The following is a 72,089-nucleotide window of genomic DNA, read 5'->3' as shown; positions in this document are numbered from 1 at the left end:
CAATCTGGTTCAAATGAGTGTAGGGTTTGATTTTTAATTAAAGAAATAATTCAAGAAACGATCTGAAATTAATTACTGATCAAAGAACAAACAAGAATCAGTCACAGGGTTGTTCACACATCTCCATCCAGTAAAACAAATGTCAGATCTCACTTTGCAGTTTCATAAACTGCAAATCGCAGAAGCAATTTTCATATCTGTGAAATCTCCTCCTTTGCGCTGCCAACTTCGATCATTAATAAAATAAAATAGAAAACCCTAGTTTTTCTATTAATATTACATCAGATCGAATACCTATACATTTAATCTAAAAAAAATTAATTACAGACTAGAATGAATAGTAATTGTGAAATCGTAGATTTTCTGCGCCAATAAAGATTTTGATCTCCATTTGTACGAACATCCTGTAAATCAAGAAAATAATAAAGAACAGTTCTAAATAAATTTTAGATTTATAAAAATTAATTTCAGATCATTCGCCCTTTAACTAGGAACTGATTTCCCAGAAAAACCCTAATCTACGCAAATCGGGTAGAACGCTTTCTGCCCTTTTGCGTAGGTTCAAATCTAGTCAATTTCGGTTCAAGATTTGAACCATGGCTCTGATAACACTGAAGGATTGAGAGATCCATCATATGGATGGCCGAACCCTGTAGGAAGGTAGGGTGAAATTTCAAAAATTTTCTCCTATCTACGAATCACATTCCCTGTTTTAGAAAACTGCTTTTCAATGATCAATCTTGAACCAAGAACCGAACCAGATCTGAACAAACTCAGTAAGAGAGGGATATACTTGATACGAAGACGCAGTATCTCCCAATGAAGGTGTTCACGCCCAAAGAAAAACACCAAAGACTGCTCCCACTGAAGATGACATGACGTATGGTGGAGTAGAATCAATAGGGTCCGTCCACTGACCGAATTCTTCAGCAAGAATCCAATAATGGAGACAGTGAGCACGACTTCTAATCAGCCTTTCTCCAAGGACTAATATCAAGACTCTTCTTGATCGTTCCTACAATGGAGATCGAACTGGTAGTATGGCGGCAACTGGAGGAGAACACAGGGAGAAGATGGCAATCACACTGGTGTTGTCTTCTCTCTGTGTAAACTGAGATCTGATCTCTGGAATGCTGGGATGGGATGAATGGTTCTCCCCCTCTTCCTTTTATAGGCTTAAAGAGAGCTTCTAGTCTCATTAGGAGTTTCCCAATCCAAATCTATATTTGGATAAGGGGTTCTCTTTAAGAGATAAGGATAAGTCCTTATCTTATTTGTAGATTAGATCACCTCTCTCCTAATCTTATCAGAAGGTTTCCAGATTCAAATCCTTGTTTGAATCTACACTCTTTGAGTGGATAGGGTTCTATCTGTTGATCCAAATCCCAGATCCGTCCCTCTTTAATTAGTCTAACTAAACTAGTTCGAAATGGGCTTTAGGCCCAATAAGTCTTATGTGCTCAGTGGCCTTCCAAACTGTTGCCCAATTGGATTTCTTTGTATGGTGTGGGACCCAAACATTGATCTATACATCAGCCACATGGGTTCAACCCAGCCTCTATTACAAGGCTTGACCGAATTCACTGGAAAGATAGTGAACCCCCTGAAGCCCATCACATGGACTCCTAATGGGCCCAACACATACACTAAGTGGTCTCTGGGCCAAGCCACCTTATGAAAACCCAGTGACTATGGGCAGATGCAAGATTAGCCCATCAGGTATAACCCTCAATGGCCTTACACTTAACCTCTTAGCCTATAATGATCAAACACTGCCCGACAAGAGAGGACCTCCCCCTCGGTTGCAAGGAACAGTGTTGCACTCTCTACTCACATGGATCCTAGGAATTAAAACATTTTGCAAACATTTTGAAACCATAACATATATATATGTATGTATATCTTTATATAAATATATTTTGCAAAAACAAATTTCAACGATTGAAATCAACTACCGGCAGTTTTGGTTTCCATCAAAGAGAGTCCATCTCCGATCATTACCTTTGTCCAACAAAGGGGCTGATCCTGTCACTATGATCACCCACTCAGATGAATTCTCATATTGTCCCAACATACCCAGGTTTTGACCCCCTTTAAGGATTTCACTGATTGGTACATAAAAGACAGCTCAATCCGACACTTAGTGTAGTATCATAATCGAGTCTAGGGGTCAGGTGTAACATTCCAGTTTTGTCCACTTATCACCAAGGTCCAGGGCAACACTGGAATTCTGTTCCGGCTCAAGGTTTCAAGTTAAACCTACATTGCGTGCACCTCGGGTTTGACCCTGGTGGCTGAGACAGGCCACCCCAACCAACTTGGTGGTACATCAGTGTTAGCCTTATCAGGATAGATCTCCCTAGATCGACCAACTGGCTGTGAACATTCTAAATTAACACGAGTCTCATTATGTGTCTAGTTTAAGGGTATTACACAGAAACACACCACTATAACATGAATCAAATATGTACTTTATTCATTTATAATAAATGTCATAATGTACATCAATCTGATTGGAGTTAAGGGCATACCACTGTCTAACAATATCATGCCATGAAGCTAATACACCTAAAAGTGTGAACAAATAGTTTGAATTTATTTATTTTTTGTTAATTAAAAGGCTCCAAATTGTTTTTGGGAAAACCTATATATGCATTTTAAAATTAATTAATTTTACAATAAGATTTGGATATAATTAATATAATATTGTAATGTGGGTATAATATTAAAATAATATTAGGATGTAATAATAGTTAAATTTCATTTTAAATAACCAAATTAATTAATAAGATTTTCTTGTCTTTTCCTTCTTTTCTCTACCTTTTCTAAAAAATCCAAAGTTTTTTGGGGGAAAACCTTTGCATCTGTCTTCCCTTTGCCTCTTCTCCTCTCTAAGTGTCTATTTGGCATCGTTGCCATTGCTCTAGAAAATGGTGCCACATCAGTGTCACCTCAGAAAAATGGTGCTCTAGGAAACGGGCATTTATTTGGAACCATTTTTTCATAAAAAACAGTGCTCCAAGCCACACCTTGGAAATCAGGAAGGCATGGCTTGGAGCAACGCCGAATTTGGCATTTCTTGGAGCTGCAATTCGTTGCTGCCAACAGGGATGTAAGGTGGCAGTGATGTGGCACTGGATAATGGATACTAGTGCTGAAAACATTTCCTGGAGCATTGATACCAAATAGAAAAAGTTGTTGTGGCTCCTAGAAACGTCCTACCTGGAAGCAACGAACAGGTCATCGTTGCGTGCTGCACTGATTCTCCTCTACAATATATATCTTACTCATGAAGAAAAAAAGCTTGTCTTCTTCAAAATTTCTCTACAAGAAGAAAAAAGGCTTGAATCACAACATTGAGATTCTCGCACAACACTGGTTCTCTATTGGAAAGAGAACCTTTTGTCTTGTCGAATAGAAGAAACTTCGCGCAGGAGAAAGAATTTTTTGTCTCCCCGTGTTTCTCCACACTGCATTTAATTCTAGTTCGCTATAAAATCTGTCGAATGTAATATTATAGACCGCCGCACGAGCCTTTAAAACGTTTGTAGGTGTTAGTCTTTGAAAGCTCGCTACCTTAGTTATCCCTATAGCGGCGGTCATAAGGACTGTCGGCTCTAAACCGCTAGGTCAAGCTATTTTTCTTCTAGTGTAGGGGTAGATTCTTGAACCGGAACCTATCCCTGTCAGATGTCAAAGTTAGCTTTAGAGTAGATTCCGGTCTTGGCGGTTCCAAGCAAGGTTCAAAGTATCGATATGTGTCGGCCCGTATCAGTATCGTACCCGTGGCTTACTGATACGCCCCTACAGGGGATGTATTGGGGTTCTGACCAGTTCAGGGGATGGAGGAGCCTTAATCGCCCCCTGAACCAATTTTGAAAAAAAAATAAAAAAAAGTGGAAAACACTATTGATATCGCCAAATACGCCCCTACCAGGGACTGGGATTGGGGTAAAACGGAATTGGTTGCCTAGACGGTACCCAATTAAAAAAAATAGATGACCTGTTCTAACGAAAAAAAATTATAGGAAAAAAATTGAATGTCTGAGGTCCATTAAGCAGTACCATACATGTTATGTCAATCGAGCGTGTGACTCATGCGACCTGAAGATGGAACTGTTCTAGCTACCAATTCTCGAGTCGACGGTTTGATTGTTCGGTTCAAACGGATGGCTTGTTCTAACAGCAAAAATTAAAAAATTAAAAAAATGACTAAAAACCATTAAACAGGTCAATGGTTCGATCGCTTGGGTCAATGGGTCATTGACCGATTCAACGATTTTTGGCTAGGGACTGAGATTAGGATAAAACGGAACTGGTTGCTTGGATGATTCCTAATGAAAAAAATTAACGAAAAACCATTGAACGGGTCAACGGATTGACAATTCAATTGCTCGAATCAATGGGTCATTGATCAATTCAACGATTTTTGACTAAAAACCGGATCAACGAGTCAACGGATCGATGGTTCATTCCAACGTGCGAATCTGGGTCCCTCTGCTGGTATAAACATTAAAACACAAACCAATGTTACTAATAGCAAGGGAGTTTCAATCAAGCCATGCTCATCATATGAATGAAATAAGAAAAAATATTAATCATATTGGATTTGTGGCAGAAACCACTATTGGAGGCGTTTGATACAAAACAAACAACAATAAAAGAAAATTAAATAAATAAAGAAGGGGGAATGGAGTGGTGAGAATAATATTAGATCAATTTTTAGGAAAAAAACAAGAAAAAATGGATGGGACAAGGATTTTAAAGTGGATAGCGACATTTTGGGTATTAAGAAAAGTTTAAACGAGAAAAATTGGAATAAAAAGTAAGAAGAAACGCTTCTTGAAAACACGAGAAAGTGAGAAACAAGAAGCTGTGCCCATCTACTGCTTTTTCTAATGGGCTTTTCGATGGAAAAAAGCCCGTTTGCCACTTTTTCACCAAATGCATTAGGGGTGTTTTTGACTTTTAAAATGCAATAAGGGCTAGTAGCACTAATTTTAAGCCCCACCAAATATAGCCTAATAAAGCTAACAAATGCGGTCTGGTCCATTGGAACCGGTAAAAATGGCGAGTCCCCTGTTTCATTAAACTTTAGTTAATTATAAAAATGGTGAGTCGTTTGATTTTAAAACTTCCATTCAGTTAAGAACACCAACAATTAGTCTCTTGACAACTAATATTGATCAGTTTGATTACTTATAAATTTACTAGAACCCACGAAATCGCAGTTACACACGAACTTGCAGATTTTGTCTTGGGGTTGCTATCAATTGATCTGTAAGTTTGTTGCCGCCAAACAGATTACATTCCCAAAGAAAAAATTAAGTAGAAAAACTGCTAAATAATCAAAAGAATCAAGTATTGATCAATCTGTGTTGTGGTTGTGGCCTTGCATTCCGTCCAAGACTCGATGATCTTGACATTTTGTTATGTGCCTTCTTAGAACTCACCCCAATAACAGCATCCAATACTATTGATGTGGGATACCTCACATTAGCATCTCATACTACTATAAATGGATCATAACGGATCTCGCACCATCTTTACCCTTTCCATTGGCTTCTATAAGCTATAATCATTTCAAAATGCTCTCTATGCCGGCCCAATCAAGTTTTTAAAGTGATTTACTGATTGGATCAGCTTCTTATTGTTTAATTTTTAGTTTTCTGTTAATCATAAATTGCTTTTCATCTTAATTTTGTGTTTTGATGTATGATAGCATTTTGTGTGCTAAAAAAGAGGGTTTCTTGCAGATAAAGGCAACTTTTTGCCTTTAATACCAAAAAAGAGATAATGATTTTATATAATAACTAAAATAGGATAAATTTAAAAAACACATATATATATATATAAGCACACTGCTCGTCTTTCTCCTCTCGCTCTGTATTCGTGAGAGGTTAAAGTTATCGGCAATAACTATGCCTGCGGATGAAACAAGGTAAACGGAAACCTCGAAGCAAAGCTCTACAGCCATGGCGGATGAGAAAACAGAACGCCATCCGGCAAGGTAGCTCCAACGTCCCTCTCTCCGCCTCCGAGATATTAGCACGTGTCCTCCCAACCGGCGATCTCGACAACCTCCAACGTATCCTTCGAATGCTCACCAGCTACAACGTCTTCTTGGAGCACATCGTCGACGAATCCTCGGAGCTCATGTAGAAGGCCATGTTGGGGGTATCCATGTCGTTCGTGCCTTCCTAGAACTCACCCCATTCATTCAAAGGGGTGGAGCACCGGAATGTTAGAAACATTCGCATAAACAGAGAGCGAGGAAGAAGACGAACAACAGTGCTTTTTTTATATTATTTCAAAAAATTTACCCTATTTTAGTTATTATATAAAAGTAGTACTTTTTATTGATATTAAAGGCAAAAAGTTGCCTTTATCTACCAGAAACCCTAAAAAAAATAAACAAAAATGCGAATCAACTTTTCCTATTAAATAAAGAGAGGAAACTCAGATTATCAATCTATCATGACTCCCTCTTATTAATCAAAATCAAACAAGGGTAACCAGAATATCAACCACAACTCTGGAATATCAGAGAGAGGGAGGGGAAGTCTTTGACTAGTTGGTTTGATGATGGACCAAGGGGAAAAGAAATAGAGCAAGAGCAAGGGTGAGAAATGATGAATTACTCTTTTTTATGAGGGATAGTTAGGTAAAAAAATTATGTCTTTTTCCGATTCATTGAATTCAATATTATTTTGAAATTATAACCAAATTTGTAATCGCTCACGTTAAGTGATTCAATGATCAACTGAGATCATGGACTTTATAACTATGACTCCTTAGGTTCAAATTTTTACATCCTTAAAGAATTTTAGAATTCATTTCAAGGCAAGTTATGTTTCAAGGCCAGTTTTCTGGGTTGGTTCGAGTAGGATAAGCCCCTAGATCATGTAACCGATCTAAGTGGGGATTGGTTCCAAACTTCTAATTGATTAGTTAAAACCGAATAAAAAATTTTGGTTTTGGTTTTTTCAACTTCAGGCTAAATCCAATTGATTATTTCAATTTTTGGCTAATTAGGTTTTGTTTTCATTTTTAAAGATTCGGTTAACAAAAAAAACAAATTTATATATAATATATAATAAATTGTAAAAATAAAAATAATATAATATATATAGTATATATTAAATTATATTATATAAATAGCATTACATTATATATAATATATAATATATAACATATAATAATGTATATTATATAACATCACGTGGGCATTGATTTTCCTCTAAAATTTTGGTTTAAATAAAAAAAAAAAAAGTAAGTTGAGGGAGGACAGGCCACCTTCATTATTCGGTTATACTCTTCATCATTAAATACCCTTATTTCTACTCAGTGTACGGAATAAGTAAAATACCCTTATTTTTTAACTTGGTCTTCCTTTATTATGAGGGCAAAAATCATAATTTGAATTACTACTTTTATTAAATTCATTATATTCTTTATCATTAAATTCTATATTTAAGGTATTAATTCCAATTTCTTTTCATTAAATCTTATATTTAAGGCATATTAAATAAATGAGCTTTATCGACTTTTCTTGACTAAAAAAACCCTATTTATGAATTTAGTACATCTTTAACTATGTAGGTAAAAAAAATGTAATTTAATGTACTATTAATTTCTAACTCATCAAATTCCCTCAAATTAAGGTATTAACTTTCATTCTCTCTCCTTAGATACCTTATTCAAGGGATTTTTTTTCTCACCAATAAATTCTACAAATTAAATTTACATCCAATAGCACACCATACTTTGATTATATATCATTTTTAAATGGTTATAATAGGGATATTGAAATTATTAATGTTATCTGAAATTGTCATATGCAACACACTGCATATTTACTATATTCCCTTTAGGAGCTGAGAATTGTATCATGGTTTTTAAAACCAATCAGGGGTCCGGTTACTGGGTCGAACAGTCTGACTGTTCGAATTGAACACTTGATCCATTCCGACAAAAAATAATAAAATAATAAAAATGAAAAAGGTCAAAACCGTACGAATGGTTAACCGCTCAATTCAGCGGTTTGCTAACCAAAATCAATGGTTTTTATAGAAAATCCAGTTTTAAAGAAAGCCGGAACAAGTCAAATGATTGATTCCCCAATTTTCCGGTCCAACCGTCCGGTCTGATCCCGTTTTGAAAACTATATAGGAGATCCAGAAGATCGTACGTATATGCCATGTGATACCTAAAATTGAAATGCTCGAATAGTGGTAGGTGGAGATGTGATGGTAAAAAATTGATGGTTGTTCATTAGGTGGTCCATCATCCATGACCTAGACCTATAAATCTTTTTACTCCATTTACATGTTTCCATTTTAAAACTAATTAATTTTAAGATTACTTAACAACAAAAATACTTTCGAAGTTAATTACACATTAAACTTTAATTAACTATAAAATTTATAATGTTAAAATTTTAAATAAATTTATTAAAAATTTAAAAATTAATCAATGAAACTATAAAACAATTTAGTTTTAAGATTAAATAGCAATAAATTGATAATTGTAAAGTTAATTAAATATAAAATTTATAATTTATAAATCAATATATTTAAAATTTAGTAATTAATTTTAAAAATTAATATTAAATAATAAATTTTCAAAATAAATTATTTAATAAAAAATGAATTGCACTTAATTAGAAGTTTCATTTTTCTTATAAGAAGATTTGGGTATAATTAGCATAATATTATAGTGTTGTATAATATTAAAATAATATCAGGACTTAATAATATTTAAATTCTATTTCAAATAACCACATTAATAAAATTTTAAATTAATTAATATAAATATAAAATTAAACTAACTATTTCACATCAATTTACTTAACAAAGCCCTGCATCATACAAGTCTTGACTAGTTAAAATAATTAAAGCAAATCGAGCATATTGCTGAGTGACTAATTTATTGGTTTTAATATCCAAAAGTTGCCATAATTTCAGACACTTAAGGTCTTATCCCGTGATTAATTTCTTTAAAAAATCCAAATTTCGAATAGAATGACTCAACACCTAGTGATTTAAAGTGCCAACTGAGATAAACACTCAAGTTTAAGTTCAAAGAGCAAAATGATTAAACTGGAGAAAGTAGAAGGCAGGAAAAGTCTCAAGACATTGACATCTAAGAGAGAGAGAGAGAGAGAGAGAGAGAGGAGAGTCTTGGAAATAGAAGAAGGGACATGAAAATTTGTATTTGTTTAGGGGAGGTTAGAGAAAATAAAATTGCGTCCCTTTCCCAATTATTGTTTTCTTTGCAACAGTGAAAATATATATATATATATATATATATATATATATATATATAATATTTGTAAACCTTGTATTTACATTCTATCCAAACAGAACCTAATGAACATTCTCGAAATTCTAGCTAAATTTAGCATGAATGAATCAAGATGACTACAAATCAATCTTTAATTTGTTTCATGGGATTCAAGAATTTTCTTTTTATGTCAAATTATAATTTCTGACTTCAAGACGAAGTTTGGTTAAATTGTATGCACCCACGTGTTTATTATAAATTTGATTATAATAAACCAAATTTCTTCTTCTTCTTGTCAAGGTGTTTAGGCAGAGCTCACATATTCCTTTGCGATCCAAATTAATATTCCAATTGTAAGATTCCTTAATAAGCAAGGTAGTAAATAAAAATAAAATCAAGAGTTAGTATCCTGTTTATAAAAAAAATTATATATATATATATATATAAAATGATCCACCTGACTTGTAACTTAAATGGGTTGAAAGGTATTTATCAAACAAACAAATCAACAATATGGTTAACAAATCTGTTTACAAAAGCTCGAGGTGATGGCTTCAACGTCCAAAAAGGCCGAGAGAATGAATGGATTCCACGGATGTCCCAACCCTGTGGGACTTTGGGGGGAGGGACCAAGTAGGATATGTGGAATGTCAGAGTCAGAATTCCAAAAGGATCCATTGCTGGGATTGTTGGTGCGGGGCCAAGGTGGGAACGAAGATATGGGCCTCATTGATGGCTCTCGGCCCAACCCGGACAAAAGTGGGTCCATGGCCCATGGGGTGGGTATCTTCTAAGCTCCATTTAGGCCCTAGTGTGTCACCAAGTCACCAACACGACACGCCACACGCCTTTTATTTTTAACCCAACCATGATGTTTCTTCAACTTGGGCTATGATTGTTTTCAAAGAAAAGGTAGGGAAAGGGAAAATTTATATAAGTACAGATGGTAATTTTTATCCCACCTGGTGGGTATTCATCCTGACAGGCTGGGTTTTTTTCTTGAAGAATTGATTTTTTGGGGTGGGGATGGGTTTTGGTCTTTTGGAATTCTACAACTTTTATAGGTATGGTATTAGGCTAAAATTCACCATTTCTAATCTGTATATTGTTGGAAAGTATATAAACTTTATGCATTAAGTGTTGAATTTAATAATATTTTAAATTTTATGTCAAGGATAATTGATAGTTTATATGTTTTAATCAAATAATTAGAAACTCTGTTATTTGTTAATGTTAATTTACTTATTTATTGCTTATATATAACAAATAAATAATAAAAAATTAGATACAGGTTCTAAATCCAACACACTCTAACCTTGAATGCATAAAGGAATGGGTTGGGAAGGGTTTTGTATTTTCATGTGAGGAGAGGATTTGGATTCTCAATCCAATCCATTATGGGTATTGGGGCAGGTATGGATTGAGAGGCCTAGGAAGATGGATCATGGGTAGAGTCTAAAATTTACAAAATCCTCTCCAAATCTGCCCAGTTACCGTCCCTATATACTAGGTCTCTACTTTTTCCTACCTTTTTCTTCCAAACCAAAAACAGCCGTAATTCAAAAAACAAAAAAAAAAAAAGAAAACCTAAAAAAATCAATTTAATTTAAAATTTGCGTGTTTCTACTATCTACTTCTACATGAAATATATAATATGCATTTAATTAATTTGAGAGGCAATCTAGCTGCTGATGCAGTGGGAACTGGGAAGCAATTTCAGAAGGAAGCAACCTGCACTAGAAGAGCGTGTGTATTGTTGTGTAAAATAATTCCAATAACACAGCTTTTGTTTGTTTATGGTGTCATGGTCTCCTCATCATCGGCAGTGGCCCAAGGGATTGGCAACTTGGGAACTGGGAAACACACTCCAATGCCCTTTCCCCAATTTCCCACTCTTTCAGTAAACCATGCGCCATTCCCAATTTTAAACCATAAACAAGGATAATTCAATCTTTTCCTTTTTTTTTTATTTTTGTTTTATCAAATTAATTCAATCAAATCTTCTCTGCTTTTTCTGTTCCAGATTTCATAGCATTCTCGTCTGACGATATATCGTGATATTCATGTAAACCGTCCAGTTCATAGAAGGAGCTATCACGTGTGACTTGTTGTGGCTTGTGACTTGCGAGGCATCCCAAAGCTCAACTGACGTGGGCCTAGTGGAAAAAAAAAATGTATGAGGGCTTTCTGTGCATATCAAGGACCCCACTCCCACTTCAGGCCCACCGCAACTACCCAATTTAACAATTACTCCAAATGTATCTCTTTCGACAATCGTCTGGGCCTGGGACCCATTGCCATGCAAGCTGACGAGGTCTTAGATTCCCCGGGTCCTTAAAAAATAACAAATCACCACTTCATTTACTTTACTAAATAGAATCTACTTAACTATATCTTACTCCTATACACATCATCTACCCATTTATTACTTAACAAAACCCAATTAAATAAAAAGCAATCAGAATGCATTTATTACTTAACAAAACCCAATTAAATAAAAAGCAATCAGAATGCATTATTTGATTCTTTTCCACCATTAAAAAACAAAAAAAAAGTGAACCATTATTTGATTTGCTATACTATATCATTTTTTGTATATAAATATAACCCATACGACTTGTTCTTCTATGTTTTTTTAAGAGCCCACGTTACCATTCTCGGCCCATCCTTGGTGGCAGCAATGTTGAGTTGTTCCACACAAGAGACCTGGGTTTTATTATTTCTTCTAGCATTCACAATCAAAAAAATAAATTTGAAAAAAAGTCCATGTTATGTAATGATAATAACAAGACGTCACATATATTTATAATCTGATGAACCACAATCCTACAAGTTTATATTCTTTAATCCTGACCGTTCAATGAAAGGGGACCAGCCATCTCTACGATGGGACTTACCCCAGTTCCCAAGAATCAAAACCAACCATATATAACCGTTTCAGTCTAAGCTGTAAAGCATGGACCTAGAATCAAACCAACCTTACATAACCCCAGTTCCCTCCCTATTGATCTTATGTATTGAGATTGAGGAAGAACTGATGAGATGAGCTTTTTTTAACTTCCCTAACAAATTGTATAAAACCAATTGCATTCTGATTAGACCTGTTCATGGGCCGGGTAGTCCGATAGCCCGGCCCGGCCTGGCCCTGCTCATACCCCGGTCGGGCTTTGTCATGTAATTAGGCCTGCGGGTTTGACCTTAGGCCTAATATAGTAAGCTCGACTGTGCTACGAACCGGGTTTGGGATTTGTCAAAAAAGCCCGGCTTGAGTCGACTCAACATTTATATTTTATAAAATACATATTATGTATTTATATTTTATATATTATATAAAATATATAAATAATATAATATTTATTGAAATATATATATATATATATATATATATATATTTATAATTTAATATATACATTTTTTTATATTTTTTTCTTTATAATTTCTCTCACTCCCTCTTTCTCTCTATTTAGCTGCTTCAGCAATAGTAACAATATGGGCTAAATTTTGGGCTCGGGCCCAGGCCCGGGCTCAAGTTCAAGTTGTAGACCCAATTGTCAGACTGGACTCGGGCTCGGACCTTAAAAAATCTATTAATACAGAGTGAAAGCGCAGCTCAAGCCCGCCCGGCCAAGCCCATGAACAGGTCTAATCCTGATCTTATATTGGAAAGATAAATCTCCCATCTGATTTGGTAATATAAATTATTTATTAGTCTCAATGCTTTTATATTTGTATAACAATATATTGTTCTCATAAATTTGTATTTATTCTAGGAATTAATCCATCTTTCCCTTGAGATTATAACCTTATTCTTTTGCTATGCTTACGTTTTAATGCTTTAGAGTATAAATTTTGAAGGAAAAAAAAAATAGAGGAAGATTGTAAGAGTTCGCACTCCACGTGCCTTGCTTAACTAGTATCAGTTGAGAAAATAACAAGTATTTAATTCTACTTTGTTCCTTTTACTTTTTACTACTGTTTCCCATGTGATCCGTGGTCGTGGGAAAGCAAAATAGCAAATCGCAAATCATCCATTGCTCTCAGCCTCTCAACTCTCAAGTTGCAGGAGTCGCATTTCACCCGAGAACGATGAGAATCTCATAATCATTTCGCTAATAAGTTCCAAATTAATAAACCAATTTTCATATTTCATGATTTCACCAACAGATGCGAACGACAAACAAAATTAGGGGCTAATAACTAGTAAATCTGCAAATTTCTTTCATTGAAGCTAACAAAAAAGTAGAACAAAAATAAGTAAAATAAAAAAAGAAGGTGGGAACAAGTACAGAGATTGGGGTTGTGTATGTGGGATGAACGGATCGATGGATCCACATGAAATTAAAAATAAATCGCAGTTCCAAAGCTTGCCCAACTGATATGCGGACAGAAAAATTAACTGCACCCATCTTCATTCTTCACAATATGTTTTAGTTCTAATACGTATCATCAGATCATATATGGGCGGGGATGGAACAGAATCAAATCATCTTTAATTTGTTGGATTTTCTAGGCTATGCAGCTGCCACCGTCCCTCCTTTACTGGATACTTCTGATTCGGCCGCAGCCTTCGTAGCATCTTTCTTCGACGCCAAGGAGCACTTCTCTTTCCGTTCGTCTTGATTCATCTGTTGCTGCCGGCACTCCAGACTGCAGAAAGCGCTATCGCCTCTGAAAAAAAAAAATCATCAAAACAATCCCATCTTTGGCAGAACTCAAACTCCACGACTACCAGACCCAGACAGACAAAGGCTGTGAGTGTAGGGATGACGAAGATGATAAATCGAGGTGGTGGTTTGAATCCAGTCAGATTAGAAATACGTAAAAGTCGGAGGAAACTACCAAAAGATTCGGGTACGTTAAAACTTCTTAGCAGGAGTACGAAATTATAATGGAAAATTTTAGTTTACACGCAGAGTGATTGGTTACATAAGAGTAAACGAAATCTAATCTATTTAAAACTAATGAGTGTGGTGTGGACAGAAAAATGAAATCCTTCCAAGAAAAACAGGTAGTTGCATGCTGTTGAAGCTAGCTTTCTCTTGGCATGGGAGAGATCTATTTGAAAACAAATAAAAATCAAAACTTTCAAATCTCTCCGATAAAATTTTATTAGCCATGAGGAATTTCTAAGGAAGCCCAGATCGATTTAAGAGTTAGGAGAGAGAGAGAGAGAGAGAGAGAGAGAGAGAGAGAGAGAGAGAGAGAGAGCAAGAAGAGATTTAAACAAAAGAGAAAGGGTTGTCCTCCTCGAACCTACCTATACATGTAAATATCTCGACCGGGTGCCAAACGGCGCTTACAGAGGCCGCACGCCCTTAAGAAGTGAGCCGTCTGAACCAAATCGGCCGAATTCCTCCTGGGGTTCCTCGGTGAGACAGTGGCCAGTAACCGGTCGTTGAATCCACCGGGAGCCTTACCTCCCCCTGGTTGGGTTCTTCTTGCATGAGTCTCTTCGCCAACCGGTTTTTGTCGATCTTTCATGGGGTTCTGCGGATCGGACGGCACCGGAGCCTCCACGTTGTTTAGATCAACAGTGAATTCGGTCAAGCTTGTCGTTCTCCTCATCGGAGGACGAGGACGCTTTCCCAGCAACATCTTCTCTAATCACTCTTCACACCACCTAAAACCAGTGGAGAGAGAGAGAGAGAGAGAGAGAGAGAGAGAGAGAGAGAGAGAGAGTTTGGGCCTTGGTGGTGCCTTGGACTTGGAGTGAAGAGTGAAGAAGAGCGGGGGGAGGTTAGAGGGGTGGAGGGGGAGGGGGAGGGGGGAAGATAAACAAAGGGCCAGAAACAGAGGAGTGAATCTGGACCGTTCCTTTCGGAGCCTTGCATAAGAGAAGTACACGTCAGCTTCTTTGTATTTTTCTATATTTTATTGTTACAAATAATTAATACTTTTGCTTTTGTTACCGCTTTGTTTTGTCGTGTAGCGTCAAATGATTTTTTTGTTGAGTGTACAGGTGCCGTACAAGTGAAATGTGAAAATTAAAAAAAAATAAAAATAAAAGTTGGAATCTACTGTCCAGGTTTATTACCCCACGGGCCACGGGCCACGGCCAGACCGAAAAGGGGAAAAGGTAGAAAATATGGATTACCGGCTATCCCAGTTTTAAGAGTTAAAAGCCGGTTGCACACGGGACTTTGGAGTCGTGAACTTGATTTCTGTTTCCCGCGATTGTTTCACGAGAAATAAAACTCAAATCATGTAAGATTTTAGAATCCTTGACTGCTTTCCCCCTAGAATTTAGAATCTATTAGCAGCGTAATATTTTACTTGTTTGTCTGTTTTAATTAATTTGAAACCAAACTGGGACTGGGAGCTTCTCCGAAGATACCATTTCAGAATCATGGCTTTTCCATAAGAATAATGGAGTTCAATTCAAGAATGTAGATGTAGTTCATCATGGTCCATGGAGGTGGAATCTCGAAAAGATAGTGGGATTCCACTTTGGAGATGAAAATTTATCTAGTTTATGGTAATGGCCATATCTCCAATTCCAAGCCAAAATGAGATCAAATCGCAAAAAGAAAGGAAAGCTATTTGGTGATTGGTGATGGACAAACTACAATCGAGTGTAGTTTGATTATTTTAACAATGACAACGTCAGAACCCAAAAGTAGTACTAACAACGTCAGACTGTTTCCTCACTTTGCTTAACAAAGGAGATGGCCTACGTCCGCTCAACTCAGTTTGAGCGTCTTTTGTTTGGTAAATATATCAAAATGATTTTGTTTACATTTTGCCAGGGAGGCAAGGAGACGCCACTACTCATCGCCGATATACAGATAAGGAGGCAAACACTGAAGTGAAGAGCCACGCCACCACATTGCCTGCTTCTGCTTGGTCTATTTGTTATTCATTTATCCTTTGAATTAATAGTCTTGTGGCCATATGAGAAACTTCTTTTATTTCTCAGCAGTGAGGTCTGGAGGGGGAGAGAGATAGAATCGGCTAGAACGGTGAGTGGGTGGGGTGGATGGTCACAAAAGTCACAGTCACAGTCAGACATTGGGTGGGTGCGTCCAGTCTAGTTATTATTCTTGGTCCCGGCCACACTGGCCCCACTCGTGCTTTCAATTCATTGGTGCATATACCACAGAAAAAAAAAAAAAAAAAGCGTAATTGGACACAAATTTGATAGACAAATATAGTACATCTACATCACAAGGGTCCAAATAGGGGTGTCATGGGTGTGGGCCAGACTCATTCACGTCCCACTGGCCATCGTGTTACAGCTGTCCAACTCTTGTAGCCCCACTTGGCCACATTGCCGATTTGGCCCTTTTCAATATTAAGTTGCTTTGTCATTTACTGCACTGCTGGACTCTTGGAGTGCGACGCACCATTTATTTCTCTGTGTCCCTACCTTTACACCTTTGGATTGGAACTACTTCATTTTTAACTATATATTTTTGTGGGTCCAACCATGGTGATTTTGATAGTGTTCAGTATTATTGGCGTTTCATTCAATGCCATTTGAAGTAGATGCGGGAACGAGAGATAGAGAATGCTTTCATTGCTTTGTGTGTGGAGTAACTTTCATAACTTCAACTTGTATTTAAAAGGTTGATTTTGTAAAGAGTGTAAATATAAATATGTAAAGTGCAAATTGCAAAACTTTGTATATAATATTTTTATACTGTTCCCAATAAACATGAATACAAATACAAATATAAATTAAACATAAATACATACAAAATGTAATATTTTGCAGTCTACTTATTTTGTATTTATACTTCTTCCCAATTGAATATGATTGATATGCGTGCTACTTTAGCTCCAATGATGGGAGAGGATGAGGTATTCCCTTACTATATGATTCGGACACATAACCCTTTTGATTTTTGAATATTGAAATTTAACAGCGTATATTGTGTTAATGTGGCAGCAAGCAATTTTATATATGAAATACCCTCTTAGTTTTGAACAATTTTTGTTGGTTTTCCACTTTTGTGGACCAAAATACTTGCAGGTGTACCACCAGCATTCCAAGGTGCTCATTTCTAGATTTTCTGTTCAAATCTAGATCTGCACACTGCACACTCTTGGGCCTAGATCTAGATTTTCTGCTCAAATCTAATCCACACTAAGCCCACACCGAGCAGGGATGTAAACAAAATGTGGGAATCATGTCAATCAAATTTGAATTCGATTATAAAATTAATAATTCGAATTTGAATTAATATTTGATGGATTCTCGGAAAATCCTATTGATATTCAAATGCAATTCATTTAAAAAAAAAAAAAAAAGAAAACATTCAATTCAAATTTCATCAAGTAGTTCAAGAATGAAAATGCTGCCGGAGAGACATGATATCAGAAGGGCTTAGACCAATTAAATCCTTCCCATGAATTTTGAGAAATACCAATTAATTGTTACCACTTGTATGATTCCAGTTGATTGGTTATAAATTTTATTGGTAACATGTCTTTCCAACATCATACTCGGAATCCAAAATATTATTTTCACCTAAAATGGTGTTGAATTTGATGAACCGTATGAAAATAACTCATTACAATAGGTTTAACCGTAAGAAGAATGGTAGTCGTTACAAAGAACAAAACAACAGATCTTATAAATAACAACAATATTGAGGAGTAAACAAGATAGATTAACAAGAATGAAAGGAGTAAACCAAAAAAGCTCTAAAAAACTAGAATGAACAACCAAGACTCTACATAAAATGAAACCCTTAAAGGATATCATCCTAAAGCCAAAAACCTTAAGCCATTATCAATTAGATTGTGGGTCAATCCTTGCATATAATTTTTTCGTACATTTTATTTATTTATTAAATGGAACACATATTCATAAGTGCATCCCAAAAATGTCCTCCCCATGATGCATGAACCTCTGGTCATCTACATTAACCACTTTCCCTTGAATGAAAATCCATGTAATATCATCAATTTTGATACACATCAACCAAGAACCCTTTGCCCATGATCATAAGAAGCCCTCATTCAATTACTAGTTGCAACATGAGTCATAATTCAACCATGGGTGGGTCAAGTCATAGGAATCATCAACCGCTCACCAATCCAAGTACACTCAAGTGGCTCAACTGTAAAGTGGAGTTATGGGAGTCACTAACTATTCTTGCAAACAATCTGACTAGGAAATGAACAAATCCATCCATGGGAATCACCACATGCATTTGTCAATAATTGTGCTCAATCAAATTATTAGCTTGAAGGACTAAGGAGTCACTAAAACCAAAAAGATTATTTCATGCTTAGAATTTAGACATAAAAGTTGAACATCACTTTTAATTGAAAAACCTAATACTTTTGGTTATGCGACAATCCTTGTTACCTTTTCTCTCTTCACCTAATTGAAGTGAGAGAGAAAGAGAGAGATTTAAATCAATAATTGAAAAGAGAAAAAAGAGAGGCATTATCAATTGTAGGGATGAATGGCCTTATTTTACTATTTTGCCCTTTAACAAATAAGATATTACACTTTGATATATATATATATACGATATACAAGATAATGTAAGGGTTGATTGGTAATCAGATATATACGCTTCTATCCTAGTCAAATTTGGCTATTTATCTAATCAAATCAGCCTATAAGATGATTATTTAATTTTGATATGCTTGTATCAAATCAACTTTGTACGTGCAAATGCAAAGTTTAGAAATACAATTTATAAGGTTTGTCATTATACATATTTTTATTCCACTCTTTTCAAACCGAGCGTAAAGTTTAAGACAAATGCATATATGTTTAATGCAAAACCTCATATTCGTATTTCTAAACCTTGTATTTATATTGTACATATTTATATTTGCACTCTTTCTAAATTAAACCTAACGCTTAGTTTGGAAAGAGTACAACTGCAAATATATAAAGTGCAAACCCTTGCATTCTGTATGTATTTGTACTATATATATTTGTATTTGTATTCTTTCCAAATTGAGCCTAATCAAATAAAACCAGTACAAAGGTTTTCAGAACGTTACACTAGTGAAGGTCCTATTCTTAGATAAATTGAGTTATTCAATAACAAATCAAATCTGGTTTAATCTCCAAGGTTCAGTTTGGGAAGAATGCAAATATAAATATGTATACTCTTCCCAAACATGTATTTGCACTCTTCCTAAACTGTTCTAACTTCCAACCCAAACCTTACCCAAGTCTAACCAGACATCAAATTGGGTTGGGGTTATGTTAGGTTGACCTTAAGCCAATGTAACCCAACCTAAATTAAGCCAAATAAAATCCAACCTAACCATTTGCCCGTCGGGATGATCACCCTTGGCATTTCCAAGCATAGCAAAAAGCAAGAGAAAATGAGGATTAGAGGACATACAGCTTAGGTTTTCATGGGGTCATGGGCAATGTTTGGAACTGTTGGTGTTTTTACAATAAACGCTGTCACTTCAGCATTTAGCCCATCATGTTGATCCTTATGTGCATGCCTACTGTTGGGGGAAGTTTCATTTTAATGCTTCCCCCAATGGTTAGGCGTTTATTTACTGTTATGATGATGTGGTGTAGCCTAGTTGTCAATAAATGATTTCGTTATTACTTTTCTCTCGATTTTGCAAATAAATCAAATACAAACGTTTAATGAGTAAATGAAAGCTATACCAAATACATACATAATTGTCATCGTTCACTCATAAACAAATAAGATTGTAGAACACAAGATGTCTTTCTCTTAAGTTAGAATTTCCGGATTGTGACTATTTGATAGTATGGGGTTGATATAATGGGATTCATTAAAGGCTCCATTTGTTTGTGATGCAAATTTGAACCTATTGGGGTTATGTCTTATTTTACAATCATTGGTTTTACATATAAAAGGGTTCTTTGTATGTGTAGGATTGAGAGAGAGTGTGAGAGGTAGAGAGAAAGGTGCTCTTAGTTTAAGAGTGAGGTTTTCTCTTATTTTTGTTCTTTGGGTTGAGAGGATAGGGAGAACAAGTGTACTAAGGTTAAGAGTTGGTTTGGGTTGCAAACCACAATGTACTTGTACTATATCTCATTTTCTTTCATAGTGAAGAACAAGTTTTATCTCTGTTGTGGACGTAGATAGTAAGGCCGAACCATATAAATCCTTTATATTCATGGTGGTGCTTGTTTATTTGTTTTTTACTTGGCTGCCTTGTTGTTTATAGCTATTTCTTGCTTTGCCTTATTGTTAGTATGGGTTCTGTTGAATTAGTAGTCGACTACTCTAACGACTGCTAGGAGCAGCCTACTGGTCGACTACCAGGACATAATAGTCAACTATTAGGCATAGGATCCTCAATATAGAACCTAATACAATTTTTGCACCCAATTCATTTTTGCATCTTGTATTTGTAACCATGATTTGTATTTTTTTTTTTTATTGCAAACTATGATTTGTATTCTTACCTGATGGAAAATGCGTACTTTTTGTCTCATTTGTACTCATTAACAATGTACTTTTTGTCTTTCGTTCTCACTTGTACTGATATAATGTGGACGATCAATTTGCTTCTTATCTTTTCTCCAAAACAAATAGCTTCCCTCCCACCTCCATTCTAAGGTTTAAAGTATCCATATGTATTGGGAACTTTTCAATGCATCCCTACAGAGGGTATATCGGGGTTTTGACTGGTTTAAGGGGTGGACAGATCTTTAACCGATTCCTCTGAATCAAATTAAAAAAAAAAAAAATCTATTGATATTGCCCAATATGCCTCTACCGATATATCGGACATATCGATATTTTGAACCTTACTCCATTCTCTTTCATACAAAATGAGGGTCACATCATTTTACTTCTTGCAAATAAATTAAACAAAGCCAACTCCAAAGAAAAAGTAGCTCAACCCTTGTTCTCCTATTCACTTACACCACTGCAAATGAAATTCACACCTCAAGCAAACATAGCCAAAAGTTCGATACTAGTATTTTATTCCTTACACACAAGGAATTTCAAGTTTCCAAAACAATGTAATTTGTATAGAATTTACAATTAAGAAGTTGAAACTGCTGTATCTGTGATCATCCTTTAATGAGTAATTTGGAGCAAGGTTGAAAATTTCAACACACCCAGCTGATATGCTTTTTTAAGGCTAATCCCTAAACCCTTTGTTTTATATGTTAAACTATGTTTAAACCTATCCCTCCCCTATTTTTGAAAATAAAATAAATTAAAAAAAAAAAAGCATATGATACAAAGTACCGATACATCCTTTGGAGGATGCCATCATAGGATTCATGTAAGCAGACTCCCTATAGTTGGCACTAGGGGTGTCAATTGGACTGGATTTGGTCCAATCCAATCCAGTCCAATGTGAGCCTATTACAAATGGATCAGGTCCAATCCAATCCAATGAATATTTTGAACCATTTTGGATTGGTCCAATTCAATGTTTGGACCATTCATTCTGTTCAAATTTGTTTTAATTTAGATTAATTTTATTTCAAACCTGGTTCATTAACACCTATATTCCTATCTTCTATCAATGGACCATAAATTAGTTCAATCCAATATAAATTCATTACAAATGGACCAAATCCAATCCAATCTAATTAATACTTTGGGCCATTAAGTCTAGACTGGTCCAATTTAATGTTTTATTGGTCCATCCAAATCATCCAAATTGACTTTGGAGGGTCCAATCCAAAACCGGTCCATTGACACCCCTAATTGGGACGAGATTACTTGATAATGGTGTAATGTGGACCTGATTCACAAAGCCCAAAATTTCTTTCTATGTATAAAGATACGATTCTGATATAAAAGTTGATGATCAACAGTTAATCTACTAAGTTGGTGTTCCTCAGGACCAGGGAACCCCACCATCTCTTTTGTCTTAGCTTTTCTACTTGATATTTGCTTTTTAACTTTTAACATGTATTTTTGATAAAAAAAAATGAGACCCGCATAAACCCACTTTTATTGAGTTAATTTTGGAAAAGGATAAAAAAAAAGTTGAATTTGGATTCTAGCCATATACAAAAAGGTTGACAGAATTGGACGGAAGGCCATTTAAGAACCGGTCGTTTCAACTGCAATTTTTTTTTTTTTTTAGCAAGGGTAGAAGACAACACTTGCCTGTGGTCATAATAGTAAGCATGCAAGTTGACCGGGTCAGGTGGGTTTAAGCTCAATCCAGGCCCAATTTTCTTTTGGCCGGTTCAATCTATCTGAGGATTAGGACTGGGCCCATCCCAAAATATAAAAGAAGCTTGAAATTTTGACCCAGGCCCAACTCAAGTTTCAAAATCCAAACCCAACCTGTATAATTGTAGGGTAGATCAGTTTGGGTTCGAGTTGGACCCATCCAAATTACACTCCTATTATTTGTCTCCATCATGATTTGGACAAAGACGTACGACAACTAATTGATTTTCATGCCTGAACCTAAACCTTAAAACCTAGAGTCTAAAACTTGAAATCCCAACCTTAAACACTAAAATTAATTTATAAAATAGATTTGATCGGATGCATGCCCTTCCGCCTAAAATAGGAGCCAAATATTTTTCATCTCATAGGTGGTGCATGTCAAGGAAGCAGTCTTATGATTTGGGTTAAAACCAGATTGTGGAAACTGGATTCTAAACTCTGGAATAAGAGCTATACCATAAAATATTGATCCAATTCACTTGGTAGCATAGATGTCTACGTCAACATAATGTTGAGGCTAACTAGAAATCACCATTAAAGAGATGGACAAAGAATGAAGCATGTTCGCCCATCTATATCTATTTCATGGTTCAAAGTATCGATACAAATAATACACAAAATTGCGTACTATCTGATTCTAAATTTTGATATTTATTATTTTTTATTTAAGGTTACGTTTGAAAACGATGTAAATAAGTGTGAGTGCAAATATATAGAATGTAAAACGGTTCATATTACAAAGTTGGGTTAGTTTTGTCCTAACAAATTTATCTTCTTACCAAACATGCTTTTAGCTGTAATGGATGCAAACATAAATTTTAATAAAGCTTATGCCTTTTTTTTTATCAAAAGCCCACTCTTTTTTATTGATGTACTTTTACATCTTATTATCAAAGTAAATATGCATTGAAAATGTATTTTCTATCATTTTTCAATGCATAAATATAATGTTACCAAATACAGGCGAAAATGAATCAGAGTACAAACTTACCTTGAATCAGGATTTACACTCCATTTGCATCATTTTCAATCGCAGCCTAAAGAGATGGGATCACAGAAAGTCAAAAACATGGAAACATGCCGAAAGTATGACATCTAGCTACTCCCTATAAATTAATATACAAATATAACATACAAGTATAAGAAATGTTCTATGACCGAAAAAAAAAAGTATGAAAGATGTTCTTAACAAAATGTAGACGAAATGTGATGCTCTCATTGAGAACGTCTCTCTCAAGACCCAATCTATAATCCTCCAGCCCTAGTGTAGGTGGGATTCGTACACACGCCTCCGTTACAACCAGTTAGATACATTACCAACTTAATCAGAAGAAAATTGAGTTCTGGGTCATGCACCTTAATTATCACATCTAATCATATTTAGCTAGCTAGAGTCCAGAGAAGATGAAATATCTAATCCTTCCCTTTCTACCGAACAATGACCGATTTGAGGGAGGAAGTTCAACTGCTTCCTTTGGAGATGGAGTTTGTCGTCGCATGTATCAACGACAATGATAGATTAATTAAGACATTTTATATCAAAATTGATAAAGTATGTGCATGTTCTTGTCTATAACAGTACACGATTTGATGATTCAAGATTCAGTCAATAAACGCAATAATTAATATTGAAAAGCAAAAATCCAATTTCTCGTTAGATCCCACCCCTGAAAATACGCTCTCTACGTTATATATTGATTAAAAGCAAAGTGAAGATTTAATCCATTATTCTGTTTCGCTGATGGGTTAATGGTTTTGAGACAATGCTTCATTTATCAATAAACTAAGATAATGGTTGATACATTTCTGTTTCTACTTAAAACATTTTGGATTCATCCATACAAATTTATAGAAATTTGTATCTCTTACATTTGTCATACGATTGTCTTAGCTTCTAGCTATATGATTGATTGACTATGTTTGGCATTGATGCTGTAGATAAAAGCATGTACCGTTTTGCTGATTTGTGGGTTGGGAGAAAATAGTGTCCTTTTTCTATTTGGAAACGTTGCTGCCAGGTAGGATGTTTTCAAGAGCAACAGTAACATTTTATGTTTGCTATCAGTTCTCCAAATCTGTTTTTAGCATTGATACCCATTATAAGAAGTTCACGTCACTGCCACATTACGTTCTCATTGGCAAAAACGAGCTGCAATCTAAAAAAACACCAAATTCGGTGTTGCTCCAAACCACACCTTCTTGATTTTCAAGGTGTGGCTTGGAGCACCATTTTTTAGGGAAAAATGGTTTCAAACAAATAAGCATTTCCTGGAGCACAATTTTTTCCAATATGGTGCTAATGTGTCACCATTTTCTGGAGCAATGGTATCAATGCCAAATAAACGCTGAATGGTTGGACCATTGGGGTCCCCGCGGGAAACCCATTCCCATTGGGGATCGGGGATGGAGGACAAATTTTATCTCCAACGGGGATCGGGGATGGGGGCTAATTTCATAATTAGGGTAGGGGACGGGGAATATGATTCCCATCCGAACTGGCCCCTGCCATTCCTGGTCGACCCTAATATTCATTTAAATAAATTTAATCAAAAGAAAATAAAATTGCCATTTTGCCCCTAATAAGATACTGACAACCACTCTATTGGCTATATTTGATCAATTTTGTTTCTATACAAAAAAGTGCTAAGGGTATTTTTGGAATAAAAAATCGTGGGCCTAATGGAAAAATAAACACTCCTTAATGAAAGGTTGATTAAATAAATAAGTTGTAAAATATATAGCATATTTTAATAAAATGAAAACTATAAGGTTGGATTAAGTAAATGTGTAAAATTATAAGGTGTATTATAGTAAATGACCCTAATAGAACAAATAAGTGCATACAATTGTTTTATATTTTCAACTTTTAAATAATTAATAGTTATTCATATTTTATAGACTATTTTTAATAATTTTTTTTATAATACAAAAATAACAATAATTAATTTCAGTTAGATTTATTCATCAAACTGATGAAATCGACCAACCTGATCAACTTGATCAGAATTGGTCAGTTTTATTTTAGGTTGGCTTTGGTTAAAAAACTTCCCAACTTGACCAAATTGGATCAGTTTTGCTTTGGCCATTTGTAAACCAACCGAAATCGGATGATCTGACCATTGATATATATTAATATTTTATATTTTAAATATAACTTTTCATTAGAAAAGTGGGAAATTTCCCATATTTCTTAGTCTAAAATGTTTTTTATCTAAATTTAATTTTTAACAATTGCAGTGTAAATTTTAAAATTTAAATTTAATTTTTAAGTTTAAATCTTTTGAACTAATTAACCAAACAAAAAAATCGACCCAACCCTATACAACCTGAGTGGGTCAGTTTTCAGAAATGGTCAGTTAGTTTCAGCTGACCAACACCCCAACTTGACCAGGTCTATTTGGTTGGCCAAACAGCCTACAACGAAACCGAACCAACTCATAAACACTCATAGTTTCAACTAAATTAATAGTCTCATCTTTGATAAATAACAATAATTTAATCTCCAATAATTATTGAAAGTTTATAGCAAAAATACACAATTGTTGAAAATGTATTAATAATGAGAAAATACAATAATTACAAAAATAAATAAGTACTAAAAATATATTAAATTAATCAATAATTAGTATAATCTCTAATAAGTATTAATCAATAATAGTAGTTTAAACCTAATAATTATTGAAAGTTTTCTGTTAAATAACAAAACAAAAATAAATTTATACATAATTATTGAAAAAACATTTATCAAAAAAATAAATAATTACTAAAATACAATAAATATTAATATTAGTATATAATTATATAATAAATATATATTAAGAATTTAAAATTACTATTAATAAACATTAATTTTTATAGCAAAAATACACAATTATTGAAATTGTATTGATAATGAAGAAAAATACAATAAATACTATACTCTTAAATAGTAGTTTTATTTCTAATAAATATTAATCAATAAGTTATAACAAAAATACAATAAATACAATAAGTACAACAAACTATAAAAGTAGTTTAAACCCAATAATTATTGAAAAATTTCTTTTAAACAACAAAACAAAAATAAATTTATACATAATTATTGAAAATACATTTACCACCAAAACAACAAATAATTACTGAAATACAATAAATATTATTATTAGTATACATCATTATATAATAAATATATATTAAGAGTTTAAAATTGTTTTTAATAAATATTAAATTTTATGAAAGTTATTTTCTCAAATTATTATATTATATAAGTGAAATTAGTTATTTACAATATTATGTAAAAACATTAAATTAGTATTAAAGTTATTTCATTAGTAATTTTGTACAATATTAAATTATTATTAATTTCAATATTATGTTATAATTATTTTTCTACTTTTCAGTTTTTTTAACTTATTACAAAACTTCTGTATTTTAACTAATTTAAAATATATTTATGTTAAATATTTTGTTCTATAATTTGTTAAATATTTAAATCTTAAAATATTAATTATTTATTGAATTTAATAATCCATAAAATTATAATTTATACTATTATTACATAATTTCATTATTAATTTTGTAAAATATTAAATTACTATTAATTTCAATATTATGTTATAAGTATTTTTCTACTTTTAAGAAATATTTTAAATTTATTACATAATTTCGTTATTTTAACTATTTAAAATCTAGTTATGTTAAAATTTTAGATATTTGAGTATTTAAGTAATATGTAAAATATTTAGAATGTTTTGTTATTTATTGAATTTAATAATCCATAAAATTATAATGTATACTATTAATACATAATTTCATTATTAAGTTTTTAAGGTATTAACTTATTATTAATTTCAATATTATGTTATAACTATTTTTCTACTTTTAAGAATTTTTTTTTAAATTTATTACATATTTCGTTATTTTAACTATTTAAAATCCAGTTATGTTAAATATTTACATAATATGTAAAATATTTTTAATTTTTTGTTACTTGAATTTTATTTATTTAAATCTATTACATATTACTAAATATTTTGTTATATAATTATTTATATATTTATAATATTTTGTTTTTTAAGATATTTATTTATTGAAATATTTAAATTTAGTTTTTAATGTTAAATTTTTATTATTTGAATAACATTTAAATTGATAATCCAGAAAACAGAATTTAAATTATTACTACATAATTTCGTGATGTATTTTGTAAAAATATAAAATTAATTTTTGCATTTTTAATAAATATTTTAAAGTTATTATATAATTTTGTTAGAATATTTGAATAATTCTTAAATTTTTTAGTCCAAACTTTATTTAGAAAGAAATAAATGAAAAGTGGGGGAGAGGAAAAGTAGGAATTAGAAATAATTTAGGAGAGGAACTCTCTACTAAATTAGAAATAATTTTGGAGATAAATAAGAATTAGAGATGACTTAGAAGATAAATAGGAATTAGAAATAATTTAGGAGAAAGTGTGGGATGTAGTTTAGGAGAATTTTAGGAGAAAAGATTATTTATGTTTTTGGGAAAGTGGATTTCATTGGTTGTTTAAAAAATGACATGGAATAAAAAAATAAAATATTCAAAAAAGGAGAAAATTTCTTGACCGCTTTATTTTATATATATAATAGATCAAGATTCAAACACCCTGACCATGACCATGTGATGGAATAAATGATGTTGTGGTTAGTTAATTAATAACCATTTCTTCAAGACTAGAAGAGCATAGATAGAGATGTTAATGGATTGGTGCTAAACCCACATTGATCAAGTTTGGATTAGCCTAATTATGTTGCCTAATTATGTTGAGTTTCGGGTTATGTTTGGAACACATAAATCATGCCCGCATGAGGCTTGAGTATAGTTCAAAGCAAGGTTCAAAATTTCGTAATGTATTGGCTCGTATAAGCTAATACATATTGTATCTTTAAGGGATTGACATGAGAAACATTACAAAATCATTTGTATCATGTTTTCTTGTCGTGCCGACCTCATATTGTAACAATATCGAGGGCATATCAAACCTATATCAAGGTGTATTAGGATTGTATCGTAATTGTACTGGGGTGTATCGACTAATACAATATGATTTCTTGTAGTCAAAAAACGAATTAAATTTTTTTGAGAAAAAAAAAAGCTTTTAGCTCTCTCCAAAAGCCTTCTTTGTCTTCCAAACTCACCAAATCATCCTTGTACATTTTTTTTGGATTGTAAAATCTTTAAATAAAAACCAAAAGGCAACCTCCAAAACTAAAGATTTTTGAGGTTTTTTCCAACTTTTTACAAAAATTGCAAAAATAAATACTTTTTTTCAATTTATTCTATAGTATGCTACAATATTTTGTGTTTTTTAATGCTTGGAAATGCCTTTATCTATGCATGTATGTATATGTGTGTGTGTGTGTATTGTAAAATATTTATTTTGTATTTTTTGTAAAACTTTTGTTTTTTTTTTTCTAATTTTTTGGTGTGATCTAATTATAATACTTACCATGTTGTAAATCTATGGATGATCTACCACATCCATAAAATTATTTTTCTGTTATATTTTATTTTTTATTTTTGTAATAAAAATAAAATAATTGTTTGAATAAGAAATAAATTATTATTTAAAAATTATAGAAAATGTTTCATTAAATAATTATTAAGCTTATATTTTGTAGTTATAACCTTATTAGAGAATACCCTTATGTTTCCGTATGTCGGTTATGAGATATTATTTTCATAAAAATCCCTAAAGGATGTGATTCTTATGTATATATAGTTCATTTAAGCCTTATATTTAATGTTATTGATGTATATTTATGATTTATTGGAGTATTTATAGTGTTTTCATGTGTTTCCATGTGTCTTAATTTTTCGTCTTATCCATACGTATCCAAGACATATCTCGATACATCTCTTAATTTTTTTTCCCAATATACTTAGCATCTCCAATACGTTAAACCTTAGTTCAAAGCATGGATACAGATTGTTTATTACACTTACACATGGTGTTCGATGTTGAGCTGATTCCTATTTTATATTTAACATATCAACAATCTCAAAAACCCCAACAATATGGTATAATAGTCCTGCCATGTTCGCATAGCTCTCCTTTGAAAAAAGCTATTTATCTATTTTTTTCTTTTTTAGAATTTTTTATTTTTTAATTCCATGTCATTTTTGAAACAACCAATGAGATGCACTTTTCCAATAACCTAAATAATCTCTTCTCCTAAAATTTCTCCTAAACTACCTCCCCCACTATCCCTCACTTTCTCCAAAATTATCTCTAGTTTCTATTTATCTTCTAAATTATCTCTAATTCCTATTTATCTCCAAAACTATCTCTAATTTAGTAGGGAGTTTCTCTCTTAAATTATCTCTAATTCCTATTTATCATCTCCCCTACTTCTTATCTTTATCTATCTAAAGAAAGTTTGCATTAAAAAAATTAAGAATTATTTAAATATTCTAACAAAATTATATAATAACTTTAAAATATTTATTCAAAACACAAAAAAATACATTTTTACAAAATATATTATGAAATTATGTACTAACAATTTAAATTATGTTTTTTCTGGATTATCAATTTAAATGTTTTTCAAATATTTAAACTCTTAATCTATATTTATTATATAATTACATATACTAAAATTAATATTATTGTCTTTTGCGATAAATGTATTTTCAATGATTATGTATAAATTTATTTTGTTTTGTTATTTAATATAAAACTTTCAATAATTATTGGAGATGAAATTACTATTATTGAAAATTTTAAAATTAATTTATTGTATTTATTGTATTTTGTTATAAGTTATTAATTAATATTTAGTAGAGATTAAACTATTATTTGAGATTATACTATTTTTTTACTAAGTTAATATATTTTTAGTACTTCTTGTATTTTTGTAATTTTTGAAATTATTGTATTTTTTATTAACAATATATTTTCAATAATTGTGTATTTTTGCTATAAATTTACTATAATTATAGGAGATTAAACTATTATTATTTATCAAAGATAGAACTATTAATTTAGTTAAAATTTTGAGTATTCATGAGTTGGTTTCAGCTTACCAAATCCCTAATTTGATCAGGCCAATTTGGTTGGGGGAGTGGATATAGATTGGAGGGATCTATATCCAATCTCTAAGGTATCTCATTTTTTATTATGTATCTTTTATATTTTCATTATAAACTTATTTTCAATGATTGTGTACGCTTGCTATAAATTTTCAATAACTATTGGAGATTAAACTATTGTTATTTATTAGAGATTAAACTAAATTTGGTTGAAATTAGGAGTGTTCAATGGTTGATTTTGTTCAGTTGTAGGTTGTTTCACCAACCAAATCGATTTCGTAAAATCTGCAGTTTGTCACTCAAAACCGGTTGACCATTAGCAAAAACCCGCCAACTCGGGTTGTATCGATTTGGGTATATTTTTGGTTTAGTTTGTTTGTTCAAAAGATTTAAACTTAAAAATTAACTTTAAATTTCATAAATTATAATCATATTATTAAAAAATAAATTACAAAAATTAAATCTATGTTAATATATATTTATTAAACCAAAGTCGATCTAAAAGACTAGAAAAATGGCAATTCCTATATATTAGTAGAAAGATTCTCTCTTAAACTACCTCTAATTCCCATTTATCCTCCTCCCCCCCCCCCCCCACTTTTTATCTATATCTATCTAAAGAAAATTTCAATTAAAAAAAAATTAGAAATATTTAAATGTTATAACAAAATTATATACTAAATTTAAAATATTTATTCAAAACACAAAAAATTAAAAGATATAATAATATTCATATTATTAATAATTCAACATTTTTACAAAATTCATCACGAAATTATGTAGTAGCAATAAAAACTATAATTTTATGAATTATTCGATTTAAATGTTATTCAAATAATAAAAATATAACATTAAAAAATATAACATTATTTAAATATTTCAATAACTAAAAATCTTAAAAACATTAAACGTAGATAAATAATATAACAAAATATTTAATATTACATAATAACATTAAAATAAATAAAATTCAAATAATGAATATTTTTAAATATTTTTCATATTACTTATATATTTAAAAACAAAATATTTAACATGACAAATTTTTAAATTGTTAAAAATAACGAAATTATGTAATAACATTAAAAAAGTCTTAAAAGTAGAAAAATAATTATAATTGAATTCATAATTTTCATATTAATAATAATTTTAAATTTTACAAAATTAAGAATGAATTATGTAATAGTAGTACAATTACAATTTTATGGATTATTAAATTCAATAAATAATTAATATTTTAATAATTTAAATAACAATATTATTTCAATAACTAAATAATATTGGAAATAATTAATTTCACTTATATCAATTAATAATTATAGAAAATAACTATCAAAAATTATATTTATTAGTAGTAATTTTACAATAATAGTGTATATTCATTATATATTTGTATATACTATAATTAATATTTATTTTATTTTCAGTAATTATTTATTGTTTTTTATAACCTTGCTTTCAATAATTATTTATAAATGTATTTTTATTTTTTTTATTTATTATAAAATTATCAATAATTATTGGAGATTAAACAACAATTATTTAACTTCTGAAATTTAATTTATCATATTTATTGGATTTTTGTTATAAATTTATTTTTAATAATTATATATTTTTTATAATTTATAGATTAATACTTATTAGAGATTAAAATATTATTTAAGATTACACTATTTTTTTGACTAATTTGGTATATTTTCAATATTTATTATATTTTTGTAATTATTGTATTTTTGTTATATATCTTTTATATTTTCATTATAAACTTATTTTCAATGATTGTGTATGCTTGCTATAAATTTTCAATAATTAATGGAGATTAAACTATTGTTATTTATTAGAGATTAAACTAAATTTAGTTGAAATTAGGAGTGTTCAATGATTGGTTCTGTTCAATTGCAGGTTGTTTCACCAACCAAATCGATCTGGTCAAGTCTACAATTTGTCACTCAAAACCAGTTGACCATTAGCAAAAACCCACCAGCTCGGGTTGTATCGATTTGGGATTATTTTTGGTTTAGTTTGTTTGTTCAAAAGATTTAAAAAAAAAATTAACTTTAAATTTCACAAATTACAATGATATTATTAAAAAATAAATTACAAAAATTAAATCTTTGTTAAAATTAAATCTATGTTAATATATATTTATTAAACCAAAGTCGATTTAAAATACTAGAAAAATGACAAACTCAGGTTGAGTTTGAACAAATTTTTTATTAAAAATGTTAAAATATAAAACAATTATATACTCTTATGTATTTCTATTGTTTAACTTTCACTTAACAAATCACGGGTCTCCATCACCATGCCTCTCCTTGCTCCATTATCTCCACCCTGCATTTTCTTTGACTTTCTCTCCTCTCCCTTTCCCACCACTCCTATAAAGCCATGTCACCCAACTACCAAAAAATATTCCTATAATCTCTCCTAAGGTATCTCATTTAAACCAATAGAAAAGTATCATGTTGTCCCACTCCCTAATCAATTCCTAAAATGCATCCCCTCAATCTATATCCACTTTCTCTCATTTAAAATATTCATATTAATTAATAAATAGTTAAATACGATTAATATTTAATCTCACCCATATTCAATGAGTATTAAAGAGTGTTAATAAATACGGTTAGCAAATTACCAAAAATTAAATACTCTTATTAGTATGGTTATTAAATTACCAAAAATTAATAAATATTGTTATTAATTAACTCATTAATAACATTTTATAGAAATTGAAAACTCTTTAACTAATTTCTATAAAATTGATAATTATATTTAACAATTATAAAAAATTATAAAATTTTAGTTATTGTTATTATTATAATTAATAACCAAATACAAATGGGGGAACAAAATATTATAATGATAGAAAATGAAATTATTAATTAATTTATATTGAAAAATAAATGTTAAATTAGTGTAATTTTGTTAGTAAACTACCAAATAAAAGATATATTTAATAACAATTTAAAAAATTCAATAAAGCTACATTTTCGTAAAATAACATTTTTGAAACTAAAAGATATAAATTATTTGAAAATTTATTTAAGATGCATTAAATAATTATTGAAAATTATTAGAATATTTTAGAAAATTTAGGAAAATATATTACATTTGATAGATATTGGAAAATCATTGAAAAATTATGTAATTTTCATTGCAAATTATTGAAAATTATTAAAATTAAATGACTATTGGAAACGGAAAACTATAATTTGAAAAAATAATTACACAAATTATTAAGATAAATTAGTGTAATATTGGAAAAAGGAAATTATTGGTTAGTTTATATTAGAAATTATAAGATAAATTAGTATAATTCTGTAAGTAAACCAATTAAAAAGAAAATAAATTATTTTCCTAAAATTACGTTTTTGAATATTAAAGACAATTCAGTGTACTTTTAGAAATTTACCATGTCGTTGATACTCAATATATCTTTTTGATCATTTATATTATCAAATTGAATATTGGGTTGATGGGGGTAGTGTTTTGAAAACTGGATCAAACTAGATGGTTAGATCAAGAAAATAGGGATACGGACACCATTTCACATCAAAACGGATCGCTTTTTGTCCAAAAACCGTTTATTTGGTTAGTGAACCGCTGACCTAGGCGGTCGAACCGTCAACCCGGACAACATTTTTTATTTTATTTTTTGTTAGAGTGGGTCATTCATTCGGACCGAACAGTTAGACCATTCGACCCCCAAAACGATTCTTTATCCGATTCAATTTTAAAAACCTTGGGTGGGGAGTGGGTGCCTTTCTTTGAGCTTGGTTTGGTGTGCAGCATTGCCCGACCCATGAACCAACCCAACTCATGGCACAACATGGGCGTGTGTGGGCTCGAGCCATGGGTCGTGCTGAGCTGACCCCGCAAATTATCCTAGAGGAGGGAGGCATGACCCGGGATGCCTTGTGGCCCAACACGGCACGACTCGCACTTTGTGCGGGCCACATGCGGGTCATGTCGTGCCAACCCAGCATGACCCAATTTACACCTCTACTTGAACCCGTCCAATACTGGGAACGGGGCAGGGAAATTCGAGGATTCTCCATCCTTTATGAGGAGTAGGGTGCCTTGCCCTTAAACTCGCCCAACATTGAGGAGTGGTTACCTTGCCCTGAACCCGCGTGACACTAGGGACGAGGCAGGGATGGGGTAGAGTATATTGACTATGGGGTAGGGAAAGGGATGGGGTGCCCTACCCTGAACCCACAATCCCCCACTTTCTCCAAAATTATCTCTAATTCCTACTTATCTTCTAAATTATCTCTAATTCCTATTTATCCTCTCCCCTACTTTTTATCCATATCTATCTAAAGAAAAGTTTGGATTAAAAAATTTAAGAATTATTTAAATATTCTAACAAAACTATATAATAAATTTAAAATATTTGTTAAAAACATAAAAAATAATTCTATATTTTTACAAAATGTATCATGAAATTATGCACTAACAATTTAAATTATGTTTTTTCTGGATTATCAATTTAAATATTTTTCAAATATTTAATAATATGTAATAGGTTTAAATAAATAAAGTTAAAATAGCAAAAAAAATTAAATATTTTATAGATTATTTAAATATTTAAATAACTAAATATTTATCATAACTAGATTTTAAATAGTTAAAATAACAAAATTATATAATAAATTTAAAGAAAATCTTTAAAGTAGAAAATAATTATAACAATATTGAAATTAATAATAATTTAATATACTACAAAATTAATAATGAAATTATGTAATAATAGTATAAATCATGATTTTATGATTTTATGGATAATTAAATTCAATAAATAATTAATATTTTAAAATTTAAATATTTTACATATTACTTAAGTATTTAAATAACAAAATATTTAACATAACTAGATTTTAAATAGTTAAAATAAAAAAAATATGTAATAAATTTAAAAAAATATGAAAATTAGAAAAATAATTATAACATAATATTGAAATTAATAATAATTTAATATTTCTACATAATGTTATAAATAACTAATTTCAATTATATCAAGTAATAATTTGAGAAAATAACTTTCAAAAAATAATATTTATTATTAATAATTTTAAACTCTTAATCTGTATTTATTATGTAATTATATATACTAAAATTAATATTGATTGTATTTTAGTAATTATTTATTATTTTTTGTGATAAATAATTTTCAATGATTATGTATAAATTTATTTTGTTTTATTATTTAACATAAAACTTTCAATAATTATTGGAGATTAAACTATTGTTATTTATTAGAGATTAGACTATTAATTTAATTGGAATTATGAGTGTTCATGAGTTGGTTTGGTTCGGTCATAGGCTATTTGGCCAACAAAATTGAGCTGGTCAGGTTGGGGAGTTGATTAGCTAAAACCGACTAACCTTTTGTGAAAATCAACTCACTCAAGTCGTATCAGTTTGGGTCGATTGGTTCAAAAGATTTAAACTTAAAAATTTAATTTAATTTTTAAAATTATAGTGTAACTAATAAAAATAAATTTAAAAATTAGATTTATTATATAAAACATTTTAGACTAAGAAGTACGGGAAATTTTCCACATTTCATATTAAAAATTATATTTAAAGTATAAAATATTAATATATATCTATGGTTAGGTCATTCGATTTTGGTCAATTTACAAGTGGCCCAAGTGAAACTGATCCAACTTGGTCGAATTGGGAAATTTTTTAACCAAAGTCAACCTAAAATACTAGAAAACCAACCAACTCGGGTCGAGTTGATCGGGTTGGTCGGTTTCATCAGTTTGATGAATAAACCTAATTGAAATTAATTATTGTTATATAAAATATGAATTATTATTAACTATTTAAAAAGTTGAAAATATAAAATAATTGTATACTCTCATGTGTTTCTATTAGGGTTATTTACTAGAACACACCTTATAGTTTTACATATTTACTTAAACCTACTTTATAGTTTTCATTTTACTAAAATATATGTCCCATATATTTTACAACTTATTTACTTAATCAACATTCCATTAAGGAATGTTTGTCTTGCCATTAGGCCCATGATTTTTTATTCCAAAAACATCCTTAACACTTTTTTGTACATAAAACAAAATCGACCAAATATAGCCAACAGAGTGGTTGCTTGCGTCTTATTAAGGGCAAAAATGGTATTTTTATTTTTATTTTCTTTTGATTAAATTTATTTAAATGAACATTAGGGTCAACACTATCATTTTTCACTGTTATCTAGTGGAAGATTGATTAAATCCGGTGTAAATTATAAGTGGTGTTTTAGTAAAATGCTAACTATAGGGTAGATTTTAGTAAATCAATAAAATTATAAGGGGTATTTTAGTAAATGATTCTTTCTATTATTTAGCTTTCGCTTAATAAATCTCGTGCATCGCATTGGTCCCCTCTAGTATGATATATATCAATACTTTGAGGAATCCAAATCGTCTCTCAACAAAATGCATATTCCAACACGCTTCCAACATAATATAACACCGCACGTTTCATACATGATGAGTCTTCATGGTGAGATATTGTGAAGTGTTGATTGTCTTGGAATGGGTTTTACTAGGAGTAAGGGTGGCTACGAGCCAAGCTTCGAGCCAATCTCGAGCCTGATATATAGGCTCGTTTGCTAATCGAGTTGAGTTCAAGCCTAATGAAGCTCAACTCGTGAGGATCACGAGCCTAGTATAATAAATAAATAATCTTTTATTATATACATACACACATGCATACATATATACATATGAATATATAAATATATATAATAAATAATTTTTATTATATATAATAATATTTAATATATAAAAGTTTTTATTTTTTTATGTATAATAATAAATAATTTTTATAATTCTTAATTTTTTTATGTAAAATAAAAAATATTTTTATATGTATAAATTTTAGGGTAAATTACAAAGACCCCCCTATACTTTGTTTTGCGACAAAGACCCCCCTGTACTATGACCGTGAGACAAAGACCCCCTTTCGTTAACTTTTCGTTGAAATCTACCGTTACAATATTTTTTAATCTCGATCGAACCGAGCCTCATTCTCCACAACCCAACTCTTGATTTCCACTCCTATGCCATCTCTCGACTTTGCAATCTCCAATTCCTGAACCTAGAATGGTAATTTGATTCCGTCGAGAGAACAAGTGAGGATGATATTGTAGATATTGTTCCTTCGTATGTATACTATACAGTGAATAGTTCATCTGAATTAGTTCCTCTTTTTCCTGAGTATAGGTAGAATGTCATAATCAGTTTGTGTCATTTTACCTCGAAGAATCTTTGGTTATCTGAGAAACCTATGCATGAGTTCCATGGCATAGTGGTGAGGTCTTGGATTTATCATGGTCGAATAATAAGGTTAACATGGCTCTTATAGAAGAAAGTGCATTTTCCTGTTTGTTGGTCAACTTTGTTATTCGTTGTGGCGGCTATGGCCGAGAGGAACAGAAAACAAAGGAAAGCGGGAGGAACAAAGGGGTGGAGAGAAAGGGGAAGGAGAAGAGAAATCAGAGGAGAGAGAAATGTGAAGGAATCTGAGGTAGAAGGGATTATCGTCGCTATTGTTCTGTTCGTGTATGTGAGGTGGGGAAGATGAACAATGTTTTTCTTCCAATTGTTTATTACAAGGGTAATATGAAGATTAAAAAATATTGCAACGATAGATTTTAACAAAAAAATAACGGAAGGGGATCTTTGTCTCAGGGTCATAGTACAAAGGGGGTCTTTGTCACAAAATAAAGTACAGGGGGGGTTTGTCACAGACCCCATATTATAGGGGGCTCTTTGTAATTTACCCTAAAATTTTATTTTTTAGAAAAAAACTTTATTGCAATTGAGCTCAAGCTCAAATCTCTATCTCAAATCAAACTTAAATCTAATATAATTTCAACGAATCTAACTCGAAAAACCAAATATTTGACTCGGCTCGATTCGAATTCACCCCTAATTTTAGAGGTTTAACCATCGCGGTTGAACCGTTGGCTGGTTAAAAGAAGTAAATTTGGACATGTCTTAATTAACGAGATGAGATGACGGTCAAATTTTCTTCGTTCACAAGCAAGAGTGCACAGTCAGTACTCTGCACTTGGATGGAAAAATGGTAAAGACTAAGGAGATTCCCACTTTCTCCCTTTCAGACTTTGTTCTCAAATATGAAAAAAGAGTGAAAACCAGTCTATCTATCAAAAGTTCAAAACAATGAATGAAAAAAAGGGTGGTGTGCAGTAGGAGACAACATTATCATCAACATAGTGATATTGCACTTAACAAAACTCTCAGTGGAAGCGTGGAGTCTGGAGTGACAAAATGGCTAACCAGTGACTAGACATCAAATGCCACTCAAAGCTTATCCACCATTGATCTTGATTCTTGATGCAGCCAATATTGACCGCCAGTAGGAGGATGCCATGTGGCATCGAATGGAAGAACAGGAGTTTCTCTTCCCAAACCCAATGCACGGGGTGGATGGGCTGTGGGGACTGGGGAGCCCATCCGAACTCCTGATCGCATAATAATTCAAAGACGTGGCGAGCCGATCGAAGCATGCAAGCCAATGACACGTGTTCAGCTAAGGCAGCCAAAGGAAGTGACACATGGACATCTAGGTGGAAGTATGATGAATGCCACATGTGAAATTGGGACTGTCAAATACTACATGTGGATGTGGTCGAGTTGATCAGACCACCAGCGCCAACGCATTTAGGGCGGACCCATAGCTGCCCACGTGTATATAACATGTCAACCACAAGCATCACAGGTGGATCGAGCCACCGACCACGTGTGAACGACATGCCTCTTCTACACTTTGGCTCACCTCACCTCACCTCACATTACTATGCGTTCGTCTCATATAGAGAGCTCTTCAGCTCATTCTCCATTTTGCCTCCAATGGCTTGACCATTAGAGACGACGCCCCCAGGAACTTACCTTTAGGCCTCGGACATTCTCTTCTTCTAATCACAAGTGTTCTCCTTAGCAGCCAAGATATCAAACGGATTTTCAATATTTCCCTTGTATTCCAGATCGGATAGCATCAGATCTCATTGTCTATTCTTTGAAATCCACAAGTTTGCATGAAAGAAAGAGGATGATGTTATGGAGATGTTGCAATATTACATCTGTCAAAACTGATCAAAAAACATGATAAATGGGATTGAATTGGATGACTAGTCGTTGGTGTCATCATGGTGAATACTGAATAGAACTCACTTCTGGCACTGGGTGGATCACATTTTTCACAACAGAAATAACCCACGTTTCAACAGTTGTTCTCATGAACTTATAATAATAACCATTCCATGGTGCAATATCTGAGTTCGGAGCTCCTTTAAGCGGGATCCCTTTACACTAACAGTGGTGGTTGGGAGTCCACACGGTCCACAACTCCGCGTATTAGAGGTTTCATTGATCATCATCAGAGGAATGATGCTTTGAAGTTACGTTTAATTAGTGTTTACAAGTGGTGGGTTTTCAGATAGTGATGTCGCTTCTGAGACAATGAATACTTGTAAGAACCAATCCCACTATCACCATGTATCTTCACAAACCATGCACTCACTATATAAGTTGATTTACATGGACAAGTTGAGATTGATGACACCTGAAAAGAAAAGATGGGAATTGTTTTATTATACTGGACCACCTCATCCCACCAAAAAAAAAAAAAAGCCTAATCAGAACAATCTGAGTTGCCCTCACAGCAAAATAAGAGTTAACCCATTTGATTGCTTTTCAGACAGCTGGCTGGGACCTGTAACATACATTTAGGCCATGAAAGAAGTAGAAGATTCATGATTAAAAGCACCAACTGCTCGTAAATTCCAGGGACCATCTTCAAGATTATGGACTTTTACATTGAACTTTGAGGGGGGGGTAGCTTTTGGCTGGGGGCTGTGATTACATTGACGTAATGCTACATGGAAAAGCAGGTCAGATTCCCTTCCATTGAATTCCTTGTAACAATGGATGTTTCCCACAACTGGGGCACGTTCAAAGGCTATGCATTATGGCTGCATAAAGGCTACAGTTTCTGGTTATGCCCGAGCAAAAGGTAGGTGCTGTGCTGCAACATCACTAAAAAGCTCTCTCACCCAACAATTATGACTGACTGCCATTTTCTTCTGGACCACATATTGAGGAAACGAATCATGTGAAAAAGCCTGAAATGTTCTTTAATTCAACCATTGCTAAAAAAATCACTTAAGGTTTTCGCATATTTTACATGCAAATGTCTGTAGAATCCATCAAAATATGCACAGTTACAAATATAATAATATTTTATATTGTAAAATAAATAAAAGATAATCCATCCATCCCTTTGCATTCCATACTCTGTCACCCTTGAATAAACTGCTGGTGCCCCTTGAAAAAGAATGATTGGTGTCTAATGTTCGTTTCAGCCAAAAATTCATATTTCTGTTACTCTCGGGTCTCAACGTGTTAGGATCAAACGCAGGACAACAAACACTGATAACCACTCTGAAGAAACCCAACTATTTGGGGTCAGCTACAAAAAAATTCTATCCCGCTATTGTATTATAGGGAGCTACTTTTTTTCCTGTCAAACTGTTGTAAGTTCTCAGTTCATTTCTTACCGCTTAATCCCGTGTTCAGTTTTCTTTGGTCTCAGACACTCGGTCTCAAAAAATTGGAAATAAAAGGCTCGTTACTAATACAAATATGTAGAATATAAAACCTTGTACTTTATATGTATTTGCACTGTACATACTTGCATTTATACTCTTTCTGAACTGAGCTAAAGTGCTATTTTTTCACATGCAGGAAAAACCGAAGGTGCCGCCACCTTTGAATGGTGCAATCAATACCTGGCAATGGAATGGGGTGTAAAAGTCTCTCATCATACTATTGTAATCACCCTATTGAAAGCTTCTTTCAAGAGAATCCAAATTTCCAATAGTAAAGATATAAGTCATTGTTGAGAAACCATCCAAGATAGAAAGGATCATCCACCTTAGTAACATTTGCGTGGAGATCAGACTACAGGAAATTGGCACACGTTTTCTCAGAGTGTTTAAGCAATAAAATCGGTTTAATCTGCTCATTTCCTAAAATATTAAAGTTAAGGACTTTAGGTACCGCCGTCGCACTCTTCTATGAAAGAATACCTTCTGCATAAAACCGAGGTGCAGGATGCCAACAAGCAATCAGCTATGTCTCAAGATGCATGTTCTGCAGGAAATCTGCGCTTGACATCAATAAGTCCTAATAATTTAAAATTTCAGGTGATATTTTTTGCTTTTTGATAATTTTTGGGTGGAGGCTGGAAATCAAAATTAAGCAATCTCTATGGAGGAAAAAAGAACAAGGCAACAGATTCACACTTGTGCGCATCATTCACTTCCAGTAGCCATCAAGAATTCGCCCTCACAAACTACTTCACCACCAACATATGCCTTCCCTTCCATCTTTGCAATTCCAAAGCGTTTCTGCAGTTTAACAAGTGTCATTCGCATAACCAACGTGTCCCCTGCAACCACTGGTTTCCTGAACCTCACTTTGTCAATTCCCGCAAAGAAGAAATTCTCACGGGAGCCACCCACTTCTGGTTGCAGCATGACCAACCCTCCAACTTGGGCCATTGCCTGTGTTCAAATATCACATTTACCAATACCCATCATGAGTCAAGATGATATTTTCATATGTCAACTCAATAAAGGCAAAGGTATGCACAACAATTTAATTATAGCAATTCTATGATGCTGAGAACCAACATGTAATGAAGCTGATATACGTGGATTAGAACACAAGGGCAGTCAGTTACTCAGGATGTGGAGAGGCTTAGATTAAGATTATTATCTCTATTTAGTTTACCACAATAAAGTGTGTGTCACCACAAGCTGCAGCAGTCAAATCCAACTTGTTATATTGTTTAGGGAGTTGAACCGTAAAAGACATGTGTCATGCAAATAGGTCACCGTGTTAAATCACAAAAGGATAAGACATAACACCCCTAAAATCTTGTGTATTGGCAGAAAACCCTTTTTATGCTTGTCTTTCTGTGGTTTAAAGATACTTCACATTTCTCTTCATAAAAACACACTGAATTTTATAGAGAATTGAAAATGAATCTAATGCTAGTAGTTATATCTAAATATAAGCAATTGATGGTGGATATCAAGTTCATCTGAGGGAAAACTTCTGGCCAGACAAGAGAGTTATTTGACACCATAGAGCAAAAACGAGAACAAAATGAACCCACCAGGATAGAGCAAAAGACAGTCTTAAAAAATAATAAAAGAAGGTAGCAAGTTTCTTACTTTACGGGATCAGGAAGAAAAAAAAGTTACACCAATCTTGGGATAGTACAACCCACAAATCCATATTGCAGATATATTGAAGATCTAATGGGAAGTTATATGTGAATACCTATTAACTTGTATGGCCTAAGCGTGCAAGCCGGTCCACTGTTTGGTACTTTGGTTCCCCATCCCACCCCCCCAAAATGAAAATGATTCTTTCAACCGAGTGAATTTTATGAGTTTTGATAGCACCGGACTTGTTTCAATGTTCACGCATATAAAACTAGAGGGAAAGTACAAAAGATTTTTCCTTTGAAGGTGAGAAAAGGAAAATAAGCACTGCAAAGCTTCCATGAATTTACAAAGTGCCAAATAGCTTTCTGGTAAGGTCTCTGGCTGGTTGCTAGGGGTGAGAAAAAAAAAACCGAAAAACTGAACCAACTGAAAAAACCGACCAAAACTGAACCGAAAATTGGTTAATCAAACCAGCCGGTTTGGTTCTGGTACGATATTTTTAAAAAACTAATAGTTTTGGTTTGGTTTCAGTTAACCATTTAAAAAAACTGGCGGTTAACCGAACCGACCGATATATATATATATATACAGTAATATATATTTATATAATATCATATATATTATATATTATATTTTTATTTTTTTTGAAAATCGAATAAACAATTTCGGCAGTCTAAGAGACTTTCACTTTCTCTTTGAAAAACTTTGAAAATCGAAAATCGAAAGTTTCAAAGAGAAATTTTGAAAGTTTCAAAGAGAGTTTCGGCCTCTGCCAGAGTGCCAATCTCTCAATCTTGAAAATCGAAAATTTTCAAGCCTTTATTCTCGTGCTCCACCCTCCGACCAAATCACCGATGGCCTCCAACGATTGAGTCACCGACGTTCAACACTCCAACCAGGCAACCAACTGTGTCTGTCTCACCTCACTCTCTGTTCTGTGTTCTCTCTCTCATACTCTTCTTCTTCCCCAACAAACCAGACCTACCGACAGGCAAGCCTCCGACCGACGTCTGGCGTCTCCTCTCAGATTCAGCCTTCACTCTCTCAGACCAGCATCCGGCATCTCCTCTCAAATCTGAAATCTTAATCTCTCACTCTCTCTCTCTCTCTCACTCGACACTCAGACTCACTGATCTCTCTCAATCTCTTCTCTCAGTCTCAGTCACTCATCTCGCTCAATCTCTCTCTCTCTCATCTCTCTCTCTCTCAATCTCAATCTCAGTTCACAGTTCTGTTCAGTGTTCACTCTCTCCAGACCATCGGCAGGGAAGGTTTTTCCCCTTTTCTTTAATATTGAGGGCATACAAAAAAAAAAAAAAAAACCCAAACCGCGGTTAACCGGTTGCATCGGTTTGGTTAAATTGAATTGAAAAACCGAACAGTTCAGTTCAGTCCAGAAAATCAACCCACGGTTTAGTTAACCAAACCGTCAGCACCCCTATTGGTTGCAGCAGAGGCCTGGGATTAAATCCCACCCTCGGGGTTGTGGAATTTGGTGGAGCGCTACATCTCATTGTTTAGCCCATCCACTTACCAATGAAGAAGAAGAAGGCTTATATGACCACTGAGACCTTTATGCGATGAAGAAAATGCTTTATCTCATTTTTTGATTGGCCCAGGGGAGGGGGGAGGGAGTAAAGTCCCTCCATCATGGTTACAATTCCAACAAAGATGACATAATTGGACCATCATTAGGGATCCTTGGGCTATTCCATGGTTCTCTGCGCGAGAATATAAATAGATTTCATTGGACAAGCTATGTGGTGATCTATGATATCCAGACAGAGATACTCACACAGACAATTGATATGGAAACAGGAATGCAACTCTTCATTTTCTAGAATTCCAGCTATGGATATGGGCATCAAATATGATCTGTTTATTTCATGCTTTAATATCTTAGTTTTTAAAGCTGACTTTCATTTGTCAAGGCTTGTATGTTGCCGACTTTAATTAAATTTCCAACATGTACAGATTTTTTATAATTTGTTAAAACAAACTATTTTACATATTTTAAGAGTATCAATTCTGTAGAGCATATCTACAAGTTTCCAAGAAGTATCTAGTGTCTTATAGGTATGTAACATGTCCAAAACTGATACACTAGGCATATATGGGTATCTGGAAATCATAAATAGTGATTACTACTATATGAAAACAACCATGATACAGCATCTATGAGCTATGAACTACATAATTAGCCAGCAATAACCTAAAATATAAAAAAAAATGTATAATAAGCCAGAAGTACAAGGATATGAAAATAGTGTGGAAAATGGAAACATCAGAAGTGAAGTCTAGGACCAGAAGAGATAAAAAGCAACAAAATACCTTGTTTTTGATAAATGAGATTAATTTTATTAAGTCTGAAAGTATAAGCATTACAAGTGTCCCTTAGAGAGGCACGAGCTGGTACCTCTATGTAAACAAAACAGAAAAAATTACAAGTGAGCCCAAAACAAAGACTGCCTATTCACCACTTGCGTGGACAAAGCATCTGCTAACCCATTAGCCGATCTCCTCACCCATTGCATCCTCAAGTGCATATTCTTAGTGATCCATAAGATTTTTTTTTTTTATCTCATCCCTGTAGCACCATATTACAGATTCTGGATCCTTTAACCAACCTACCACCAATTTTGAGTCTCCTTCAATCACCTTCATTAGCAATTTGTTCTCCTTGTAGTGCTGCAAGCAATTCTGCCTTGAGCGAGTTCCCAAACCCCACTGGGCCAGAAAACAAGGCTAGCAGTTTGCCTTCCAAGCCTCTCACAACCCCCTATTGTTTTCACAGTGGTATGTGATCTTATAGTTTTGAAGGCAACTTAGCAGCATTCTATAAGAAGCACTTTGTTGCTTACCATGTTAGACCTATAGATTGTTGTATTACACAAGAAAACCCTAAATTCTGGACTACCTCTATTCCTAGCATCAAAACATAGCTCCACCAGACTAAAACCATTAGAAATTATAGAATTATGTCATGTATAAAGGAAGAAATGGTAATATTATTAGTTTGTAGAATGTTGTTACAGTCTTACTAGTGTTGTCAATGTGGTTAGTCAATGATTAATCATATTTTCCTTGCCAAGTCATGTGATGACTATTTTGATACCTAGGTATTAACTAGTTGAACACAAAGGAAAATATACCTAAAAATCAAGAAATTGACAAAATCTTAAATACAAGTTCATAGAAATTGCAAATATGCAATAAAAGAATGATATAGAACATTTAGTTGACAGTATATATTTTGCAAACATAAAAAAAGAAGGTTGGATAAACAAAGATAGGAAATGATAAATATGTTTTCCAAAGAAAGAGTGTAACTTTGACTATTTCATGTGGTTCCCTTGTTAGTGGCAATTCCATACCAACATACCACTGAATGGAAGAAGTCCTCAAGGAACACCACTATCCTTTTATCATAACCCTCTTTCTAATTCATGTAACAAAAGTTTTCTCCCATTTGAAGATATTAAAGGAAGCTGGTCCTTGTAAGAGCTTTAAGAGAGTATACAAGAGAAGACATTCAGAGATAGTGGACATATTCCTGAGTTACTTTCTAGAAATAAGTTGGAAGACATTTCCAATATGTCTTGAGGTAGGAATTTTTATGAAACCTTGGATCTGGCTAATGTTGGTGAGTTTTTCAGCTGTTGAGAATTTTGGAGGATAAATTTTGAAGAAAAAGGTTAGATGTTTCATCTTTTTGAAGTATTCAAAGTTTGCTTTCAGATTCTTGTAATTATACCAAGTTGTGACAGTTATGAAGGGGGGGGTGGGGGACTGATGTGATTAAACAGGACAGAATCAATGGAAGAGGAAAAGAGTGGTATAATCCTAAACAGTGTATCTTGGCAGAGAATGATATTAGATTAAGGAAAAAATCGGATTAATTAGACTGGTTGGTTGATAAGGAAGTTCAAGTCAGCAAGAACTTGGGAATTGGGTCTGTTCTTCCTAGGTGGTGAAGATTTTGCCAGAGAAGTCATCATGGAATTAGATGATAGAGAGTGAATTAAAAATTCTGATACCATTTCTGAGGAGTGCATGTTGCAGTCTAGTTTTGGTTCCTCAGAATTGGATGGTTGAGGAGGGTTGAGGCTGACTCTTTTAAGAAGTATTGGATTGGTTGTAGCCTGTGGTAGTGAATGCTTGGTCTCCACGGTATTGTGTTAAGAAGCTTTATGAGTTTATGTCAATTTTGCTAAAACCTAGGATTTAGGATTTGATGAATGTCTTATTTCTCTTTTTATCTATCAAAAAAAATGATTTATTCTCTTCTTGAGTTAGCAGAAGTTAGAGGATCACCATAAGCTTCTTTTCTTTTTCTGATGACATTATTTTAATTGATGAAACTAATGAACGATTAATTGAAATTAAGTTTGTGGACAAATTCTTTAGAAACAAGAGGTTTTAAAATAAGGAAATAAGGACTAAATTAAGTTTGTGGACATTATCCAGGCATTATCCTAACTATATGGGTTCAGGTACATGATAATAAATTTAATAATAATAGGAGTGCAAATCAAGATACACTTAAGATTGGAGACCAAAAGATAACTCAATGTGATCTTTTTTTGATACTTTGGTTTGATAATTCATAACATGGGAGAGATTGAGGAAGTCACCCATATAATTAGAGAAGGATGTGAAAATTTGAGACGTGCATCCGGAATCTTATGTGATAGGTGAAGCTAAGATGGATGAGTGGAAAAACTAGAAAGGATAGGGTCAGAAATGTAGTCATTTGAAGGAACCTAGGAGTAGCCACAATACGTGAAAATGAGAGGAAGTAGACTAAAATGGTTTAGTCACATGCATAGAAGACCTTTCTGTTTTAGATTTTTCTCAATGTTTCATCCGTTGTGATAGTTCCATACAACTTAACAAAGAATGTTGTCTCTATATCACTTAAATCTTTGAAAACCCTTAGTTTTTACTGCTTCACATTACTTTGGAAGAATAATCAAATTCTGAACGCCCAAGAAATATTTGTTCCAAACATTTAGAAATTTATCAAGGATGATTCATGTTCGTAAGTGTAAATGTGTAGCTTCATTAAAAGGCCACCAATCTGAATCAGAACAGCTGGAAACCCAACTGATACATCAGTTAACACATTGTAATATGGACTGAAGAAAGATGTCTTATTAATCAAAAATGAAATGAAGAAAGATGTCTTTCCCTGATAGCATCCAAAATATGTTAGTAGGGGAAGGGGAACAGAATTTTCCATGATATAATTAATTCTAAGATTGTCAACTACAAGTGTTTAGAGAAGACCTGATACTACCCTATACTAGTTAGGAATCTGCCTAAGTCAGTTTTCTTTCGAGGGAACTGACCTCCAGAGTAAAATACAGAGAGAGAGAGAGAGAGATGAACTGAATGAATTCCTTCCTGCCTCTTTCCACTTTCTTCTCCTTATGGTAAATGAGTCCATATTACCAATGCTTCTGGTATTACGTGAGTGCCATTTTTGGCCCAGCAGAAATCAATTATACTCAATGGTTCCATTTGCAACTCCATATCAGCAGAGAATTTAGGGAGGGTGGGCGGAGTGATTGCATGTGGCTTTAGGCGCTTCCTTAGAACTAAAACATGGAAAACGGGGTGCTGGAGTCTGATGGAAGATCAAGACGATAAGCTAGTCATCCAATTCATTCAACGATCTTGAAAGGCCCAAAAAAACGTGGTGCTAACTTGTTCCAGTGCTGTTTTTGAGTGGAGAGGAATTTATATGGCAGTAACTTTAGATAGACCATGTCACCAACCTCATAATTGACCTGGTGATGATGTTTATTATAGTAATGTTTCATCCATTGCTGGGCCTGAGTGAGATTGTGGCATAGCTGCTTAAGTGTGGCATCCCATTGCAGTAAATGTGTTTCTAGAGAAACCACCGGTGTTGAACCTTGTTCATATGGCAAAAGTGGTGGTGGGTCTCTGCCATATAATGCATGGAAAGGGGTATGTCCATTGCCTTGGTTTGGTCCCTGTGAAGCACCTTAAGTATGTCTCCACTCTCCACACATTGGTTGACCACCTCTGTTTGTCCATCTGACTGAGGGTGGTAGCTAGTGGATTTGTTCAATTGAACTCCTTGGAGCTTAAAAAGCTCTCTCCAAAAGTTGCTAATAAAGATTGGGTCCCAATCTGAAACAATAGATTGTGGAAACCCATGAAGTTTGCCCACCTCTTTGAGGCAGTAAAAGGGTGGGCCAAGGCCAAGAAGTGGCTATATTTGGTAAGCCTATCCACCACAACCAAAATAACTGATTTTCCTGCAGATATCAGTAAACCTGTGACAAAGTCCATGATATAGCTTCCCAAACTTGACTCAGAATGGGTAGTGGCTGCAATAGGCCTGATGGTGATTGCACCTCATATTTGCACTGTTGACATATGGAGCATGCTGCTACATGACGTTGGATAGACTTTAGATCCCCTTCCAATAGAATTGAGAAGATAGCTGCTTGTAGGTGGACAGCACCCCCAGAGTGACCTAATGGGGAGGTGTGGAAATAGTCCAACAATGAACTTAGGTGGGCCAAGTCTGATTGTAGCATAATTCTGTTCTTGTAATACAGAATATTCCCCTTGGTGTGAATCCCAGTTTGGAGTGTGGATCTTGTACTAATTGGGCCTTAATTTGCTGAAGGTCCATGCTATTTTCAGCGTCCAATCTCAGTTGGTCCCACAATGTTGAAGTCGGCTGCAGTGATACGTGCAATTGGTGTAAGTTGGGTTGTTCAGTACTTGGTTGTCTTGACATAGCATTTGCCACCTTGTTGGTGGGCCCAGGCTGACACTCAATTGAGTAATCAATGCCCATAAGTTTAGAAGCCCAACGCTGCTGATCTGTTGAGAGTATTTGTTGTTCAAGTAAAAACTTAAGGCTGTAATGATCAGTCCAGATGATAAATTTGTGGCCCAATAGATGGTATCACCAATGTTGGATTGCTAATACCACCACTATTAGTTCGCAAGCATACACTGATGTGTTGCCTTGTTGAGAAGATAAAGCCTTTCTAAAAAAAAGGCAATGGGTTGTTCATCTTGCATCAATGCTTCACCCACTCTGAGACCCGAAGGATCGCACTCTATTACAACAGTTTTGGTAAAACAGGGAAGTATCAAAGCTGGTGGAGATGACACAGCTGTCTCGAGGGCCTCAAATGCTTCATGGGCTTTGTTGGACCAAGAGAAAGCATCTTTCTTGAGCAAGGCTGTTAGTGGGGCTGCAATCAGTCCTTAACCTTTAATAAAGCAGCTGTAGTATCCTATCAACCCCAAGAATGCCCGCAAGTCCTTAATAGTTTTTCTGAGTCAGCTGATACTTTACCCTCTTTTTAAGAGTTCGGTAATCAATGCAAAACCTCCAATGATCCATCTTTCTTTTTAACTAGAAGAATGGGGGGGTGGGGGGGAACGGGTTGTAGCTAGGTTAGATAAATTTCTTAGTTAACAGCTCCTGGACTTGTTTCTCAATTTGCCTTTTTTTTTTTTTGAAAATAAGGATAGTGGTAAGGTCTTAGTCTTACATTTGTTGGAGGTGCTCCCAACAAAAGAGGAGTCCTATGATCATGTTCCCATGATGGAGGTAATTCTAATGGCTCTTGGAAGACATCTACATACCGCTGTAGTAAATCTCCAAGTTGTTGCTGATAATTCTCTTGGCTCAGGGCCCTATAGGCTTTGGATAATACTGGGCTAGTATGGGTCATTCCTATTTGCACCGCCATCAACAGAACTAAACATATTGAAGTTGACAGACACTTCATTCGAGAAAGAGTGGCTTCTAAAGAAGTGTGTCTACCTTTCATCACCTCTGAAGGACAATTAGCTGATTTCCTCACCAAGGGCATTCCCAAGGCTAAACTTCAGCATGATACTGGCAAAATTGGCATGATTGACATCTATGCTAAGCTTGAGGGGGAGTGTAGAGAAGATGGGCCAAATGGCCCATAGGTTGTTTATCCTTTTTTATCTTTTATGTTCTTTGCTACAATGGGCCTTAATCTGGGCTTTATTCTTTCTTATGTTATGTCTTTTTAATTTTCTGCTCAACTAGGGGCTTCTCTATAAATTATTAAAGTTTAACTTAATGAAATAGAATTAAGGGAGTAAGAGAAGAGATTATGTTCGAAAAATCTCTCTCTGAACCCAAGTTGCTGCCACCTTCTTCTTCTTCTTCTTCTCTTCTCTCCTCTTGAACTCTGATTTCTGCTACTTTCTTTTGAATTTTTGCAACTTTCTAAATAGTCCTTTCTTCTCAAAAGGTTTTTTCTTCTGACTGCCAATCTTTTGAACTCCATCTAGTACTCTCTCACAAGGTTCAAAATTTCAATATGTATCGGGCCGTATTGTATCAGGAGCTTTCCAATATGCCCCTATAGTGGGTCTTTCGGGTCAGACCATGGTTCAGGGGGTAGACGGACCTTAAACCAACCCCTATGAACCAGATTGAAGAAAAAACTAAAAAAATGGAGAGGTGAGCCTCGATACAGGCCAATATGCCCCTACTGGTGTATCGGCATGTAACGATATTTTGAACCTTGCTCTCTCATGCTACCAATATGCCTTAGTTTTGCAAGATTCTCATCAAAATCTTCATAGCATGAGGCTTTGAATCACACACAAAGGGTGTCAGTGAAATCCATCCAAGATAATTGTGGGTGTCCTCGCTGGTACCACTAGTACTAGAGGATTGTTTCCCCTTCTAGGTGGAGGGCTGCAAGGGCTACTCAATTGTGTCCAGGTGTTTCATTGTATTCAAAAAATCTCTCAACCTTGTAGATCCAAGAAATTGGATTGCCCCCAGAGAAGGCTGGAAAGACCAGCTTGGTGTGTATTGATATTTTGAACCTTGCTCTCTCATGCTACCAATCTGCCTCAGTTTTGCAAGATTCTCATCAAAATCTTCACAGCATGAAGCTTTGAATCACACACAGAGGGAGTCGGTGAAATCCATCCAAGATAATTGTGGGTGTCCTTGCCGGTACCACTAGTACTAGAGGATTGCTTCCCCTTCTAGGTGGAGGGCTGCAAGGGCTACTCAATCGTGTCCAGGTGTTTCATTGTATTCAAAAAATCTCTCAGCCCTGTAGATCCAAGAAATTGGATTGCCCCCGGAGAAGATTGGAAAGATCAGCTTGGTGTTCTTGTTTGTGCTTGAGCTTCCCTGCTGACTGCTGCCTTGGCTACCCTCTTCTTGCTCGACTTCCCTACCCGCTTCCAACATGCTCTATTCCAAATGACGTAGGACGACTGCCATTGTTTCTTTGATTTCTCATACGTCACCAGAGACATGGTGTAGCTCGACCTCCACCTAGTCAACTCTCACCTCCATGGATGTGGCTCTCGTATTTGGCATCCAAGCTCTAATGAGAGAGAGAGAGAGTGAGAGTGAGAGAGAGAAACTAAATGAATTCCTTACTGCCTCTTGCCTCTTCCCCTCTTCCTTCTTATTTATATTGCAACCTGGTAAGTTGTTACAATTCGATTAGACCTTTTTATTACATTCTTGTTACAATGTGTTTACATCATTATGTTATATTTCTGATGTGTACCTCTCCTCTTATACACCTCATACACCAATTGCATGTTCTCATATAAGGGCTCGGGTTCCCCTGTTCTAACATACTATGATGAAAGCATAGAACAATTCAACGTCAACAAACAATTTATTGGATCAAGCAATTAAAAGTAATCCATGATTTCTCCAACTGTATTTGAAAAGATAAAAAGGTTTAGAGTTATTTCCCACCTTCAACCCCAACCCCCAACCATACACAATGACATCCAACTCAACTCAACTCAGCCTTAGTCCCAACTATTTGGAGTCAACTACTTTGTATTCATATTGGACTGGCTAAAGGTTTTTATTTTGGCTGCCAGGCTGACACAACCCTCATTTATCCAGACTTGGGATTGGCAGTGTAAGAAAAGTCTGCATTGGTGGAGATAACCCATATATAATCACAAACAAAATAAATACAAAATGCCTATTTCTACAATATTAAGTTTACTTTAGACTCACAAGGAAAACCATCAAGTAATCAAGGGACTATAGGTGACACACCACACGCCTGTACTGTAAGTATTCTCAACTATTGCCCATCTTATGAAATTTACCACAATATACCAACCAGTTCAGAAACTACATACTCATAGTAAGACACAGGGATTTACAATGACATATTAGCAACATAAGAAAGTTGTTCATCATTGAAATTCAGAACTAATCCAATCAGATACCATGACTGATATAGAGTAGAGACAATTTGGGCATGTACCTCAACCCTCCATTAGCATCTGCCTAAATCATTTCATTTCAGCAGTAAAGATCATATCATTCTATCCATATGCTAATAATAGGTGAATACAACTCAAGCTAAAAGAAAATTTCTATAAAACAGTTCTAAGACCAGCAATATGGAGCAAAGTGTTAAGCAGTCAAGAAACATGTACAAAAAAATGAGTATGGTAGAAATGTATATGCTGAGATGGATGAGTAAAAAAACTAGAAATGATAGGGTTAGAAATGAAGTCATTTGAAGGAACCTAGGAGTAGCTCCAATAGGTGATAAAATAAGAAAAAGTAGACTAAGATGGTTTGATAACATTCATAAATGAACCATCTACAACACCCATAAGAAGAAGCTATCTGTTGCAAGCTGAAGGGATTAGAAGGGCTAAGGGCAGAACAAAAAGGACATGGGTTGAAGTAGTAAGAAATGATTAGCACTAATAATTTAACAATGGATATGGCACTAAACAGAATGGAATGGCAAAACAGGATTCATGTACCCAACCCCATATACATATAATTGGGGTAAAGCTTAGATGGTGATGATGTTTTCTTTATAATAGGAAAAAAAAGGAAATTTTATTCAATAAAAAAGGAAAAGTAACGCATAAGCTACAGGTAATGAGTTATCACCCAATACAAGAAAACAACTCCAACCAGAAAAAAAATTTAAAAAAAAAAATCCAGAATAGAACATCAATTCCCCCAACTATCAGAACTCATTACATTCCAAAAACCAAACCCAAAAGACCTTTTACATTCCCCCTTGAACTCTGGAAGAATCAGGACCCACTCCATAATCTTGTTGCGGATTCCCCCACTATTAGATGATGATAATGATGCTAATAATATCTAGTTCAGATCATAGTTGTCAAAATTTTATGATTTATGATATGATAAGAATAGCAACATGATCTGAACTAGATAGCATGTTGAGAAAGATGGGGTGTTGATGTAAAGATTTGGCTTTCAAGTTAAAATTGTTTTTTTTTTTTTGATAATTAAGTTAAAATTGGTTATACATCTAATGCTTCTAGTGTACATGGTATATCATCTAAACATCTTACAATTTATAATACACATTTTTTTATTGGTACAATTTATGTTACACTTTGTGGTATGACTTAACCTTCTCTATAGTTCAAGATTCAATTAAAGTTTACAAAACATTGGTTCAGATTCCATGTATTTCATTGGTTCAGTTCTCAACCTAAAATGGAATCACTTTTGGGATTGGAATGTTATCACTTCAGAATTTCAAAGAGATGAGTTCAATTAGATTTTGTTGAAAAAAAAGAAAAGAGAATGAAACCATTTCATATTAAAATGGTGTGGTTTCAAATGCTAAGAGAAACTAAACTGAAAATTGGTTCCCTCAAAAGCACATAGACAGGCACTTAGTAAAAGTTTAGAACATATTATCAAACTTCAGAGGCTAGATATTGGCAAGAGAATCATACACAGAACAACACAACTGAATAGCCGCCACACTTGGGAAAATGTATGCCACGTTTGCCTTTGCTTTAAACACAAAATGCATAAAACAGAAAGAAAATGTCATTAGTCCATAAAACCGAACCACGACATGAACAATATACCTCGACCATGAGAACACCAGGCATAATAGGCCTCTCAGGGAAATGTCCAGGGAAGAAGTTATCGTTTATTGTTACATTCTTGATAGCAACAGCTGAAACACCAGGATTGTACTCAATCACTCTATCCACCAAAAGGAACGGAAACCTAACACAAACAACCCAAATTCAAACTTAAAATCGTGTGAGATGTCATTCAAGACAATATGTTGAAATCACAGCAAGATGACTCACCGGTGGGGCAAAATCTCGCGAATCTGGTTAATATCGACCACAGTTGGAAATGCTGGATACCCTGCCACCATGCTCCAGAAAATTCAGAATCAACTTATATTAAGAAAATGTGAAGAGTGATTTCTGAAATAAGGCATACGCTTTTCAATGGGAACATCATTGTCTCTGTTGTCTGCCCCATTCCCAGAACAGCAAGAAATGAGATTTCTTCGACACTTCGATTCAGACAGCTGGAAGTGGGATCCGGTGTTCAAAATAGAGGTTCGATAAGACAAGGTTCTTGTTTGAAACGATGCAGGGGAAGATGGTAGGAAGACATGATCAAGGGCCTTGTGAGAAAGCGAGGAAGAAGGAAGACGAGATAAAAGCGAGGTCGAGAGAGATGTGGCCTCCATTGTTGAAATGAGGAGAGAGATGGAACGAGCCTCCAAAGCAGAAGAGCAGAGTAGGTGAGTATAGTTAAGAAGTGAAGATTATGAGGGCGAAATCAACGAGATGAAATCAAGTAGGTGAGTGTTTGTAGTACAGGAATCAAGTAGGTGAGTGTTTGTGCAGAGGAAGGAGGGGCCAACTGGAGTTGGGACCGTCGGGTTGGAAATGTATTTTTTGTTTTTTACTATTAATTGAATGTATGGATCGTAAAATTCAAATTTGATTACATAAATATTTCATTTAAATATGATAATTGAATCAAGTTGTAAAGTTTCAACTATTATTGATAGGCTTAGGTATTTGGCTAGATTCTTCTTTTTATAATGTTTTATATTTTTTATTTAAATTTTTTGTTTATTTATCAAAGAAATATAAGATTTAAATAAAGATAATTGAATGAGTTGAAAAAAAAATATTTCAATTTATAATTTAAACCTCAATTAAATAGGGACTAATTCAAAATTGAGTATTTTAGTCATAAAAAAGTTTCACAATTTTATTCATATTTTTATTAGTAGTGTAAATATAAAGTTATAGATGTGTTTAAATTTTTCTATAATTTTATTTTATTTGTGTATGTAAAAATGATTTTAATATGTCACACTTACTTCTTGTTTAATATGATAATTATATGATATTATACGTGTTTGAATGTTATTTTGCAAAATTTATTTATTCATTATTTATGACATTAAATGTTAACACATTTGACCCAAAAGTTGAATTGTTGATCTTTTCCAAATAGTAAAATAATTTTACTTTTGGTCAGTTCTAAGTTATGTATTTAATTTTTTATTATCAATAAAAATAATTCTTGTTTATTACACTTATTTTTTAAGTTAATTAATAAAAATATCACAAATATGTCTAATGTTTTCTATATTTTTATAATTTTCTATATTTATTTATATTTTAAAATTTTTATTACCTACATATGACTTCATAGGTTGATCAAGATTTGGATGGTTGAACTAATTGCTTAGCCACCACTTTGATAAAAAATGGTTTTGTTTTTGAGTCAATATTAAAATATATGAATTTATATTGTTAAAAATATTGGCATAAATCTAATTAGTATCATTTATTAGTGAAAAATAACTTAAATATAGGATTTAATAAGAGAAAATGAGAGCTAAAACCTTAAGTTATAAGACTTAATGAGAGGGGATTAAATGAGGTGGAAATAAATAATTTAAGTTACATTTTCAACCCTTACAATTGGAGATGGACTAGATAGAAAAACATGGGCATTTTAGTAGCCATTAAAGCTGGCATTAAAGCTACAATAAAATGACTTTTAGTAGCTATTCCAAAAAAACTTCCATTCTGCATCCACACTCCTATATATAGTATAGATGTTATAGCATGTTTGGACTTTGGGTCGGGTTGGTTTAGAAGCTAGTCAACCCAAGGTCACTTTGGTTGTTTTGGAAAAAACTTCATGGGCTGTTTTGAGAGCCTCTACACATGACACCTTAGCTAATTCAGGCCCTCAGTTGTCTTTTCAACTAAAAGAGAGTATTGAATATAAACTCATTATGACATGTCATTCACAGCCAACTCCCAAAACAGTCTAGGCTATTCTTTACAAATAGCCAAAGTTTTTCCGGTCAACCCCAACTGAGTGGCAAAATAATTGGGTAATTAGGTTTTCACTTTTCACTAAAATTGGCTTTTCTATAGGTTTTCACACATTAAAACTATTGCCAAAAAAATACAACACCATTAAAATCCCTAGATGTACTCCTTTTTGAATTTGTTATTTGATAAGGCTTGCCTAAGTTTGTTTGTCCACCTAAGAACGCTATCGTTGAGAAAGAACACCCAACATTAACGTCGCCATAGAAGAAAGCAAAGTGAAAATATATAAGAAGGGTAATTTTGGTATTTTGTAATATTTAAAGTCACACATGACTTTACATATTGTGGATAATTGATAAAATATTAATCGTTGGAGTAGTGTGTATTTCTTTAAGAGTTTAGGGTACTCAAGTGTTGCATTTAAAAGTTCAGGGTACCTATTTGTCACTACTCCCAAAGTACAATGTACTTATCTATAATGCACCCTTTGTTTGATTACATATACATTTATAAATGAAACAGGGTATAACTAGAAACAAAATAATTGGATAATTGGGTTTTCACTTTTCACTAAATTTGGCTTTTTAGTATGTTGTCACTAAAATTGTCTTGGGTTTGGGATCATGGAGGGCATAGGAGCCCGGACCTCATACAACCAAACAATTTGCGCACATGCATTAAATCATTTGTCAAAAAGTATCACTCCTAGATGTGCTAAATTCACACAAGGATGTTCCCAGTATGCAATTTGGATGCCATGCTTGCAAAATGTATATAGAGTTTTAGCTTGTAGAAGATTTCAATGTGGCAGGGAGCCCCATCTGGAATTCGTCCTTAGTCCTCACTAAATCCTACTAACACCCCCCTCACAACACACCATCAATAAAAACATACAAGTAGGAGATGTTCCAGATACAACACATTATGAGGTAATTGCAAATATATGTATATGTATTTATATGTGTGTGTGTGTATGTGTGTTACTCCTCCATGATGGATTATCAGTAACCTCGCTAATTGTAGGTACATTGCCTCCCCAAATGTTCAGTGTTATTTGCTCCTAGGTCTATCAATATGGCTTCCCATTCTATTGCTAGATTTGCACTTTCAATTCTTTATACTCAAACTTGGGCAAGAGTTTTAGAGTTTTTCAAGGATCGTCTAATTCTAAATTGTAATCCAGGCATATGATCAATGAATTATGCCTTGTTAAGCTTTAAAAAAATGCTATGAGGTGGGTGTGAAGAGGAAACCCGAATTGAAGGGAGATATGCCAAATCCAATTATTGAAAAGAAGTATGTCGAGTTAACCCAAGGAAAAAAAGCCAATATAAATTAAAACTATTGCCAGAAAACACAACACCATTAAAATCCCTGGATGTACTCCTTTTTGAATTTGTTATTCGATAAGGCTTGCCTAAGTTTGTTATCCACCTAAGAACGCTATCGCTGAGAAAGAACATCCAACATTAATGTCGCCATAGAAGAAAGCAAAGTGAAAATATATAAGAAGGGTAATTTTGGTATTTTGTAATATTTAAAGTCACACATGACTTTACATATTGTGGATAATTGACAAAATATTAACCATTGGACTAGTGTGCCTTTCTTTAAGAGTTTAGGGTACTCAAGTGTTGCATTTAAAAGTTCAGGGTACTTATTTGTCACTATTCCCAAAATACAAGGTACTTATCTATAATGCACCCTTTGTTTGACTACATCTACATTTATAAATGAAGCAAAGTATAAATAGAAACAAAAATAAACCAAAATCTGCACTCAACTCCTTTGCGTTCTCATACTTTTGCACTGGGACAAATAAGATTGCATTGTAAAAAAATGAGACCTAAGGGACCTTTAGGGGGAATATTTTAAAATAGGCATGAGAGATTTAATATATTTTTTTTTGGAAGATAAACAAAATATATATTAAACCAAAGAAATATTTACAAACTGCTCTACTCTTGGGATCCTTCAGGATAGTCACTATATTCAAAATATGGCAAAGGATGAGGTTTTGCCTGTAGGGAAACCTTATGAACAGGAGTATCAAAAGTGTGATTTACATGTTTAAACAAATCAGTAACATTTAGATTAAAAATTAAAAACTTGGTTCTTTGCAAAAACCAATGGCAGAACCAAGGTAAGGGAGAGTCCTTTTGGAGAGCTTGGATCACTTGAAGATTATCCGAGCAAATATAGATGTCTTTTTTATGCCAATCTTGTAACTCCAAAAATACCTGTAAGATTGTAAAGACTTCAGCTTAATCAATGGTAGTAGGCTGGGATGTTCTTCCTCCAATAATTTTTAAGCATTGAAGATTTGTATTTAACATATTGTTGTGGGAGGTAGATGACAATGAATTTTCCAAATCAGGAGGCTAAGAAGATTTTTGAAAAATTTTGTTGACTGTAGATAGGATGTGCATAGGAAGGATTTATTTATTTCTAAAAATATTTCTATTTCTTGCATTCCATATATAATAGCAGAAAATAGCAAACCAATTTAAAATTTGGAGGAAAAATTGATTGTCCTGAATTTGATTAAAGAGATGATTAAAGTAAGTTGCCCAAAAATGATGAGGAGTGACACTTAGATCAAGATTCCAAGGATTTCCAAAGAGGACAACATGAGCAAAAGAGCATTAAATAAAAGATGATCAGTAGTTTCTTCAAATTGGTTACAAAGGATGCAAACTTTGTCTTGAGGAACAGAAAAATAGCACTTTTGACAGGGATAAGGTTGTAGAGAATTCACCACAAGAAAAGTTGATATCTTAGAGGAGCTGACAGCTTCCAAATCTTTGAAAGGCAGAATTTAACTTCATCTAGAATTTGAGGAATAGAATTTTTCTGTTTAATTTTATATTCCTCCTTTACTGTGTAATTCCTTGATTTATGTTGTAACAAAATCCAGTGAAGATCATTAGTAGAGGGGAAGATGGGAGTTTGTAACATTTTCAAAGCTTCTTCCCTAGTGAAGTGTTGATTAATTATGAGAGGATTCCAATGACCTTCAGAAAAGAGGGAAGAAATATGAAGATTTCTACACTGAGGAGAAATGGGAAAGGGAATCCGTTGTAGATTGAACCCAGGGATATTGAGAAATTAGGAAGTTAGAATTCTCATTAATCAGATATCCTACCTCAAAAGCCAATTCATAAAGTTTTGGATAGACTGACTTCCAGCAAGCAGAAGCATTAGAAGACGTGGTGTAAGGAAAAATGTTCTCTGGTTTAAGGTATTTCGATTTCCAAACTTGTGCCCAGAGTTTGTGTTTTTCATTCAAAATTTTCCAAACAATTTTTTTAGTAGGGCATGATTTACCAGAGTGAGATTCTTGAAACCAAGACCACCAAACATCTTTGTCAAAGATAGGGTATTCCAAGAACACCAATGATAGCAATGTTTACGAGAGTATGAAATATTCCACTAGAATTTTTTTATTATTTTTGTTATTTTATGAATAGTTTTCTTGGGGAATTGGATTATACTCATTGAGTGGATAGGAATAGCTTGAAGGACATATTTGATCAAGACCTTTTTACCAGCTTGACTTTTGGTTGATGCTCGCCAACTATTTAACTTGGCTTTCAGATTATCTAAAACATAACTAAGTTGGTTATGTCTATTACGAGACCAGAGGAGAAGAATGCCAAGGTATTTTGAGTTTTGGTTAAGGGAGCCTATACGGAGCTGTCTTTTGATCATTCTTTGATGGCGAGGATGAATATTTATGCTAAAAAAGAATCCAGATTTTTTAAAATTTATTAATTGCCCTAAAGCTTTCTGAAATTTAGAAAGAATTAGGTTCAAATTATCCAAATCTTCTCAATGGGCTATTAAAAAAGCATAACATCATCTACAAAGAAAAGATGTGAAAAGGTTGGGGAGTGAGCAGATAAAGTTATTCCTTTGAGTTTATTTTCAGCCTTAGCTTGATATAAAAGATGGCTTAGCCTTTCCATGGCTAGGATAGAAAGATAGGGAGATAAAGGATCTCCTTGTCTTAAGCCTCTAGTGGGACAGAAATGACCTTCCAATGTACCATTAATCAGGATAGAGTAAGAAACTTAGGAAATGCATTCCTTAATGGGGTGACAAATCCTCAGAGAAACCTAGTGAAGACAAAATATTTAGAAGAAAGATCCACTATAGGCAATCATAGGCTTTTGACATATCAAGTTTAACAACAATATAGACTGTACCATGCCTTTTGTGTTTCAGGTAGTGAAAAGTTTCCTGAATCATGATGGTATTATCAGACATGTGACATCTAGGGACAAAAGCTACTTGATTAGGAGTTAAACATTTGTCAAGAATAGTCCGAAGCCTAATGGTTATCAGTTTGCTGTGATCTAGTGACATTACATAAGCTAATAGGCATATAATCCTGGACTTTTGTACAACCATTTTTTTAGGAATAAGATAAATAAAAATGTGATTTAGTCTCATGAGTAATTTCTTATTCCTAAAAAAAATTCTTGAACCATCTGAACAATTTCTATTCCCATAAAGTCCTAACATTCCTTAAATACCAAAGCTGGCATCCCATCTGGTCCAGGGGATTTTAGACTTCCAATACCAAAAAGAGTTTATCTTATTTCTTTTTCAGAGGGGATGTTCAATAACATAGTATTGTCCTCTTGAGTAATTATTGGTGGGAAAAGGGATTGCAGGTCTTCAATTTCCTAGGTTTCTTGGGAAGCGAAAAGATCTTAAAAGTAGTCTACAAAAATATTTGCTATCTCCTATGGTTTGATTTCCATTAATTGGAATGATCCTTAATTCCTTCAATATAGTTCTTTTTTCTTCTACAGAGAGTACTCTTATGGAAAAAATTGGTGTTTCTATCTCCCAAAAGCAGCCATGTGTGGCGAGATTTAGGCATCCAAGAACTTTCTAACTTCCAATTTGCCTCTTCTAACTGTTTGTACAGGCTTTGGATCAATGGGTGGTCTTCTGATTGTTCAGCCTGAATAATTCATTTCTCCAAAGTTTCTATTTTTTATTTGGGGTCAACAAAATGAATTTTTCTCCACTGAATTAAAATTTTCTTAATTTCATCCATCTTCCTAGTGAAAAGAAAAGCTACATAACCATGTACTTGAATTTTCCAACCTTCCTCTATAACATGTCTGCAAGATTCATCTAAGAGCCACATCTCAAAAAATCTGAAAGGTTTAGGTAATTTTTGGTGTTGGGGATGTAAATTTAAAATCAAAGGATGATGATCAGACCCCCATTTTTATCCTAAAGTAAGAGAGGTATCAAGGAATAATTGGAGCCAGTTTGGAGATAAGATAGCTCTATCTAAGGTTAGATGGATGTGGCCTATTGTTCTTTTACTTGTCCAAGAATGACCTCCCCTTTGGAGGTTAAGTTCCAGAAGATTATGATTTAAAATTAAGTTTCTATATTGAGATGAGGTGAGATGATAAATGCTATAAGTGGAAAAAGTAGGATGAGAAGTATCTATGGATGCAACTTCATTAAGATCACCCATTAAAAGGAAAGGAATATTAACTGTTTGTAATAGGCTATTCATATCCTTCTAGAAAACATTCCTTTTGTGTCTAACTGATGGACCATGAATAAATCCTAATAACCAATTTTAAACAAAAGAGTGAATTTTCAGGAAAACATACCTAGCATTGGAGCAAAAAACAAAAGCATTTAAAGCAGCTTTCCAAATAACTACTAATCCGCCTGCTTAGCCTTTAAGGTTAATTATAAGAGAGTTAGGATAACATAGAGTATTAATTAATGAATTTAATTTAGATTCATGGATTTTGGTCTCACATAACAAAATAATATTTGGATTGAAACGGGAGACAAAAACCATTAGTCCTTGAACTACCTTGGGAGGAGAGGCCCCATGGTAGTTCCAACTTATGATCAACATGGATACGGGTGGGGCTAAATTGGGCCAGCCACCTCCACCCACAGAGATAAAAAAAGAAAAAAGAGATAGAAATTAAAGATTACCAACTCCTTGTGCTTTGTATCTGAGTCCACGTCTCGAGGTGATGAATTGTCCATATTAATGATTCGATCAGAGGAGGAAGTAGGATCTGACACATTAGGACGACCAAAGGTAGGGATAAGATTTAGGTTAGGTTCAATTTGAAGGCCTGAGAGAAGATCTACATGAGCTCTTTTACCTCGGATACCAGAAGAAGGCCTAGGTTGATCATCTAGAATACGATTCAAGAGAGATTGGGCACATTCAACCAAATTAAAAGTAGCATCAGAAACTCTGACATGAGATAGATTGGATGAAGAGGCCACCGGCAAAAGATTAGGTGACTGGGTAGCTGGAGACACTGGATTCGGAGCACGAGTCACTAAATCAGTTGGCAGTGAGGAGTAATCTTCGTGGTGAAGGTTTATATTGTGGGGAGGGGTGGAAGGTGGCAACTCAATAAAGTCACTAAATAGTGGTATTTTCCATGTCCTCCGCAGGGTTTGTTCAGCTTTTAACCAAGGTCCTAGGTGATTCATAGTTCTCCTATTGAAATACTGGTCATAGGACAGATTGTTGGTGCGGGCGAACAGTGCCGAAATTGATGACCAATCTTTCCACAAATATAATAGATCCATGGAAGATCTTCATAGCGATATGTAAACCATTGGTGTATGTCGACAAAACAACCAGATTTAAGAGGTCTATCTACTAAGATGGTAACCTTTGCAAGAATGTAATTTTGAACTACAGAGATAAACCTAGTGGGCCCTATGTGTTCGAACAAAGGATGACCAACATCCACTGAGAGAGTTTCAAACGGAAGATCATGTAACTCGACCCAAATTTCTATTTGTTGAATATTCCAAGAATACTGAGGTCTATGAGGAACCCGTGTTTCCATGAGGATCCACTATCCATTGAGAGTCCAAGGACCTTCATTACGGATATGATTATAATCTTCAAGGAGCTAAGAGTAACCTATCTGGATTGAGGTTCCACAACTCATAAAGTCGTTGGACAATTTCTTCAAATTGGTCAATTAGCCTGGTAAAAAGACGACAGATGAGAGAGAGGCTCCAGGCCTCATGAACACTACGAGGGACCAAAGGTTGGATATTAACAACATCAACAGCCCCAGGATCATTACGTTGGAGCATGTTCTGAAATGCTTGGTTAAGCCCTTTAATATTTTCCATGGTTCAAAGGAAAAAACGGGAGAAAAAACAAGAAAAGAGGACGGAAGGAAAAAAATAACAGATCAGGAAATAACAAGGAAGGAGAGAGAAGAGTAACGAACGAAGAGACGAAATGATAAGAAACAGAAAAAATCTACTAAACAGTCAACTATTTAAAGCAAAGCATGTAAACTAGTTCAAATAACAATAACAAATAGTAACGAGAACATATATCATAAGGATTTCGAAATACTTCCTGATACTTAGTTCCGTTGATTTTGCATGAGAAATAAATGCAACGTGTCCTACACGAATGAAAGTGTCGCATTAAATCTCTACTCCGAGAGAAAGAAATGAAGAGTACCAAATCATGCCGCTAGAATTAAATTGGGTGACTGTTCCGGAAGATTGTAGTGTCGCCATGACTGTCTGTAGTTAACAGCTGTCCTTCGACTGTGTTACGCGCCATGAAACGGATCCAACTGCATCTGATTGTCACGACCCCTGAAAACCAAGAAACGGGTGCACCTGCTATCCATGACTTAATGATCTGAACTTCTATGTCTGATCTGAATCTGATCAAAGGAACTCGAGCACAACTATCGTCTTAGATCATGAGTCTGACACCACTTGTCTCTCCGCCATTACAACCTCCCTTTGCTGCTGGTTACATCGGGTCATAGATAGAGGTCATCATATCGAAGCCTGTATTACTTGAGACATTTGGTTTGGGGAAGGATTTCAAACCAATTCTTTGATGGATTCAAGAACTACGAGAGATTTAATAATTAATACTTCCCAAGTATTGACCTAGCAAAATCAATAATCTATCTATCGAAGTTATCATAAAGTGTAGATTTGCCATGGTTTCTCGTAGAGTTCATAAAAATTAAATTTGATTATATACACTGTCAATTTATATATTTAGTGCAAATAGTAGATAATTATTAATGACAGAAGTGCTAATACAATTTGGAGGACACTCTGACTAAACAACTGAAGAGGGAGGATAGTCCACAAGCATGGAACGCAAGCGCATGGGCTACCTCCATTACTAGAATGACACACACAATAAAGCAAATAGTAGGAAACAGAGAAGACAATAAAGACCAAGCATCAACGATAGTGGGTTGAATGTGCCATGGTTTGTGAGTGATAGTGCTATTCATCAACTAAATGACGGTCATACAATACAATCATGAATCACCAACAATAATTAAGAACCCTGCAGCTATGAGCATTCAAGCCACGAGCAGACACTCCAGCGCTAATCAAGGGGGACATGGCTCCTGCCGTACGTGCAGAGCATCCTCGATCAGTATTAACCGGCTAGAAGTTCACCAAAAAGAAAGCAATGGAAAACCTAGATGAGCTTGATGTAATTATTCTAGATCATCCATTTGAGACTCCACTGGTTTATCTCATTCTTGTATCCCCAGTAAGCCCATCCAAACGTGGCTCGTCCGTATACATCTAGTTGGGCGTTTGCAAAGCTTTCGTAGTCTTCCATCGTTGCTCCATTTAGTGGCAACGCTGCAGTCCATTCCCCTGCAAATAAATTCCGTCCTCCCTATCATGAGCATTGAACAGCACTAGTTTTGAATAATTTCATTTGAAGATCATCAAATCCTAAAAACTTGCCTACAAAGCTAAGGGGGCCATTGGGTGTGGTCACATTACTCAATTCAGCAGCCCGTTCGTTGTAGATGAAATCAATGTTCTGTTGCACATTCATGTTTTTGAACTTGTCCGAGTAGAGGTTGTAGTAGTGCACGTCGATGACTGATCCACTAAGGCTCTGCCCAAGTGAAAGCAACTCTCGTCGATCAGCAGCCCCAACCGGTTGGAAAGAATCACATAGGCACTTGAGGAGTGCTTCCTAACTGCATCATAACCAGCTTTGTAGTACTTGCTTGGGTATGGGACCCCAAAAACTTAAAACGTATCCCATACTTCAAGACATGGTTTTCAAAATCGGACTTAAACCAGACTTAAAACGTATCCCATACTTTGGGTGATCGATTCTATTTTATCCGAGAACCGTTATTTTTTCAAAAACTGTTAATTTGGTCAGTAAATGACTGACCTGGGTGGTCGAACCATTCAACAGTTTGATTGGTTTTTATTTTTTTGTCAAAACAGGCCATACATTTGATTTGAACGATTAAACCATTCAACTCGAGAGCCGAACCCCTAACCAGTTCACCTTGCTTCAAAAAACATATCCCATACTTCAAGAATGAGGATAACTGAATAGTCCCAACAATAAACATGCCCAAAATCAACTGAATTAAATCAATATTGAATCATCTGCTTTGACCATTAGTTGGAAATTAAAGCTTCTGGAGAAATTTGCTCCACCGTCCAATAAGTTCGGATGGTTGGAGTCTTTGCTCATGTTTATTGTTGGCTGAACTGTTCTATTACCCAAAACTCAGCCATAACTTAAAAACGTATGGGCCCCAATTATTTATGACGTATCCCATGCTTCAAGACGGAGGATAAACTTTTCTGCCTTGACCATTAATTGGACTTTTCTCTACCGGCCAATAAGTTCTGATGGTAGGAGTCTTTGTTCATGTCAACTGTTATATTACCCTTAAACATGGTTTTGAAAATTGTACCGGTTCGGACGGCTAGACCGATTGACCTGGGAATCGATCAGCTAACCGGTTTCATTTCACTCAATTTGGTCAGTGATACGCTGATTAATTGATACAGTTTTTGGTTGTTTTTTTATTTTAATTATATATATTTTTTAATTTTTTTAAATTAAAATGATACATTTGTTCGGATTGGACGGTCAGACTGTTTGACTCGGGAATTAGTGACAAAAACGGTTCTGTGTTCGATCTGATTTTTTAAACCTCGCCCTTAAAAATTCAGCCATAAATTGAGATGTAGTATTTTTTACAAGAAAACAACGTTTATTTATATCAATATATAAGGCCTGAGGTCTTTCCTTTTGGTGGGCATAAAATTTATTTATTGGGCCTTGTTTGTTTTTCAAAAGGTCACTTACCTTGGACATTTATCCAAGTAAGTTCACATATCCATATTCTTTTGATTCCTAGGTAAGTTATATAATAATTTTTTTACCCATAAAAAAGTCGATGTTAGAATGGGCAAGGTCCCATTATGTTTTTGTAAACTTTCCCCCAAATGGAAAAATTATTTATCCACCTAAGATATGGGTATTACTTATCTAGATAAGTGATACTTAAGGTTATGTTAAGGTTATGTTTGGTTTGAGGGAAAAAGTAGGGAAAGGTAACCTTTCCCTTCCTTTCCCTACTTTTTCCTTCAAACCAAGCATAGCCTAAGGGAATTAACTTTATCATGGGTTGCAAAGCTTACCTTAAAAATATCTATCTATCTATCTATATTTATTAAAATTGGACGGTCCATGTCAGTATGTCTCTCCTTTGAAAGAAGCTATTTATCTATTTTCTCCATTTTTTATATTTTTTCTTATTTTTTTTGTTTTAAAAATATAAAACAGTAATCATTGCCTATCTTGATTAGATTAATAAAGTTGCACACTATTATAGAGAGACCTTTGGGTTTTCCAAGACCTCTTATTTTAATGCATGTTATTATTACATTTAAAAAATACACTTAAGAGAGAGATTTTTGGATTTTCAAAGGCTTCTTATTTTATTACATGTTATTATTACATTTAAGAGAGAGAGAGAGAGAGAGAGAGAGAGAGAGAGAGAATAGTAATAATATAAATCAAGGTTTTTAAAATCAAACTGGTCTGAGGTCCGGTTCCCGGGTCGAACGGGTTGACCATTCAAACCAAACAAAGATTCGTTCTCACAAAAAATATAAAATGGCCAAAATTGTTGATGGTTCAAACGGTTTGACCGCCCTAGTCAGCGATTTGCTGACTAAATCAATGGTTTTTGGGGAAATAATGGTTCTAGAGTAAAATGAAACCAGTCACCTGATCAGTTCCCGATTTTTCTGGTCCGGTCCAGTTTTGAAAACCATGATATAAACCAAATAATATAAATAGGTTGAGGTTAAATAATAAAAAAATTATTAATTTAAAAATCCACTAAACTTTCACTAAAAATAAATATTAACAAAACTTAGTAAATATTAAAAATGTGTTTCAAATCCACTTAAAAATACAACTTAATAAACGCTAATAAAAAATATTAATTGATAGTTTTAAAATACCAACAATTAATTAAAAATCTAAAAAATTCTAAAACACATAAGCATAATTAAAATACTAAAAACAATTAAAAATATTGAAAATTAACAATATTTAATATTAATAAAGTTGTTTACTAAAAATAATTAAAAAGTACAATTAATAGTATTTTATTATTAAAAAATATTGAAAAGTAGCTGTTGATGATGTGCGATCTAGAAGCTCCTAGCTGGAAGGTTGCTTGGACGTTGCTCACGTGGCGAGCTGGATCAAATTGCAAAACAGGGATCAGAGAGATCGGGGTGGATGGCCTAGTGAGGTCGCTCCATGAAGGGATGAGAGATCCATCATATGGATAGCCGAATCCTGTAGGAAGGTTGGGCGAAATTTCAAAAATTTCTCTCTCTTCCATCTGGGAATCACATTCCCTGTTTTAGAAAATTGCATTTTCAATGATCATTCTTGAAACAAAACTGGACCAAATCTGAAACCATTAGGAAATGAGGGATATACCTTATACGAAATAGTAGTAACTCCCAATGAAGGTATTCACTTCCAAGAAGAAAACCAAAATCCGCTTCCACTGAAAATGACATAGTGCGTGTTGAAGCAGGATCAACAAGATGGCTCCTCAATAAGAACCAGGATTCTTCAGCAAGAATTGAACAGGGGTTAGTGAACACAACTTCAGATTGCTTCTTCTGTCAAGAAGCAATATCAAGAACACTTCTTGATCACTTCCACAAGTGGAGATCGAACTGGGTAGGGGCAGGAAGAACAAGGGAGAACTCTACATATTGTTGTTTGTTAAAATTGAGGAATTCGCCCCCTATTTATAGTCTTCTTTGGATCAGTCTCCTAATCTAATTAGGAGGGAGTTTCTTGATCCAAATATGATATTTGGATCTAGATTCCTGAATGGGTAAGACTTATCTTATCCTTCAACTAATCCTAATCAGATTATAAATCATATCTTACCCCTTTTAATTAACTAACTTAAGCCCAGTTTGAATTGGGCTTTAGGTCCATTAAGCTTATGTGCTCAGTTACTCCTTAACTTGCTGCCCAGTTGTTTCTCTTTGTATGGTGTGGAACTCTTACATCGATCTACACATCAGCCACATGGGTTCAGCCCAACCTTTGTTACAAGGCCTGGTCGAATTCACTATAGGAGACAGTAAACCCCTGAGTCCATCACCATGGGCTCTTAATGGGCCCAACATCTACACTAAATGGTTCTTGGATCCAACCACCTTATGAAAACCCAAGAACTGTGGGAAGATGCAAGATGAGCCCATCAGGTATTACCGTCAATGGTCTTACAATTAACCTCTCAGCCCATAATGATCAAGCACTACCTGACAAGAGAGGACCTCTCCATTGGTTGCAAGGTACAATGCTGCACTCTCTACTCACATGAATCCCGGGAATTAAAACCTTTTTGCAAACATTTTAAAACCATAATATATATATCTATATAAATATATTTTGCAAAAACAAATTTCAACATTTGAAATCAACTACCGGTAGTTTAGTTTCCATCAGAGAGAGTGCATTCCCTGATTATTCACTTTGTTCAACAAAGGGGCTGATCCTGTCACTATGATCACCCACTCAGAAGAATTCTTGGATTGTCCCAACATGCCTAGGTTTTAACCCCCTCTGAGAATCTTACTGATTGGTACATCAAAGACAACCCAATCTGACACCTAGTGCAGTATCATAATCGAGTGTAGGGGTCAGGTGTAACATTCCAGTTTTGCCCATCTATCTCCAAGGTCCAAGGCAATACTGGAATTTTGGTCTGGTTCAGGGTTTCAAAAAAACCCACACTACATGTACCTCAGGTCTCACCCTAGCAGCTGAGACAAGCCACTCCATCCAACTTGGTAGTACATCAATGTCAATCTTGGCAGGATAAATTTCCCTAGATCTATCCAATGGCTGTGAAGATTCTAAACTAACACGAGTCCATTAAGTGTCTAGTTTAAGGGTATTACACAGAAACACACCAAATCACATGAATCAATTATGTACTTTATTCATTTACAATAAATGACATAATGTACATCAATTTGATTGGAGCTAAGGGCATACACTGTCTAACATTCTGATGCTTAAGTTAGTATTCTTATTGTAGTTGCGAGCTAAAAGCTTAAATGCTAGAGAGCTTGAATGTAAATAATCGCGCGTACCTGGGCCCTGGAGGGGTTGATGCCCTTATATAGCTAAGTTGTCGTGGGTCTCACGAAACGGTTTTGGGATCTTCGGCCTAAGTAGATGAGATGTGTTTCCGCTTTAGATGGGGAGTAGCGTATCAGTCAATGAAGTTTATCGTTACTGCCTGATCCGAGTGAGGAGAGGATAAGGCCTGCCGTTACACGGCATGATCCTGGGAGGCTCGGAGTCCATTGAGAAGCTTCTAGAGTCGATTATGTGTCACTTCGATTCTTGGGCCCCAAATTGGCTTAGGTGCCGAGGTGTCTTCATATCGAGGTGACTCTATGTCGAGGTGACCGAACACCTGAACTCTGAAAGTTGCTGACTAGGCTCCCTTGCTGAGTTGTCATCCTATTGGCAGATCGTGTCCATATGTCCTTTACTTTTTAGGTCGTGCCAAATTACCCCTCATCAATTGCACCCCACTCTGAATGGATGAGAGATCCATCATATGGATGGCCGAACCCTGCAGGAAGGTTGGGCAAAATTTCAAAATTTTCTCTTTCTCACATGTGGGAATCACATTCCCTATTTTAGAAAACTGCATTTTCAAGGATCAACCTTGAACCTAAACCATACCAGATCTGAAACCAAAAGGGAGTGGAGGGATATACCTGATACAAAGTAGTAATAACCTCCAATGAAGGTGTTCACGCCCAAGGAAAGATCCAAATATTGCTTCCACCGAAGATGACACGGTGCAGGATGAAGTAGAATCAGCAGGATGATTCTTCAACAAGAGTATGATGGAGGGCTAGTGAACACGACTTCTGATTACCTTTTCTGCCAAAAGGTAATATCAAGAACACTTCTTGATCGCTCCCACAGGTGGAGATCGAACTGGTATGGTGGTAGGAGTAGGAAAGAGCAGAAGATAGGGGTAGTCGAACTGCAGGTTCTTCTCTCTTTGTTATCTCTGAACTGAGAATTGTGTATTGGAGGTTCTCCCTACTCCTCTATTTATAGCCTTTAAAGAGAGCATCTCCTAATCCCATTAGGAGTTTCTTAATCCAAATCTTGTATTTGGATCTGGACTCTCTTTAAAGAGATAAGGATAATCACTTATCTTATCTACAGATAAAGATCAGCCCTCCTAATCTAATTAGGAGTTTCTTGATCCAAATCCTTATTTGAATCTAGACTCTCTAAGTGGATAGGGACAATCCCTTATCCTATATGCTAATCTAAATCCCATAACTGCCCCCTTTTTAATTAATCTCATTAAGCCAGTTCGAATTGGGCTTTAGGACCATTAAGTCCATCTGCTCACTTACCCTCCAAACTGCTACCCAGTTGGATATCCTTGTATGGCGTGGGACCCAAATTTTGATCTACACATCAGCCACATGTGTTCAGCCCAGCCTCTGTTACAAGGCTTGGCCGAATTCACTGTAGGAGACAGTGAACTCTTAACGGGCCCAACATTTACACTAAATGGTCCTTGGGTCAAGCCACCTTATAAAAACCCAAGGACTATGGGCATATGCAAGATTAGCCCATCAAGTATTACCCTCAATGGTCTTACACTTAACCTCTCAGCCCATAATGATCAAACACTTCCCGACAAGGGATGACCTCTCCCTCGGCTGCAAGGTACAATGCTGCCTCTACTCACATGGATCCCGGGAATTAAAACATTTTGAAACCATAATATATATATGTATATCTCTAT

The 72,089-nt window shown here is 34.2% G+C and overlaps 2 protein-coding genes across 2 annotated transcripts; both read right to left on the bottom strand.

Moving 5' to 3' along the window:
• Positions 1-13,468: 13,468 nt before the first annotated feature.
• Positions 13,469-15,084, bottom strand: LOC148876819 (senescence-associated family protein, putative (DUF581)). The gene is made up of 2 exons (XM_088972512.1): positions 14,543-15,084; positions 13,469-13,953 (listed from the first exon to the last, which is right to left on the bottom strand). Exons 1-2 carry the CDS (start codon positions 14,878-14,880, stop codon positions 13,797-13,799), a joined length of 495 nt encoding a protein of 164 aa, XP_088828638.1. The 5' UTR covers positions 14,881-15,084; the 3' UTR covers positions 13,469-13,796.
• Positions 15,085-41,334: 26,250 nt separating this feature from the next.
• LOC148876818 (uncharacterized) lies at positions 41,335-55,475 on the bottom strand. Its single transcript, XM_088972467.1, has 4 exons — positions 55,016-55,475; positions 54,877-54,937; positions 54,646-54,790; positions 41,335-42,057 (listed from the first exon to the last, which is right to left on the bottom strand). Exons 1-4 carry the CDS (start codon positions 55,269-55,271, stop codon positions 41,806-41,808), a joined length of 714 nt encoding a protein of 237 aa, XP_088828593.1. The 5' UTR covers positions 55,272-55,475; the 3' UTR covers positions 41,335-41,805.
• Positions 55,476-72,089: the final 16,614 nt, after the last annotated feature.

The sequence above is a fragment of the Nelumbo lutea genome, chromosome 1 (genome assembly GCF_056320005.1).
Source record: "Nelumbo lutea isolate HS-2025 chromosome 1, American lotus-T2T, whole genome shotgun sequence".
NCBI lineage: Eukaryota > Viridiplantae > Streptophyta > Magnoliopsida > Proteales > Nelumbonaceae > Nelumbo > Nelumbo lutea.
The sequence above is the reverse complement of the archived record's forward strand: the minus strand, read 5'-3'. Positions and strand labels throughout refer to the sequence as shown.

Coding starts and splice junctions, on each gene's coding strand:
- LOC148876818 (XM_088972467.1), bottom strand. CDS start 55,271: ATGGAGGCCACATCTCTCTCGACCTCGCTTTTATCTCGTCTTCCTTCT. Junction 54,791..54,876: donor CGCGAGATTTTGCCCCACCG/GTGAGTCATCTT, acceptor TGTTTGTGTTAG/GTTTCCGTTCCTTTTGGTGG. Junction 42,058..54,645: donor CTGGTGTTCTCATGGTCGAG/GTATATTGTTCA, acceptor ATTTGAACACAG/GCAATGGCCCAAGTTGGAGG.
- LOC148876819 (XM_088972512.1), bottom strand. CDS start 14,880: ATGTTGCTGGGAAAGCGTCCTCGTCCTCCGATGAGGAGAACGACAAGC. Junction 13,954..14,542: donor CGAGATATTTACATGTATAG/GTAGGTTCGAGG, acceptor TTTTTTTTTCAG/AGGCGATAGCGCTTTCTGCA.